The sequence below is a fragment of the Lutra lutra genome, chromosome 4, assembly GCF_902655055.1.
Source record: "Lutra lutra chromosome 4, mLutLut1.2, whole genome shotgun sequence".
NCBI classification, from domain to species: domain Eukaryota; kingdom Metazoa; phylum Chordata; class Mammalia; order Carnivora; family Mustelidae; genus Lutra; species Lutra lutra.
The window spans coordinates 102,257,796-102,329,884 of record NC_062281.1 but is presented as its reverse complement, the minus strand read 5'-3'; the positions used below and the strand labels follow the sequence as shown (position 1 = coordinate 102,329,884).

General features: G+C 42.3%; 1 protein-coding gene and 1 pseudogene across 1 annotated transcript; one reads left to right on the top strand and one right to left on the bottom strand.

The window, feature by feature from the left end:
• Positions 1-18,313: 18,313 nt before the first annotated feature.
• On the top strand, positions 18,314-62,899 carry LOC125097345 (uncharacterized). The gene is made up of 5 exons (XM_047724909.1): positions 18,314-18,536; positions 51,649-51,768; positions 54,704-54,972; positions 60,499-60,582; positions 62,841-62,899. The coding sequence occupies exons 1-5, from the start codon at positions 18,352-18,354 to the stop codon at positions 62,897-62,899; spliced, it is 717 nt and encodes a 238-aa protein (XP_047580865.1). The 5' UTR covers positions 18,314-18,351.
• LOC125098824 (ribosome biogenesis protein NSA2 homolog) lies at positions 40,774-41,612 on the bottom strand (annotated as a pseudogene).
• Positions 62,900-72,089: the final 9,190 nt, after the last annotated feature.

Here is a 72,089-nt window from a genome sequence, read left to right as displayed (position 1 = left end):
AGTTCCCAGAGGAAGTGAGTCCCAGTTGCCCACAGTTTCCCGATTAACAGCAATGTTGACTTCCTGTCCTTCCTGTTCCCCACTCTCATACAGGAACTTCCTGGACTGGTTTTCCAAATAAACAACTTGTGGTCAAATCTTCATTTCAGAGTCTGCTTTGAGGGGAACCTAACTTAAAAGATGCAATCTGTAGTAAGTATGTTTGAATAGGACCTGCAAGAATGGGGAGGAAGTTTCCACCGCTGAGCAGCTGGAGGCAAAGGTGGGGGGAAGGGAGGTGAGTGGTTAGTACACTCTAATGATCACCGCAGAATAGCTGCCTAAAAGAGGAGAGTGAAAGGCAAGTTGTCTGGGAGCAGTACTATAATCTAAGATTGGAGCATCCCCCCAAAATACATCCATCTAGAACTTCAGAATCTGACCTTATTTGGAAATAGGGCTTTTGGAGATGCGACTAGTTAAGATGAGGTCCTAAAGATTGGGGTGAGCCCTAAATCCAACAACTGGTGATTTTATAAGAAAAAACAGAGAGAGATGGACCCAAGGAAGAAGGCCGTGTGATGACAGTGCGAGAGACTGAGGCAGTGAAGCTACAAGCCGGGGAAATCCACGGATGGCTGGACGCCATCAGAAACTAGGAAGAAGCAAGGGAGGGTTCTACCCACACTCTCACAGGGAGCCTGGCCCTGCTGACAGCTCCATTTCAGATTTCTAGCCTCCAGAACTGTGAGAGAATACATTTCTGCTATCAAGCCACCCAGTTTGTGGTGCTTTGTTATGGCAGTCCTAGTAAGCAGATGAGAAATGAAGACAACCTAGATAAGAAATGTGCAGAAGAGAAAATGCTATTTAAACCCAAGGTAGGGATAGTTTTTCCTGTTGTTGTTCTTCTTTTAAACTGCCTGCCAATCTCTAGCCTGCCCATGGTGTTCATTAATCGGGTAGGAAACCCTAAAAGGAACCTAGCAGGTTCCTTTCTCTCTGTCCCACATAAGGCAGCCCTGCAGGCCTGAGTCTGTGGAGACCAGGTCTGTGTTCGCTGCAGGCAGATGCTGCTGCTCTAGCTCAGGCGTGAGGAGGGTGGACAAGGGCTCTGATGGCACAGAGAAATGTCAACCCAATTCTCGCTCAGTGGGCAGAGAGAAGGATTTGCTGCCTAATGAGATCTGAACCATATTTACAAAGTAACTTCAAAGCCACTGGTTAGAACATTGGATAGAAACACAATGGAATGGGGGCATTTACCAGGTCAAGAAGGGGAAACTGATGTGTAGACATGGGGAGGGAGTCTTGTCCGATTTTGCCAATCCTCCTGCAGGGCCATCTCACTATTCCTCATATTTATTACATTTAATGAGGCCTCCACTTTAGGAACCTTTAATGAGGCTCCTGATTTGGCACATCTGGGTCTACCTTCTTTTGGGCTCTGGTCCTATCAACACTACTGCCTACTGGGTATGTTTCAGTGAGGGAATGTTCTTTGCTTCCAAATACTTTCGCCACTTCTTCTTCCTAACTTTTATTTCCCTACCTTATGTTTCTTTAATAATTGACCAACCCTTTATTTCCACCCCCCCAAATAAAACAAAACACCAAGGAGTTTATGCGCAAGTGGCCCTTGGGGCCTAACCCATTAGCTTCAATTTTGACTTACATGTAATCAGCGGTCATCAAAGTAAGTTTTGCTGGGGAAGGGGAGATCAAGCAAAGTCTCAGATCTCTCTGAGTTTTGTCAGTGCGACAGATCTGAGCACCACCCCCCACCCCCCAGGAGCTAACACCTCAAGACTAGCTCCTCATGTCTTCCCAGCAAATCTGCTAGGGCCCTCATGCAGGGCTTTGTCCTTCAGTGCTCTGTCTATATACTGTATATGGTATCAGGTCTAGAGTAGGCTTAACATCTCTGGTCATCACACCAAATACTCACTGCCAGCACGTGCTCTTCTAAGTGTCTTATCTCAGCTAACCCTCAAGGCATTCCAGAAGACAGCTCATCCATTTCTGAGAGGCAGAACAGGAAGCTTACCACAGAGTTCGTAGGTGGCACAACCAGGATTGGAACCCTTGTCTCTCAAACTCCAGAGCCTAAATCACTGACAAGACGGTACTTCATAAGTTTCTTCCAATTCTCTCTTTGGTCATTCTCTGGACACCTCCTGTCTCTTTCTCCTCTTTCCGGTCTGACCCACAAATATAGGGAGGGAGAAGTTGTGCCTTCATCTCCCCAGCATTTTGCATAGGTTGAAGGAATGGGGGGGGGGTGGGGGGCAGGGAGAGATGGTTAATTTTACTTCAGTCTCCACACTCACCTCAAACCGTTCTTCCCAAATATTTTATTAAGCTGCTGTGACACCCTCTAGAAGAGACCCTTCATGACATCACTGGCCTTTCAGGGTAGCTTCAACTTCTGTGCCCAAAACAGCCTCTCTTTGAAAGGAGATCGAGACAAAACTTCAAAATAGTTCTTCTGTGGATCTTTATATAAAATGTGTTTGAGAGCTTTTAAATGGAGAGTTTTGACCCCCAGCAAGAGTTTGGCCCCTTTCCTCCCATTTTCTTCCCAAGGCAGATACATGCCAGTTAGCTGAGCTGAGGCTCAGAAGCTGCCCTGGGGGCTGGAAAGGTTGTTCAGAAGTGTGAGGTCTACCCTTTTCATCCTGCTCCTGCTCCCTTTTCTGACTTGTCGGTCCCGTTGGGAGCATCACTGTGAGGTGTGGGTGTTTGGATGAGGAGGGACAGGACCGGGTCCTAGGCATCAGTCCCTGGATTTCCCAGGATGGGAACTGGTCTGGCCAACCTCAGAGGCCCAGGGAGAATCAGGGACTTTGAGAGAAACCTGGCTCAGGCTATAGGGCTGCCAAGGCGAGGCTGGGATTGGTACAGCAGGAGCTCTGAGGGATGCTCCTATGGGAACCCGCCACCCCACGGGGCAAGGGTCAGTCAGTTTTAAGATCAAGGTTAGGTTCGTAGGCTAGGATCCAACCACTTTCCCTTTCTCCCATGCTTACCCCATCCTCCCTAAGCCCCTCTCTAGCTTATATCCCCATCTTAGGATGCATCAAAACATAAGAAAAAGAGAGTGGGCTGGGAAGTCAGGCTAGATTCAAATCAAAGTTCAGCTCTGGGATTTGGGGGCAAATTCCTTACTTGGCAGAGTTCCAGCATCCTCAGTGTTTTAACTGTTGGGGAGGCCATGAGGATTCATAATAGCCCTCAGTGAATGATTGCCCTTACTATTATTCTACTATAATAGTATATAATACATAATAGTATATACATAATCTATAATAGTATATTTTATATATCACTACTACCTATCAACCACTTGCTGCTCTGCAAACATTCCTTGCTTCCCACTTTTTGAATGACCTAAGGGTCAAACTGGGAAGAGAGGATAAGGGTTCTAGGATAAACACATTCAACCATCCTGTTCTTTGAGGGAGACTAGATGCCGAGGGAAGCACTGGGGAAAAGTGGACATGGAATCCCCAGGACAAAAGAAGTCTCTCTTCTTTTGGATGAGGATTTACTGTGGGCCAGGTACCGAGGTATGTTTTCCATGCCTCCGCATTTAACTTAGAACCATCCCACAGGGTAGATGTTATTCTTCCCACTGTTCAGATCAAATCCTTGGAGAGGGTAATTAACAGTCCCAGAATCAAATAAAGAAAGCACTTACGGTTCCCTGTATACAAGGGAATATTCCTCAGCCATCGGGAAGGATGAATACCCACCATTTGCATCGACATGGATGGAACTGGAGGGGATTATGCTGAGTGAAGTAAGTCAGGCAGAGAAAGACAATTATCATATGGTTTCACTCATATGCAGAACATAAGGAATAGCACGGAGGACCACAGGGGAAGGGAAGGAAAACTGAAAGGGAAGAAATCAAAGAAGAAGACAAACCATGGACTCCAGGAACCAAAGGGGTTAAGGAAGGGAGGGACGGTGGGGGGATAAGCTAACCAGGTGGTGGGTATTAAGGAGGGCACGTTTGGTGATGCGTACTGGGTGTTATATGCAACTAATGAATCATTGAACATGACATCAACAGACAACAATGCCAGCTAATTGAACATAATCATAAAAATAAATAAATAAATAAAGCAATAAAACCACTTTAAAAAAAAGAGTAGGGAGAGGGTGGTGGGGTTATGGACATTGGGGAGGGTATGTGCTATAGCAAGTGCTGTGAAGTGTGTAAACCTGGCTATTCACAGACCTATTTCTCTGGGGCTAATAATACACTATATGTATTGGACCCATTAAGGGTCCAACTCTTGATTTTGGCTCCAGTCATGATGGCAGGGTCCTGGTATCGAGACCCTGGGTGGGCTCTGTGCTGGGCCACTGGGCTGGGAGTCTGCTTGAGATTCTCTCTCTCTCCCTCTGCCCTTCCCCTTGCTCAGGCTCCCTCCCTCTCTCTCTTTCAAATGAATAAATAAATCTTAAAAAAAAAAAAAAGAATAAATGCAAAGCCAGCTCTCTTTAACTTAGTTTTTTTCCCTTCCTGGTCTACAAATCGGGAACACGAGATGCTTGGAGCTGAGAAGAGAGGCACCCCACTGTCTCCCTGCCCCTGCCTCCCCTACAGCCCTCACTGTGGCTGCTTTCACCGCCTGTTCCCATTGGGATCTCAATGTCTGGTATGGCTGGCTCCACAGAAATGGTGGCATTCCAACAGCCAGGCTCCAGGCCCCACCCAAGGCTCTGAACAGGAAGGCCTAGAAAGTGTAAAGAGGAAGGGCCTGTGGGAAGAGTTCATTAAAGACTATGGGACTGTCAAAGGCCAAACAGCAAATATTTTCAGCTCTGTGGACCAGGTAGCCTCAACAGTGGTAGCTAGGGCAAGACCAGCCCAGTCAGTAGTAACCAACGGTGTGTTTATGTTCCAATAAAACTTTGTTGACTAAACTGGGTAGTTGATGACAATCACGTCAGGATTTTCTCCACCCCCTTTCTTAGGTGACGTGGCCCATGGACTGTACTTTGCGTAGTGAGACCTGAGAATGTCCAGCATGAAGGCTTTTTGGCTTCTGTGAAGAGGATGCTAGAAGAGCCATTTCCCCAAAAAGGGTACTGCAGGCATGTGCAGAGGACTGGACCCCTCTGGATGAGGGGAGCTAGTTTTACTTGTCTCTTACTCATGAGTGTTACTTATTTTTACCACAAAGGGCCTACGGAAGACACAACGGAGATGGAAAGTTTAACCTATACATTTTCAGTAGCATTTATATTTTCTCTTCAGCTGGGGAAAGCTCTTCCTTGAGGCCCATGTGAAAGCTCTTCCCTGAGGTCCTTCCCAAAGGACCCTGACCTGTTTCCATTGAATTTTTTTTGCGGGGTGGGTGGGGGGGAGTCTTGGCTTGGAAGAAGAGGAAATATGCAAGGATGACAGGCTCTAGAACCCAGATTATGACCATCTCCTGAACTCAGACACCTGCCCACATTTTCAGCAGACCAGCACTGCCCTGTCCCCAAGCCTGCTAGCCCTAAACTGATGAAAGTGGAGAGGAACTAGCCTTCAACTTCTTGTTCTTCTCAACTCACACAAATGGGGCATTAATGCTGTAATTTCATGGTGTCTATCAATAAAGCATTAAGATCCCAAGAGTTCAAGTTTTAGAGTCAGTGAAACTGGTTTCCCCAAGTTTCACTATGCTACTTACTAGCCGTGTGGGCAACTTATTTAAACCGATTTTTTTTTTCTGACTACAAAATAACACCCACTAAAAAAAAAAGTAGCACCTACAAAATGAAAAAAAAATTGCAGAAATATTTAACATGCAAAGTAAAAAGTTCACTACCTAAAATTCCTATCAGCCCTGGATAACCACAATTGAAATGTTGATATATATGTTTCTCCAGTATTTTTTTAACAAATATTATAATATACAAAATATTTTCCTCAAACAGTCTTCTGTTATTATTCCTAGTCAACTTATTTTTTCCTATTGCTATATCCTGCATATCTTTCTATGTGAGTACATAAAAATGTCTCTTTCTTTTAACTGGTGCATAGTGTACTGATGTACCATAATTTAATCAACTGAAGCCATTTGTTTAACCTCATTAAGTCTCAATTTCTTGTAATTTCAATGAGGATAATAACAGTGCCTACTTCATAGAGATGTTGTGAGGATTAAATGAGTTTTTATTTGGAAAGGGTTGCATACAGTGCCCATGGTTTTTTAAAAAACTCAAATAACAATGATAGCAAATTATTTATATTTCATATCTGCATCCCAAGGGCCTATAAGTTGCACATGATACCAATTTGTGGATACACACAGAACACCATCGTAGAAGGAATAGATGACCAGAAATGCTCCTGTCACTGCCAAGTGGACTAACATCTTACGTGTCCCGATGTATACACTATTTATTGAATCTAGCCAATAGAGAAGATTAATTGGAAAGATTAAAAATCACTTTGGACCTGAATTATCTACCACGGCACCAATCCAACAATTATTTGCCTACATTTCTTACCTAGGCATTTGGGTCATAGCCCAGGATCTGAAAGGGCTGGATTCTTGTTCTGTATGGTGCCCAACTCATTGTCACCACACACCGGGGTTTATAAATAGGAATTTTGATGTGATGACACAATGTAATGTAAAGTGCACTTGGCTTGCACCGAGCAAGTGACATCTGTTGCCTATTATCAGGAGTGGAAGTCTGAGCGCTTCTCCCCACCATGTTTTGGCATCAGAGTTGCCAAAAAAAAACCCATAAACACCGTCAAGCCCTGGAGGGAACATGCTTCTGTGCATAGAGGAGCAATATAACAAGATGGGCTTCAGTAGTGGGAGTTGGCCTCCCATGGTCGGTAGGGCCCCCAGGATAACTGGCCTGCGTTCACCCCTCTTGTGTTGCAGACCCTGTGCCTCTCTTGCAGAAGACAGATATAGCAGTGGGGTTGACCAGGTGTCTTATGGCACATGCTTCAGGAGAGTGAGAGTGTACTGTACTGAAACAGAGAAAGATATTCCCACACAAGGTGACAAGTCCAGCACCGGTAGTGAGGACTCTTTCTCTGTTGGTAAGAAAGTGTTTCCAGCCCAGCTCCCATTCTTACGGCCGAGAGGGGGTTGAAGGCAGTGTGCCTGAGACTGCCGTTCCTAATAGTTTAAACATGAAGTCACACTTGAACCAGAGCTCAGCCCCAGCAGACCTGTGACAAACAGTATCCTTGATTCTCTCCTCAGGGGAGTAGGACAAAAAACTACTGAACCATCCAGACTATCTTGAGGATTAGGTAAGATCATAAAAGCACCTAACGAAAGGCTTTATTGAGATAAGTGAATGTTGAATACATGAACTGGTCATGAAGCATAATTGCTCATGCATCCTCTTAAACAGGAAGTGAATACAGCTGTGTAAAAGGGAAGTGGGGGTGAGAGATGGGTCTGCTGTGAGAGTTAACGTGATTTGAGGCTGCATTCAGAGGACTGCAATGGGACACAACTGTTCCATTCTGCTCTGTGCAGACCATTCCTCTGGGCTTTTGTGTGGTCTGGGTGGAGGAAACTGAGGCTATTTGGGTCTGGGAGAGAGAGCAGCTGGGACATTTGACCACCTGCACACCCTCAGAATACCTGAAGGCCTTCTGTGTAGCTCAAGGCTGGGGGTCAGACTCCTTGGGGGCAGAATTTGAGAGACATGGATCGAACCACTGGCACAGCTTCTTCATAGGCAAAAATGGTCATAGAAGGAAAGGATCCCAACATGTGCCCTGACATGCGGGTATGTGAGCAGAGCCTGGTGGCCACGGGTCTTAAATGTTATGGGGGAGATTTAAGCCACAGATAGGTGGTGGGGACAGAGGATCTCTGAGGCACCCCAGGACCCTGATATCCACCAACACCATGGTTGGTCCCAAAAAGCAGAAGCAACTGCGTGTTTACTGGCAAGGACAGAAATGCAGAGAAGGGAAAGAAGTTTGGGATTCGTTATTCAGCCAACTCCTTAAAGTATGTAGGTCCTTGCTATACTAATACAAAAAAGTGGAGAACTGACATACATTTTGGGTTGAATCGGGTCCCACTACCAAAGATATGCTGGAGTTCTAGCCCCCAGTAACTCAGAATGTGATCTTATTTGGAAATCGGGTCTTAACAGAGGTCACCAAGTTAAAATGAAGTCATGGGGGTAAGCCCTCATTCAATGTGACTGGTGTTCTTATAAAAAGGAGGAATTTGGGAGTGCCTGGGTGGCTAAGTGGGTAAAGCCTCTGCCTTCAGCTCAGGTCCTAATCTCAGGGTCCTGGGATTGAGTACAGCCTCAGGCTCTCAGCTCAGCAGGGAGCCTGCTTACCCCCCCCCCCCACCCTGCCCCGCCCCCACCTGCCTCTCTGCCTACTTGTGATCTCTCTCTGTCAAATTAAAAAAAAAAAAAATCTTAAAAAAATTAGTTTAAAAAAAAGTGGGGGGAGGGGAGTTTGGACAGAGACAGAAATGAGTCTTCCCTTTGGAAGATGATGTAAAGATACAGGGAGGAGGCCAGGTGCAGATGGAGTAGAGCAGCAATGTAGCTACAAGCAAAGGAACACCTGAGGCTATTAGAAACTGGAGTAGAGACCGGGACTAGTCCTTGCCTAGCACTGTCAGAGGGAACGTGGCCCTGCCGACAACTTGACTTTACTGCTGGCCTCTAGGATTGAAAGGCAATAAATTTCTATTGGTGTAAACCATTTAGTTTGCGGTACATTTTTATGGCAACCCTGGGAAGCTAATATGACATAGTCATAAATAAGCATTATTGTGCTGGGTGTTGCGGCAAAGAGAAAAAAAACGTATTTATGAGGTATATGTAGAAAAAAAAGAATAAACCAACTCTCGGCAGTGTGAAAATAGTAGAGCATTCTGAGGAAGGTATGAGGATTTGAGATAAGACGCACACTTGACCATAATGAAGTGACAAAATACACAGATAAATAAGCTTATGCATGATAAAGAAATAAAACCAAACCACCACAATAAACACATTGAGCATTTTTCTCCCTGAGGACATTTGAAAGTTCTTTAGCCTTAAATTAGCTTATAGCTACAATTCTGAATTTCTCTTTGGAGGGCAGATCTGGCTTTAAGATAAGAAAAAGGAGGTCATGGTTGTTGTTGTCAAAATGTTCCCATGGGTGATGTAATTGGTTGGAGATGGAGCCTTGCCTGTTTCTGTCTGGGTTTGGGGGCAGAGGCAGGATGTGGGTTGGGCTCCAGCCTCACCTACTTTGTTCTCAAGTTCACGTGCCCTTTGGGCAGCACCAAAATAGCTCTGCAGAAGTTCAAGCTCCTTTCACACCTCCCACAGTCACGGAGGGTGTTGCAGTGCTAGGCTGGTACACAGCATGGGGATAGGGCAAGGAGTATTTTGGAAGAGGAAGAAACAACTATCCTCTCCTCTCAGTTGATCCCAAGGCTTATTATATCTTATGCAATTATAATTCTTGAATCCTAGAAGAGGAGGAAGCCCTGGGTGTCTAGGAGAACTCTCCTACTTTGCAAAGAGAAATGGAGGCCTGTTAGGAGTAAGAATGGGGTTCTGATGGCATTGTGGGCAGGGATTCAGGACCTAGTGAATTCTCCAATCTTCTTCCCTCCTGATGGTATGGACAGAGAAACACTCAAGAAATAGTAACCATGTGGGATACAGAGTGTCACAAGATAGTGAGACTCACGATAAATCTTTCCCACAAATTTGAAGAATTTCAAATGGAGAATGTGGCTTTTGCTTCAAGTGAACCGCCAGTATCCTCTTAAAGTATGAATGCAAAGCCTTAGGATAGTCTCACCCTCTGGCCAGCTCTTAAAAGAAAGGAACATCAGAGGAAGGAAAGAAAAGGCAGGGTTGGGGGCAGAGAGAGGGGAGAACTTGGCTAGCCAAAGGTGCCAGAGCTTGCTGCAAAATATCCTCCCAGATGCATAGTAGAGAGATAAGCAAAAGAAGAATGAGTTTTGCCTTTAAACATACAGTGACTCTGCCTATGGGGAAATGTATTCCGATCAACATTTTCAACATTTTAGGCTCTCATCACCAATAACTATAGCCTTCCCCTGTTCTAGGTAGAAGCACAGAGTAGGAGTGAACTGAAAGGTGGGTAGATTAACAGTGAATAGACCAAGAAGATCACACACACACACACACACACACACACACACTGGACTATTATTCAGCCACAAAAAGAGTGAGATCTTGCCATTCGCAACAACATGAATGGATCTTGATGGCATTATGCTAAGTGAAATGTTAGATAGAAAAAGGCAAATATCATGATCTCTTTTTTTTTTTTTTTTTTTAAAGATTTTATTTATTTATTTGACAGAGAGAGATCACAAGCAGGCAGAGAGGCAAGCAGAGAGAGAGGAGGAAGCAGGCTCCCTGCTGAGCAGAGAGCCTGATGCGGGGCTCGATCCCAGGACCCTGAGATCATGACCTGAGCTGAAGGCAGTGGCTTAACCCACTGAGCCACCCAGGCGCCCCTCATGATCTCTTTTATTAGTGGTATATAAAAACAAAAACAAAAACAAAAACAAAAAAGCCAAGTTCTTAGGTACAGAAAACAGATTGGTGGTTGCCAGAGGTGGGGTCGGGGATTAGAGGTCCCAGGGGGTTGAGAAGAAATGGGGAAAGAGGGCTAAAGGTACAAACTTCCAGTTTTAAAGTAGTTAAGTCCTGGGGATATAAGGTACAGCATGGTAACTACAGTTAATAATACTGTTTTACATATTTGAAAGTTGCTAAGAGAGGAGTGCCTGGGTAGCTCAGTCAAGTGTCCAACTCTTGATTTCAGCTCAGATCATGACCTCAGGGTCATGAGATCGAGCCCCATGTTGGGCTCCCCAGTCAGTGGGGAGTCTGGTTGAGATTCTCCCCCTTTGCCCCTTCCCCTGCTCACATTATCTTTCTCCAAAGTAAATAAATACATCAATCAATCAATATTAAAAATAAGAATATTTTGCTAAGATAATAAATTTGCTATTTATTTATTTGCTATTTATTTGCTAATAAATTGCTATTTGCTAAGAATATTTTGCTAAGAGAATAAATCTCAAAAGTTCTAATCACAAGAAAAGAAATTTTACGACCATTTACTGTGATAGATATTAATTAGTCTTATGGTGATGATTGTTTAACAATACATACAAATACTGAATCATTACATTGTACACCTGAAACTAATATAATGTATATGTCAACTATACCTCAATTTTAAAAAAAGGTTAAATAGAAAGAACAAACCACTGTCTTTAAAGGAATCTGGAAGACTTGCTACTTATCTGACAAACTAGTAAGTATAATACCAATTATGACCACAGACTTTAAGAAAAAGAAAATGTATTAGTCTCTAACGCTGTATAAAAAAATTACTCTGGACTTAGTGACTTAAAACAATCATACCATAAACATGTATTATCTTGAAAAAAGCAAGAAAAGAAAGGAAGGCTGAGAGATGGGTGTGGGAGGAGAGGGCCAAGACTTCTCTGCCACGAGGATGAAAGGAGCTCCTGGCACAGAGCCCCTAAAACCCTCGTAATTTCCTAAGTGATAGGAATATCCTTGGTTATTCTTAACAAGCCCTTTCAATCACACTTGAGTTTATGCAAATGAGGTGAGTTAGAATGGCTCTCTACATAGGCTCAGAATAGAGCTGCTCACAAGAGAGAACACATGATCAGAAGACTGAAACTTGCAGCCTTCCCCGCTGACCTCCAGGCAGGGAAAGAGGGTTGTAGATTAAAGCTCTGTACATACTCCTGAATGACATGATTTGGGGAACTTCCAGGTTGGTAAACATGCCAGGAGGGTCCTGTTCTCCAGTTCCACAGGGACAGGAGCTCCTGCCCTTGAGATTCTCCCAGATCTTGCCCTATGGAACTCTTCACCTGGCTGCTTAACCGTGTTCTTGATCACATCCTTTAAAAGAAACCAGTAAACCTAAGTGTTTCTCTAGGTCCTGTGAGCCTCTACAGTAAATTAACTGAACCCAAGGAGGAGGTCATGGGAACCTCAAATTCAAAGCCAGTTGGTCAGAAGCACAAGTGACAGCCTGGACTTGCACTGGTTTCTGAAGTGGGGGTGATCTTGTGGGTCCAAGCCGTAAACCTGTGGGATCTGACACCATCTCCAAGTAGACAGGATCAGAGCTGAGTCCAGTTTATGGGACACCCAGTCAGCGTCCCCTGAAAATTGGAGAATAGCTTGGTGGTGTTAGAGAAAGTGATTTGCCCATGTCTAGATCTGATTGCACAACTGGGTCCAGTGCTTAATTATTTTGATTTCAGTGGTGATCAGTTCAACCCAGTACAGTTCAATTCACTAGTTACTGAGCACTTACTCTGGGTAAGGCATAGTTCTAATATCAGAAAATAAGTGCACAGTCTCTGCCACCAACTAACTTAGGATTTGGTGTAAAATACTACAGGAGAAAACAAAGCTGCAGGAAGGTGGTAATGCCCTCAGCCCTGGCTGCATCTCAGAATCACCTGGGAAGCTTCAGTTCTGTACTGACTCTACCACCACACATAGAGGTTTATTTGTTTTGGGGTGAGGTCCAGGCATTGATGATTTATAATCTCCCCATGTGGTCTTAATGGGCAGTCAGGATTGAGAATCACTGTGTATGGGGAGCAGAGGAAAGCAGGGAGTTAAGGGCCATGGTGAGAGCAAGGAAAGTTCAAGGCTTTATTCAACGAGCTTGGAAGAATGCTTTGGGTTCCCATAGGTGGAACTTGGGAAGGGGAAGCCTTCCCTAGTGATGAGGAACCACAGGAGCAAAACATAAAGGCAAGAAAACATGAGACATGATCAGATAATACCTGCTTGGTTTGTGTGGTTCTCAGAGCACCTAGGGGATAATGGCAGATAAACAGGATAGATGGAGTGAAGACTGCTTTGTCCAAGGTCACACAGAAAGCACTGGCAAAGCCAGAACTGAAATGTAAATCTCTTGGCTCCTAACTCACATCAGGGAGCAAGGTCAAGGAATGAGACCCCTGAAATCAGAACAGCAGTTCTGGGGACAGGATGAGGAAACCAAGCCACAGATTCTTCTCTGTCTGGTCAAGTCCCAGTGACCCAGGGCAGGAATAGGCTGAGAACCAGAAAAAACTTTGCAGTTGTATTAGTTTGGAGGAAATGAAGCTCTTTGATTCTTCTTGGAATAGAGTGAATCAGGAATGATTTGCCTTCTGTGAACCACCATCTTATATATAATGAAGTTGAGTCCAGAAGTTCATTAACTTTCTCCAGGTCACATGGGTGGGAATTTTACATGGTTTCCAAGTGACTACTTTTCCCATTTATTTGAATTCTCCCTTGCCTCGTACTCCCATTCTAGGTTGTGTATTGATATTCCTCCATACATCCTGCACATAGCCTTGTATTTTTATATCTTGTTTTATACTTGCATACTTATGATTCTGTTTACCTTGGTTAGACTGTGAGCTCCTTGAAGGTAGGGTCATATCTTATTCAAGTGAAATCAAAATTATATGGGTTTCTGAGACACACATTACAACTATTCTTTTATTTTATAGTCACTTAATAAATGATTACCATGAGCCAGTTACTCAAAACAGAGGAGTAAAAGATTTAGTTCCTGTCCTCAAGAAGCTCATGGCCTATTAAAAAACCTCACATGAAGAGTGGTCACTGAGCCTGTGTCCTCGCTCATCTTGCTCTGTTGACCTTTCTGATTAATCCTCACCTAGTTGGTCCACCTATAATCCAGGTATCTAATCTCTTCTTTAGCCTCAGGGATAAATTAAATTCTACTGTGTTGATAGGATTCGTCTGGATTTAGCCCCCTGGAAATGTGATCTGTAAAGTAGAACAGAAATAATAAACCATGGCATGGAAAGGCAATTTTTGAGGCAGGCAGATGGATTTTAAACAGTAGGCATAGGGCCAGGAGCTAGGGTGTAGGTGAGCAAGAATGTCAGTCCTAACATGGTCACTAAGCACATAGTTTCTTCATTTCAGGGTCCAGGTCAGTAGGCTACACAATATCAAAGTTATTCCGTGCTTCGGGTATTTGACTATTCAGCTTAGTGATGAAAGAACACCAGTACAACAAGTTTTAGGTTAAACTGATGAATGCAATCTTAAATTAAGTCCTCAAATCATGGTCCCCTTCTGAAGCTGGAGAAGCCTGGGCAGTGTGCCTCTGTCCTTGGTGCTGAAACAAAACCTGTAAACTGGGGGCCTTAGTTATCCCTGAGACTTGCTGGTGGATGGGGGGAGGTGGGAAAGTGAGGAGAAAGTGACACATGACTCTCCACACCACTTTTATTGGGAATGGGATAGTGTGGTCAATACTAAAATGCCACAGATATGTGCCTAGCTGGCATAGGTCTTGGGAGAAGCTTGGAAAGTCAGCCTTTAGCTCCTCCAGGTTCCTTTATGCCTCTGACAAAGTATATTTTTGTATATCATATCTCAGTATACTGAGACTACAACCCTCAAGCCTGACTCTAAAGCCATGTTCTGTTTTCTCTTCCTTGCTCCTTGCCAGTATGCTTTGACTGTGATTTACATTTGGAGGAATCAAGTTGACATGTTAACGGATCTTTCCTATCACATAATGAAGCCTATTAGGGTTAATTCATCTTATCTCAATACCTAGTACATTACTGGCTCTGGCGGATGACCAGTAAATTCCTTTGGAAATAAAAATGAATGGTTAACACTTGATTATCTGTGGAAAAGTTCTAGAGAGGACTAGTGACTAGGGAGGATTCCATTTTTCTCCACACTGTCTCCTCAGTAAGAAAATAATTTACAATCTTAAATACAATTAAAATGTTACCAAACCCTCAACCCCATCACTGCTTTATTGCCTAATTGAGGGCGTGGGTGGGATGAGAAACCAAAGCCCAAGAGAATTAGCCAATGGGTCCGAGATAATATTAGTATTTCACATTTGTGTTTTTCTTTAAACTCTTCTAAAGTGTCATGACATCCAACTCCAGCTGATCTTCACAATATGCATACAAGGTAGACAGCCCAAGCACCATAATTCCCATAAATATGTCAGACAGAGGCTCAGGGACATTAAATGTCTTGGTCAGCAGAACAATGTTAACTTCAGCTAATCTTGAAAAGAGGTATGATGTCTCTTGACCTCCGACCAGAGTTCTTTCCATTGCTTGATAGAAGAATAAGGCAATATTAAGACCAAAATGTCAGAACCTTAGCTGTTTCACTTGGCAGCTCTTATAGGGTCAGTGGAGATTTGGGGACCTTTAGGGGATGTCTCCTGATAGGAATCATTCCCTTTCAATTGCAGAGATACTCTTCCTCTCATGAGCGCTAACAGAAAGTGCAGAATTATCTTGTGTGAATTTATTCTATCTGGCAGGCTTAATTTATTCTAGATAAGTCTTGCCTCTTATCTTAAAGCCAGGACATTTTACAATTTTGAAGTGTTAGTTATCTGCCGTGGTCATTCTTAAATTCGAGTCAATTGCTGGCTTTCAATACCGGGCAAAAAATAAACAGATCTAATCTGTATTGAGTTCCTAACACTCATTTATTTGTTCAACATTTAATGATATTTTTCCCTGTTAGGTGCACTTGATTTCTTGTAGGGCAGCTATAAGGGGACCCAGAAATGATTAAGTCCTAAAGGGACTTACAGAACTGTTGGGAGATGTGCTATAAAGCTGTGAAATGTTGAATAATAACATGAACAATTTAAGACAGGAATAGAAGAGCTACCACAAGGCAGCACCTGATTGATTGCCAAGTAAGTGGTGGAGACAAGAATGCTATGGTTTTGAGATATTATACATTGATTTCAGGAGATTGAATTGGACTGGGTGTAGCTCAAGGGGTAAACTGTTATAGAGAAGGCACTAACAAAAATTTTCCACCCAAATGCAATATGGGAGATTCCCTTGACAGGAAGGCATTGGAGAAAAGAGGGAAGAGAGATGAAAAGATGCTAGTTTATTCTGAATCCCAGGAAGTAAGAGGAAGAATTTTATGATTATGAGACATAAGTATACTTGCAGTCTTCCAGCATTAAGTAGGAAAAATTAAGATATACAGATATTTATTTAAAAAAATCTTTATCAAGTCTATTTTGTTCTCTTCTCCAGGGCCAGGATACAGTGGTGACCCCAATGGCCATGCTCCCTACTCTCTTGGAGCTTACAGAATGGAAGCAGGGATCCATAAATGCTGTGGGATCACGAAGGAGAGACTGCCCAGCTGCCCTGAATGCCGGCTTCTTAGAGGAAATGACATTTTAGTTGAGACCTAAAGTTCAGGCAGTAAATAGCTAATTAAGGGAGCTTAGGAGCATAGGAAGGATTGTTCCAAGCAGAGAAAACAGCATGCATGATGACCCAAAAGCAAAAGAGCATATGGTCTATTTCACTAAAAAAGAAGCATCGTTTGCGGGAGCCCAGGGTTTGAGGCAAGAAGTCTTAAGAGCTGAGGCTAGAGAAATAGGCAGGAGCTGGACCACGAAGGATCTTGGGCTTTGGAGATAAAAGCCAGGTGTGGGGAAGAGAGGAGAAAAATACCTTCTCAAAGCATTCTATCTGGAGAATGGCATGAGATTTGCACTCACGAAAGGTCTCTCTGGATGCGCTGAAGCGTAGATTGTAAGGGGTAGGAAGCCCAATCAGGAGGCTGTGAGACAGTCATTCAGGAAAGAGATGATGGTGTTGACCTAGAGCGTAGCCATGAGAATGAAGAGAAGTGGGTGGGTCTGACAGATATTTACGAGTCAGACTCTACAAGATTGATGATGGGCTGAATGTGGAGGGTGGTGGAGGGTGATGGAGGGAAGCGTCAAGGATGCTCCTAGATTTCTGGCTCTTACTGTATTTTGCAATTGCATTCTGCCTGTCACTGATTCCTATGTGGTTTATTTGGCAGGCTGACTTAAAGTGAGTGCACACCCTTCCACCTCTCCTCTCATCTCTGTATGCTGTATCTCATTTGTCTCATGAGATCCTACTTAAATCCCAGGAAAACTCAAATACTGGGTGTGTAAGGTGGCAAAGGGGGGAAGAATAACTAGGAAGGATTAAAGATGGTCATTTTATTCAACTTGTTTTGGTTTGTTTCAAGGACACTTTTTTTTTTTTTCCCCTGCCTTTGGTCTGATCCACAGTATGAATTCCCTTTTCTAGATGGGTTTGCTGCTCACAATGACAAACCAGTTCCAGTTGGGGAAATAAACAAGTAATTCTCTGTTTTGTGGATGGCAGGGAGGACCTGACCTTCATTCAACAGCTAATAAAACACTGACTCTTCCCTTTCTAAGCGCATGCAGGATCATTTTCCTAACAGGTTGGAGGAGGGAACCATGCAACACGAGAGCTGGCGCTGGGTGGGGGAATCCCTTCCTTGCTTAGCTGAAAAACCTGTCAGAGGCAAAACAAATAAAAGAGCAGAACTGTCAGTCCCCAAGCTAACAGTGTTGCATACGTGAGAGGGAAGCCAGGGGAGGCCGGAGAGAGCTGTCTGACAGATGGCTCAACTTCCAGGGAACAGAGAGGGCACCTGGACCCCAGCACAGGAGCCAGGGAAATTATGTAGGTAATTAGGCAGTGCTCAGCCCAGGCTCAGGTGGATAAGAGTGGGAGGGAGTTTTGGCAGACATCTTTTTAGACAGCGCCTTCCACTGATTATTTTAGAAAAGGCCTGGATGGTTCCTCCAACCCTTTCCTTTCTGCATTAGAAACCAGAGGATATAGCTTTAAGTCTGCAGTGAAAATAGCAGTACTCCTGGAGACTTCAATTTTGTGTGTTTCTGAGACCAATTAAACATCCGTTCCAAGAGAACTTTCCCCGTTCACTGAGGTGAGGTGCGACAGGAGCATGACAAAGACCCCTGTTTCTATCAGCTGTTCAGCATATGCCCAAGAAGCTTGATCCTGCTTGGCAAGAGCTACTTGCCGGCTGTGGTGGCAGAAATCAGGAGGACTCCTCATTCGTGAGCTGCTTTTCATCTTGGTGGCACTGTTTGAAGCTCAGCATCATTAGCCAGGCTGGAAATGGCTTTCAAGGATTCCTTGGCTCAAGCAGGAGATGCACAGAGACTGCTGTAGGTGAGCCGAGGACAGCCCTTGGAGGACAACCCCAGGCGTTGTGTCTTATGGGAAGACTCAGACCATCCTCTTGTGGCTACAGCATTCTCAGAATGGGCAAGGGGTGGGGCAGAGGCTCTAGGTATCTTCCGGGTCACTTAGTATGTCACAAAAGTGATGGGACTAGGGTGTGTCACAGCCTAGACTCTGGGGTTCCGCCTGGAAGTAAAGCTTCAGGGAAAATAACAAAGATCATTCTCTCTTCCACTTTTGAGGCCTGTTGTGTGCTGGGAACTTGATAATGTTTAGAACATTATTACCTTTTTTCTCACGTCAGAGACTGAGCCCAGGTCTGCGTGAAGGGAAACCCGTTATGTGGGCAGAGGGAGTCTGGAGGCTCTCCTTACAAAGATTTCTAAACCCTCACACCAATATTCCCAAACTTGGGTTTCTATCCTGCTCATCAGGAACATTTGCTTTTAAAAGGTAAGATTTTCGGGTCAGCTTCAGAGTCTCCGAATCTGAATCTCCAGGTCAGGAAGAGACCACCTGTACCCTTAACAAGCCCTCTGGGGGAATGAAATCCACAAAGAACCATTGTATTTAAACAGGTGTTCCTGAGAATTCTGCATTCCTGAGGCATACCAGAGGCCTGCGTGGGTGTGAGTCAGCTCGAGGCACATTGGAGGTGCAGTGGGAGCCTCAGGTCTGAAACAAAGGGTACTGCTAGGCTTGGCCAGTTCTGGGCTGGAGGTGAGGAACTGTCAGGCCATCTCAGCCAGCCTGGAGCGCGGGCTCTGTTTCGGAAATGTCAGAGCTGCTCAGGAAGCCTCTCTGGAGAGCTGCTCGCTCCCAAAGAATAAGATAATAATTGCATTGAATATTCCAGAGAAGCTGAGGCTTGTAGAACATGTTGGAAATTTTAATCACTTTCTCCGAATGGCTTTGATTAACATTCTCTCTAGCTCTGCCTAGGTGCCCCCTAAGCTTCCCTCATTCCAGCTGACAGGTAATTAGTGCTCTGGCTAGGGACGGAGACGCAGACTGCCCAGATCGATGACGATAACGCATGTGAAGACACTGCAAAGATGGCACAAAAAAAGGACTGCTCCCGTTCCCCAAGTGGTTCACACTCCTGATATCCAGGAGCACCCAGAGGCCTGAGCACACCGCATCCCTCTCACCCGTGCTCCTGCTGTCCTCCCCCTGCCCAGAATGTCCTTCCGTGCCTTCTCTGCCTGTGAACTCCCACTCTCTTCTCAAGGCTGAGTGCAAATGAAACTGCTCTAGTCTCTCCATTTCCCCTGGCAGAATTAAGCACCCTGTGCCCACCTCTATCGAGGCCACTTGAAAAAGCTGCATCGTCTCTGACAGGTGGTAGCTGCTTGATAACTATTCTGTTTCTCTATCGCATTTTTAAAATTTGTGTGTCTGTCTCCCCTTCAGGATAAGGAAGGAGCTTGTTCTTCTTGGTATTTTTAATAATTATGCAAAGCCTGGACTTGTAGGTGTTTAGTGAACGCTTATGAATGAAAACAGTAAGTATCGGGCAGAGACTGGAAGATATGAGGTAGAAAGATATGACTTGCCATGCCATCCAGAGCGTTCCTAGAATGCTGGATTTATCTTAGATGTAATCTAAGAACCGTATGGAAGGGGCTGTTTCCATTTTGATACATAAGCTACTAAGAAAATCCTGGCTGACATACCTAGGTCTGATGTCCGGACTAAGTTGTGAGTGGTAGTGCTTTATGTTGTAGTAGTTTATAGTTCAGACAACTAGCCATTTCATGCCTCAGTTTTTCCATCTGCAATGTGGGACAGAGCAAATCATGACTATGAGTAACCTGCCACCCCTCCTTCTCTGATACATCTTTAGAAGAAGACAGCTGTCACTGGGGGCGGGTGTGTATAGCTCTTAGGAAAACAGAGCCATTTGTTACATGTAGCAAGAAGCATGAAGGGCAGGCTTTGAGATGCAGGAAATGAGAGCTAAAGAGAATCAGAATTGCTTTTTTCCTCCTCATCTTTCTCTGACACCACACTCTGCATTAACTTACCCTCCTTGCAAACAGGAGAGAATAGAATCCATTGCACTGCTAGCATATTACATACAGACATCCTTTTACTTCAAGTGGGATCCTCAGACCAACACATCTGTACCACCTGGAAATTTCTTAAAAATACAGACTCTCTTAAATTCCACATATGAGTGAAATCGTATGCTGGAGGGGTGGTGGATGGAGGGATGGGTTAACTGGGTGATGGGCATTAAGGAGGGCACTTGTTGGAATGAGCACTGGGTGTTATATGCAACTGATGAATTATTAAATTCTACCCCTGAAACCAATAATACACTATATATTAATTAAATGGAATTTAAACAAAAACTAAGAAGTCAAAAAAATAACAACCCCCCCATTGTAGAGTCTTGGGCCCCACCTAGATCTACTGACTCAGAATTGGAATTTTAATAAGATCCATAAGTGACTCATATGCATTTCAATTTGAGAAGCACAGGCATAAAATGGTCTTAAAAAAACATTTGTGAACATGAAATGAGAAGCAAGGAAGAATAGATGCGGAGGACATTTAAAAAGATATTTTGTCTGTCAAGATATGGTGAAACGGAATGAATTTTCTCATGAAATTAACTAGAAAAGCACTGTGACGAAGTGATGGGAGAAAAGGAGAAAAGCTTTTCTTTAGCTCCAGGATTACTGCGGGAGGTGACAGAGAAGAGGAAAACATCAGTGTGGGAGCCCAGACCAATGCAGTGCACCTGGCCTAGACAATGAGAGGAGCCTTAATAGACCCTGGAGGAGAGCTGACAGCTCTGCTGGCCCTGCCCTGTCAGATCTTGTGTGGTGTCTGTCCCCAGACCTGCCCACTCACCCACCCCAGCAAGACACCCGTGAGCCAGGAGTGAGGGTGGTGGGGGAGTGGGATCAGGGCATTCTGGTTCTGTTTTACAATGAATTCTCCTGCTTTCATTTAGCTGGAGTGTCAGATTGAATCCTCTCCCCCAGCTCCATGGCTAGGGAATCCCTTTGGGATGTAAAATGCGTGCATGCGTGCGTGTGTTTGTATGCACATGCAGGGACACGCGCGCTCTGGTGTGCCTACACGCAGATGCGTATCTTCGGTTGAGGTACCATTTGCATCTAACACAAGGCCCAGACCTCAAATATGATGAGTTTTGACAACTGTTTACAGACACCTACATATTTACTAAACCAGATGATATATTACTCCAGAGAGTTTCCACATGTCCCTTTCCAGTCAATCCCCTATCTCCCCACCCACCAGAGGTAGTTTCTGATCATCATACCCACAGATGCGTTGTACCTGTTCTTGAACTTCATGAATGAAATCATAGAGTATAATCAGGAAGTATGTATTCTTTTGTGCTTCACTCCTTTCACTCGGCATGGTCTGGAGAGCTGCCCATGCTGCTGCGTACGCCAGTAGTACATTCCTTTTTACTGTTAAATAGTAGTCCACTAGATGAAGCTAATTCAGTTGGCTTATCCATTCCCCTATTACATTATGGCTGCTTATAATTTGGCTCTTATAAGTAAGACTGCTCTGAACATTCTTGTAGAAAATGTGGGCATTTTTTTGTATTTTTGTTTCTTGGGGATAAATATCTAGGAGTATAACATTTGGGTAACAGGTAGGTTCCTGTTTAAATTTATAAGGACAGGGGGTGCCTGGGTGGCTCAGGGGGTTAAGCCTCTGCCTTCGGCTCAGGTCATGATCCCAGGGTCCTGGGATCCAGCCCCGCATTAGGCTCTCTGCTCATCGGGGAGCCTGCTTCCTGCTTTCTCTCTCTGCCTGCCTCTCTGCCTACTTGTTATCTCTGTCTGTCAAATAAATAAATACAATCTCTAAAAAAATTTTATAAGGACAGCCGGTTATCCAAAGGGATTGTAACATTTTAGCTTCTCTTCGTGAGCAATGCATGACAATTCTAGCTGTTTCATGTCTTCACCTCTTGAGTTGGTGTTAGCAGTCTTTATGATTTTTAGCCATTCTAGTAGACGTGAAATGGTATCTCACTGTGTTTAATTTATATTTCTCTGATGACTCACGATGTTGAGCACATTTTTATGTGCTTATTGGATACATATATCTTTTTCTGTGAAGGGTCTGTTCAAATCTGTTGCTTGTTTAAAAAATTATTATCTTCTATTCTTGATTTGTAAGAATTTTTTTACATATTTTGGATATAAGTCCTTCTCACATGTATGGATTGCAAGTATTTTTTCCCAGTCTCTAGACTGCCTATTCATTTTCTTAGTAGTGATTTTTGATGAGCAGAAATTTTAATATTTATTATATCACAAACTAATGAGGTACTACACCTTGGCTAATTAAATATAAATAAAAATATTTATGAAGTACATTGATTTTTTAACACTTATGAAATATTATTTTTTTCTTATGCTCCTAGTGCTTTTTGGGTCCACAGTAATCTATACCTTTCTCAAGGTATTTTCCTGTGCTTTCTTCTTAAAGTTTTATGGTTCTATATTTTGTATTTAGGTCTATGATCCATCCCAAATTATGTTTGTGTAAAGTGTAAAACAGAGGTTCAGGTTTGTTTTAGTCCATGCAGACATCATTGATTCAGTACTGCTTGCTGAAAAGAATATTCTTCCCCACAGAATCAACTTTGGGCTTTGGTCAAAAGTCAATTGACTCATTTGTGTCGAACCATTTTTGGACTCTGCATTCTGTTCCTTTGGGTCTATTTGTCTATTCTTATTTCAGCCACCACACAACTTGCTTACTACATTTTTACTGTAGTTCTTGAAATCAAGTAGCCTAAGTCTTCCAGTTTTTCTCTCCTTTTAAAAGATTGTTTTAATCATTCTAGATCCTTCATATTTCCATAAAACTCTTAGAATCAGCCAACACATTTCTTTTAAATAAAAGTCTGGGGAAAAAATTGAAAAAAAAAGTCTGTGACATTTTGATTGGCATTTCATTGCATGTATCGGTTAATTTGGAAAGAAAGTCTATGTTAACATTGAGTCCTGCAATTATGGATATGGCATATATCTCCACTCATTTATTTCTCAGCTTCTCTTGACTATGTTCTGTAATTTTCAGTGAATGCATCTTGCACATTTTTCATTAGACTTTTCCTAGATAGTTTATCTTTTTGATACTATTGTGAATGATATCTATATCAGCTGATATATGAATAGCTATTGTATCAATTGGTTTTTATATTTTGAACTTAATTTATATTTCAATATTGAACCAACTTTGTGTTTCTGGGGTAAACTCACTTAGGGAGTATGATCTTTTCATCGATTTCTAGATATTATTTGCCAACATTTTGTTAATAATATTTGCATCTAAAAATGAAATGAAAAAAGTAATATTTGGATCTAGGTTGATGAAGAACTAATGGTCTGAAGTTTTTTTTTAAATAATATCTTTTTTTTTTTAAAGATTTTATTTATTTATCAGAGAGAAAGAGGGAGAAAGAGCGAGCACAGGCAGACAGAATGTCAGGCAGAGGCAGAGGGAGAAGCAGGCTCCCTGCCGAGCAAGGAGCCCGATGTGGGACTCGATCCCAGGACGCTGGGATCATGACCTGAGCAGAAGGCAGCTGCTTAACCAACTGAGCCACCCAGGCGTCCCAATATCTTTATTTTTGATATCAAGTTTGTGCTGGCCTCTTTTTTCTTTCTTTCTTTCTTTCTTTCTTTCTTTCTTTCTTTCTTTCTTTGACAGACAGAGATCACAAGTAGGCAGAGAGGCAGGCAGAGAGAGGGGGAAGCAGGCTCCTTGCCGAGCAGAGAGCCCCATGCGGGGGGGCTCGATCTCAGGACCCTGAGATCATGATCTGAGCCGAAGGCAGAGGCTTTAACCCACTGAGCCACCCAGGTGCCCCTGTGCTGGCCTCTTAAGGTGAGTTAGAAAGTGTACCTATTTAGCATCTATATTTTTTAAGTTTTTGTGAATATTAGTTTTATTTCTCCCTTAAATATTTGATTGAATTTATTGTTGAACTGTCTGGGACTGGAATTTCCTTTATGGGAAGACTTGAATTTCATTTCTTTTCATTATCATAGAGATATATGGCTTTAGATTTTCTGTCTTGTATCAGTTTTGGTAATTTGTGTCATTCAAGAAATGTAGTCACTTAATCTAAATTGGCAAATATATTGGCATGGAGTTTTCCATTATGTTGCTATATATTTCTTTTAATGTGTGTAATATCTTTAGTGTTGTCCTCTCCTTCATTCCCAATATTGGAAATTTATATTTTCTCTTTTTGCTTCTTAATCAGTATGTGGATTACTATTGCTGCACAATAACTTGTCCCTGCATTAACAGTTTAAAAACACCAATTCAATTTACTGATGATTTTATGGGTCAGAAATCTGAGAAGAGGGGCGCCTGGATGGCTCAGTGGGTTAAAGCCTCTGCCTTCAGCTCAGGTCATGATCTCAGGGTCCTGGGATCGAGCCCCGCATCAGGCTCTCTGCTCAGCAGGAAGCCTGCTTTCTCCTCTGGCTCTCTCTGTCTGCCTCTCTGCCTACTTGTGATCTCTGTCTGTCAAATAAAAATAAATAGGGACACCTGAGTGGCTCAGTTGGTTAAGCAGCTGCCTTCGGCTCAGGTCATGATCCCAGCGTCCTGGGATCGAGTCCCACATCGGGCTCCTTGCTCATCAGGGAGCCTGCTTCTCCCTCTGCCTCTGCCTGCCATTCTGTCTGCCTGTGCTCGCTCTCTCTCCCTCTCTCTCTCTGACAAATAAATAAATAAAATCTTTTAAAAAAAAAATAAAAATAAATAAAATCTTAAAAAAAAAAAAAAGAAAAGAAATCCGAGAAGAGCTTAGCTGAATAGTTCTTGTTTGGAGTCTTCAAGGCAGTTGAGTTGAGTCGTCAGCTGGGGCTTCAGTCACTAAGATTCCACGGGGCTGGATGTCCAAGATGGCTTCCTCACAGGCAGGCAGTGGGACTGTTAATGAAGTGCCTCCATGTGGTCCCTCCAGCATAGCAACCTTCCTTCAGAGCAGTGACCCCAAGAAAATCAGGTGGAAGTTGCTTGACATTTTTTGATGTACCTTGGAAGTAAAGCAGTGCTACTTCTATCAACTTCTACTGGTTACAAGCAAAGACACCAAGGCCAACTCAGATGATGGGAAAGGAATACAGATTACAGCTCTTGATGGGAGGGTATAAGATTTCAACCACATTTTGTAACCTTCACAATCTATGTGGATTTTATCAATTTTGTTAATCTCTTCAAATAATAAATATTCTGTTAATTTTATTTGCTGTTTGTCCATTTTAAAAAAATGATTTCTGTTCTTATTTTTATTATTTATTTTCTTCTACTTATTTTGGATTTCATTTGTTCTTCTTTCTCTACTTTATTAAGAGGGAAGTAAGTTTAGATCACTGATTTTTAGGACTTTCTGCTTTTTCTAATAAAGGATTTAAAACAATGAATTTCTCTATATGCACAGCTTTGCCCACATCCTGCAGCTTTAGATATGTTGTGAAATTATTGTCATTCAGTTAGAAATATTTTCTTACTTCCCTCATGATTGCTTAATTGGCCCTTGGTTATTATTGCTTAATTTCTAAATATTTGGAAATTTTCTAGATTATCCATGATTAAATTAAATTTAGCCATGGATAAAGAACATATCATGTATAATTTTGATCCTTTGAAATTTATTTTCAATAAAAATGGTCTATATTAATAAACATTCCATGTTCATTTCAAAATGATGTATATTATGTGGTTTTTGGATATGGTATAGCATTCTGTAAATGTCATTTAGGTCCAGTTGATAGTGATCAAACCTCTTTTATCTTTACTTTTTTTGTCTAATTGAGTCTATTAATTACTGTGTGATGAGCTTTAAAATATCCAACTAGGGAGCGAGGGAGGAGTCAAGATGGCGGAGAAGTAGCAGGCTGAGACTACTTCGGGTAGCGGGAGATCAGCTAAATAGCTTATCTAAAGATTGCAAACACCTACAAATCCAACGGGAGATTGAAGAGAAGAAGAACAGCAATTCCAGAAACAGAAAATCAACCACTTTCTGCAAGGTAGGACTGGCGGAGAAGTGAATCCAAAGCGACGGGAAGATAGACCGCGGGGGGAGGGGCCGGCTCCCGGCGAGCGGCGGAGCAACGGAGCAAAATCAGGACTTTTAAAAGTGTGTTCTGCTGAGGGACATCGCTCCAGAGGCTTAACTGGGGTGAAGCCCAGGCGGGGTCAGCGCGGCCTCAGGTCCCGCAGGGTCGCAGAAGGATCGGGGGTGTCTGAGTGTCGCAGAGCTTACCGGTATTAGAACGGGGAAGCCGGCTACAGAGACAGAGCCGAGGAGTGACTCTCAGCTCGGGGTTGCCTTGAACTGGTCGCAGGCTTGGTCAGCTCGGAGCGCGGCCGGAGGCCAGGGTGACAGGAGTCACTGGGCGCTGTTCTCTGAGGGCGCACTGAGGAGTGGGGTCCCGGGCTCTTGGCTCCTCCGGGACGGAGACCGGGAGGCCGCCATCTTTATTCCCGTCCTCCGGAACTCTACGGAAAGCGCTCAGGGAACAAAAGCTCCCGAAAGCAAACCCGAGCGGATTGATCAGCGCAGCCCCAGGTAAGGGCGGTGCAACTCCGCCTGGGGCAAAGACGCTTGAGAATCACTACAACAGGCCCCTCCCCCAGAAGATCAACGGGAAACCCAGCCAGGACCAAGTTCACCTACCAAGGAGAGCGGCGGAATTCCAGAGAAGAAAGCAAAGCACGGAACTCATGGCTTTCTCCCCATGATTTTTTAGCCTTGCAGTTAATTTATTTTTTTTTTCTTTTTCAATTATTTTTCTTTTTCTCTTCTTCTGCTAAATTTTTTTTAGCTTTTACCGTTTTCTTTTTTTAACATTTTTTAAATAGTTTATCTAATATATATATATTTTTTTTCCTCTTTTTATATTTTTTCTTTACCAGCTTTCTTTTTTTTAATAGTTTCTTTTTTTTTTCTTCTTTCTTTCTGAACCCCGTTTTATCCCCTTTCTCCCCCCTCACAATTCGGGATCTCTTCTGATTTGGCTAAAGCATATTTTCTTGGGGTTGTTGCCACCCTTTTAGTATTTTACTTGCTCCTTCATAAACTCTTATCTGGACAAAATGACAAGGCGGAAAAATTCACAACAAAAAAAAGAACAAGAGGCAGTACCAAAGGCTAGGGACCTAATCAATACAGACATTGGTAATATGTCAGATATAGAGTTCAGAATGACGATTCTCAAGGTTCTAGCCGGGCTTGAAAAAGGCATGGAAGATATTAAAGCAACCCTCTCGGGAGATATAAAAGCCCTTTCTGGAGAAATAAAAGAACTAAAATCTAACCAAGTTGAAATAAAAAAAGCTATTAATGAGGTGCAATCAAAAATGGAGGCTCTCACTGCTAGGATAAATGAGGCAGAAGAAAGAATTAGCGATATAGAAGACCAAATGACAGAGAATAAAGAAGCTGAGCAAAAGAGGGACAAACAGCTACTGGACCACGAGGGGAGAATTCGAGAGATAAGTGACACCATAAGACGAAACAACATTAGAATAATTGGGATTCCAGAAGAAGAGGAAACAGAGAGGGGAGCAGAAGGTATATTGGAGAGAATTATTGGAGAGAATTTCCCCAATATGGCAAAGGGAACAAGCATCAAAATCCAGGAGGTTCAGAGAACCCCCCTCAAAATCAATAAGAATAGGTCCACACCCCGTCACCTAATAGTAAAATTGACAAGTCTTAGTGACAAAGAGAAGATCCTGAAAGCAGCCCGGGAAAAGAAGTCTGTAACATACAATGGTAAAAATATTAGATTGGCAGCAGACTTATCCACAGAGACCTGGCAGGCCAGAAAGAGCTGGCATGATATATTCAGAGTACTAAATGAGAAAAACATGCAGCCAAGAATACTATATCCAGCTAGGCTATCATTGAAAATAGAAGGAGAGATTAAAAGCTTCCAGGACAAACAAAAGCTGAAAGAATTTGCAAATACCAAACCAGCTCTACAGGAAATATTGAAAGGGGTCCTCTAAGCAAAGAGAGACCCTAAAAGTAGTAGATCAGAAACAGAGACAATATACAATAACAGTCACCTTACAGGCAATACAATGGCACTAAATTCATATCTCTCAGTACTTACCCTGAATGTTAATGGGCTAAATGCCCCAATCAAAAGACACAGGGTATCAGGATGGATAAAAAAACAAAACCCATCTATATGTTGCCTACAAGAAACTCATCTTAAACCCGAAGACACCTCCAGGTTTAAAGTGAGGGGGTGGAAAAGAATTTACCATGCTAATGGACATCAGAAGAAAGCAGGAGTGGCAATCCTTATATCAGATCAATTAGATTTTAAGCCAAAGACTATAATAAGAGATGAGGAAGGACACTCTATCATACTCAAAGGAACTGTCCAACAAGAAGATCTAACAATTTTAAATATCTATGCCCCTAACGTGGGAGCAGCCAACTATATAAACCAATTAATAACAAAATCAAAGAAACACATCGACAAGAATACAATCATAGTAGGGGATTTTAACACTCCCCTCACTGAAATGGACAGATCATCCAAGCAAAAGATCAACAAGGAAATCAAGGCCTTAAATGACACACTGGACCAGATGGACATCACAGATATATTCAGAACATTTCATCCCAAAGCAACAGAATACACATTCTTCTCTAGTGCACATGGAACATTCTCCAGAATAGATCACATTCTTGGTCCTAAATCAAGTCTCAACCGGTATCAAAAGATTGGGATCATTCCCTGCATATTTTCAGACCACAATGCTCTAAAGCTAGAACTCAATCACAAGAGGAAATTTGGAAAGAACCCAAATACATGGAGACTAAACAGCATCCTTCTAAAGAATGAATGGGTCAACCAGGAAATTAAAGAAGAATTGAAAAAATTCATGGAAACAAATGATAATGAAAACACAACAGTTCAGAATCTGTGGGACACAACAAAGGCAGTCCTGAGAGGAAAATATATAGCGGTACAAGCCTTTCTCAAGAAACAAGAGAGGTCTCAGGTACACAACCTAATCCTACACCTAAAGGAGCTGGAGAAAGAACAAGAAAGAAACCCTAAACCCAGCAGAAGAGAAATCATAAAGATTAGAGCAGAAATCAATGAAATAGAAACCAAAAAAACAATAGAACAAATCAACGAAACTAGGAGCTGGTTCTTTGAAAGAATTAATAAGATTGATAAACCCCTGGCCAGACTTATCAAAAAGAAAAGAGAGAGGACCCAAATAAATAAAATCATGAATGAAAGAGGAGAAATCACAACGAACACCAAAGAAATACAGACAATTATAAGAACATACTATGAGCAACTCTACGCCAACAAATTTGACAATCTGGAAGAAATGGATGCATTCCTAGAGACATATAAACTACCACAACTGAACCAGGAAGAAATAGAAAGCCTGAACAGACCCATAACCAGTAAGGAGATTGAAACAGTCATCAAAAATCTCCAAACAAACAAAAGCCCAGGGCCAGACGGCTTCCCGGGGGAATTCTACCAAACATTTAAAGAAGAACTAATACCTATTCTCCTGAAACTGTTCCAAAAAATAGAAATAGAAGGAAAACTTCCAAACTCATTTTATGAGGCCAGCATCACCTTGATCCCAAAACCAGACAAGGATCCCAACAAAAAAGAGAACTACAGACCAATATCCTTGATGAACACAGATGCAAAAATTCTCGCCAAAATACTAGCCAATAGGATTCAACAGTACGTTAAAAGGATTATTCACCACGACCAAGTGGGATTTATTCCAGGGCTGCAAGGCTGGTTCAACATCTGCAAATCAATCAATGTGATACAACACATTAATAAAAGAAAGAACAAGAACCATATGATACTCTCCATAGATGCTGAAAAAGCATTTGACAAAGTACAGCATCCCTTCCTGATCAAAACTCTTCAAAGTGTAGGGATAGACGGCACATACCTCAATATTATCAAAGCCATCTATGAAAAACCCACCGCAAATATCATTCTCAATGGAGAAAAACTGAAAGCTTTTCCGCTAAGGTCAGGAACACGGCAGGGATGTCCGTTATCACCACTGCTATTCAACATAGTACTAGAAGTCCTAGCCTCAGCAATCAGACAACAAAAGGAAATTAAAGGCATCCAAATCGGCAAAGAAGAAGTCAAACTATCACTCTTTGCAGATGATATGATACTCTATGTGGAAAACCCAAAAGACTCCACTCCAAAACTGCTAGAACTTGTACAGGAATTCAGTAAAGTGTCAGGATATAAAATCAATGCACAGAAATCAGTTGCATTTCTCTACACCAACAACAAGACAGAAGAAAGAGAAATTAAGGAGTCCATCCCATTTACAATTGCACCCAAAACTATCAGATACCTAGGAATAAACCTAACCAAAGAGACTAAGAATCTATACTCAGAAAACTATAAAGTACTCATGAAAGAAATTGAGGAAGACACAAAGAAATGGAAAAATGTTCCATGCTCCTGGATTGGAAGAATAAATATTGTGAAAATGTCTATGCTACCTAAAGCAATCTACACATTTAATGCAATTCCTATCAAAGTAACATCCATTTTTTTCAAAGAAATGGAACAAATAATCCTAAAATTTATATGGAACCAGAAAAGACCTCGAATAGCCAAAGGAATATTGAAAAAGAAAGCCAAAGTTGGTGGCATCACAATTCCGGACTTCAAGCTCTATTACAAAGCTGTCATCATCAAGACAGCATGGTACTGGCACAAAAACAGACACATAGATCAATGGAACAGAATAGAGAGCCCAGAAATGGACCCTCAACTCTATGGTCAACTCATCTTCGACAAAGCAGGAAAGAATGTCCAATGGAAAAAAGACAGCCTCTTCAATAAATGGTGTTGGGAAAATTGGACAGCCACATGCAGAAAAATGAAATTGGATCATTTCCTTACACCACACACGAAAATAGACTCAAAATGGATGAAGGATCTCAATGTGAGAAAGGAATCCATCAAAATCCTCGAGGAGAACACAAGCAGCAACCTCTTCGACATCAGCCGCAGCAACATCTTCCTAGGAACATCACCAAAGGCAAGGGAAGCAAGGGCAAAAATGAACTTTTGGGATTTTATCAAGATCAAAAGCTTTTGCACAGCAAAGGAAACAGTTAACAAAACCAAAAGACAACTGACAGAATGGGAGAAGATATTTGCAAATGACATATCAGATAAAGGGCTAGTGTCCAAAATCTATAAAGAACTTAGCAAACTCAACACCCAAAGAACAAATAATCCAATCAAGAAATGGGCAGAGGACATGAACAGACATTTCTGCAAAGAAGACATCCAGATGGCCAACAGACACATGAAAAAGTGCTCCATATCACTCGGCAACAGGGAAATACAAATCAAAACCACCATGAGATATCACCTCACACCAGTCAGAATGGCTAAAATTAACAAGTCAGGAAATGACAGATGCTGGCGAGGATGCGGAGAAAGGGGAACCCTCCTACACTGTTGGTGGGAATGCAAGCTGGTGCAACCACTCTGGAAAACAGCATGGAGGTTCCTCAAAATGTTGAAAATAGAACTACCCTATGACCCAGCAATTGCACTGCTGGGTATTTACCCTAAAGATACAAACATAGTGATCCGAAGGGGCACATGCACCCGAATGTTTATAGCAGCAATGTCTACAATAGCCAAACTATGGAAAGAACCTAGATGTCCATCTACAGACGAATGGATAAAGAAGATGTGGTATATATACACAATGGAATACTATGCAGCCATCAAAAGAAATGAAATCTTGCCATATGCGATGACGTGGATGGAACTAGAGGGTATCATGCTTAGCGAAATAAGTCAATCGGAGAAAGACAACTATCATATGATCTCCCTGATATGAGGGAGAGGAGATGCAACATGGGGGGTTGAGGGGGTAGGAGAAGAGTAAATGAAACAAGATGGGATTGGGAGGGAGACAAACCATAAGTGACTCTTAATCTCACAAAACAAACTGAGGGTTGATGGGGGGAGGGGGTTGGGAGAGGGGGTGTGGTTATGGATATTGGGGAGGGTATGTGCTATGGTGAGTGTTGTGAAGTGTGTAAACCTGGTGATTCGCAGACCTGTACCCCTGGGGATAAAAATATATGTTTATAAAGCTGTAAAAAAAAAAAAAAAAAAAAAAAAAGAAAAAAAAAAAGAAAGAAAGAAAGGATGAATACCCAAGTTTTGTAGCAACATGGAGGGGACTGGAAGAGATTATGCTGAGTGAAATAAGTCAAGCAGAGAGAGTCAATTATCATATGGTTTCACTTATTTGTGGAGCATAACAAATAGCATGGAGGACAAGGGGAGATGGAGAGGAGAAGGGAGTTGAGGGAAATTGGAAGGGGAGGTGAACCATGAGAGACTATGGACTCTGAAAAACGATCTGAGAATTTTGAAGGGGTGGGGGGTGGGAGGTTGGGGGCACCAGGTGGTGGGTATTGTAGAGGGCACGGATTGCATGGAGCACTGGGTGTGGTGCAAAAATAATGAATACTGTTATGCTGAAAAAAAAATAAAAAAATTTAATAAAAAAAAATATCCAACTAGGATTGTGGATTTATCTATTTCTTCCTTTACTTCTCTCAACTTTTGTTTCATTTATTTTGAGGCTTTGATATTGGGAGCTACTTATGTGTTTTTCAAGGAATTGGAAGATGTCAGCAGGATGATGGAGGAGTGCTTGTAATAAGATATGTTTGCCTATGATCCTAAATAGACTTTGTGACCATTTCAATAAGGAAAAGAAAGATGCTATGTGCAAAAGTTGACCGCACTTTAGTGAAGGGACTGGTTGGTTTTTATATTGATTTGTTTGTTTTAATTAGGCATTTATCTCCCAAAGACATAAACTCTAAAGGCCTCAACAAGGAACTAAGATAATATCCAGAACCTGTAGCATGAACATGCTTCTAGGAAGCTGATAGACAGCAACTAATTCTTTCTCACCTTATTAGAGAGTATAACCTTGGGGTTTCATGTAAATATAATCAAATCAGAAAGGTGGGAGGGACATTAATCAAAACTCCTGAGGTTCCTCCTTACACCACACAGAAAGATAGACTCAAAATGGATGAAAGACATCAATGTGAGACAGGAATCCATCAAAATCCTTGAGAACACAGACAGCAACCTCTTCGACCTCAGCCGCAGCAACTTCTTCCTAGACACATTGCCAAAGGCAAGGGAAACAAAGGCAAAAATGAACTGTTGGGACTTTATCAAAATAAAAAGCTTTTGCACAGCAAAGGAAACAGTCAACAAAACCAAAGACAAATGACAGAATGGGAGAAGATATTTGCAAATGTCCTATCAGATAAAGGGCTAGTATCCAAAATCTATTAAGAACTTATCAAACTTAACACCCAAAGAACAAAGAATCCAATTAAGAAATGGGCAGAAGACATGAACATACATTTCTGCAAAGAAGACATACAAATGGCCAACAGACACATGAAAAAGTGCTCAACATCACTCAGAATCAGGGAAATACAAATCAAAACCTCAGTGAGATACCACCTCACACCAGTCAGAATGGCTAAAATTAACAAGCCAGGAAACAACAGATGTTGGCGAGGATGTGGAGAAAAGAATCCTCCTGCACTGTTGGTGGGAATGCAAGCTGGTGCAGCCACTCTGGAAAACGGTATGGAGGATCCTCAAAAAGTTGAAAATAGAGCTACGCTATGACCCAGCAGTTGCACTAGTGGATATTCATCCCAAAAGATACAAATGTAGTGATCCGAAGGGGCACGTGCACCCAAATGTTTATAGCAGCAATGTCCATAATAGCCAAACTATGGAAAGAACCTAGATGTCCATCGATGGATAAATAGATAAAGAAGATGTATATATATATAATGGAATACTATGCAGCCATCAAAAATTGAAATCTTGCCATTTGCAATGACCTGGATGGAACTAGAAGATATTATGTATGCTAAGTGAAATAAGTCAATCAGAGAAAGACAATTATCATCTGATCTCACTCATATGTGGAATCTGAAAAACAAGGCAGAGGATCATAGGGGAAGAGAGAAAAAATGAAACAAGATGAAACCAGAGAGGGAGACAAACCGTAAGAGACTCTTAATCTCAGGAAACAAACTGAGGGTTGTTAGAGTGGAGGGGCATGAAAGGGATGAGGTGGCTGGGTGATGGACACTAGGGAGGGTATGTGCTATGGTGAGTGCTGTAAATTGTGTAAGACTGATGATTCACAGACCTGTATCCCCAAAACAAATAATACATTATATGTTAATAATAAAAAATAATAATAATTAAAAAAACCTAAAAAAACCCTGCTGAGGCTCCAGGTATTCTTCCAAAAGAGCCATATGAGGAATGGCTGATGAACATTTATGGGGATTTCCTGGGAGTGCAGAACCCTGTGCTTGCCCCTGAGAGAGACCGAAAAAGAAAGGAATTCAGACACTGCCCTTAAAGAGTTTATACTCAGGCTGAGTCATCTAAAACCACTAAGAGAAAAATTTTAGAGGAGGATAATGGAAAAGAGTTTTCAACTTGTGCATGGCACTTTAAAGTTAATATATATATATATATATATATATATATATATATATATATATAAAAGTAGACACACACACACACAGGAATATTACTTAGTCATAAAAAAGAATGAAATCTTGCTATTTGCAACAACATGGATGGATCTAGAAGGTATCGTGCTAAGTGAAATAATTAAGTCAGAGAAAGACAAACACCATATGATTTCATTTATATGTGGAATTTAAGAAACAAAACAAACAGAAAAAGAGACAAAAAGACCGCCTCTTAAAAGACAGAGAACAAATGGATGATTGCCAAAGGGGAGGTGGGTGGGGTTTGGGTAAAACACTTATCTTGATGAGGACTGAGAAATATATAGCATTCCTGAATCTTTATATATTGCATACTTGAAACTGATATGATACACTGTTGATTATATTTGAAATAAATAAATAAAAATAAATAAAATTTACTATAGACTTCTGTATATATTGGTGTCCTATACCGCTCTTAACTACTCTGAGTAATAAGTAGTACAGATATTGTTACTCCAGATGTGCAAAAAGGCTTAAGGTGAGCCCATGAGCCCACCTTGGCTCTATTAGGAGCATTACAAATCTATGCTCTGTTGTCTAGTTGTCTCTACCCTAAAGCTAGAGAGAGAGCCAGTTCTGGGTCCCAGGCAGTGTAGGAATGAAGCCTGAGCACACTCCTATTTTGGCTGGAGCGTACTGGTTAAGAGCCCAGGCTGGAAGCCAGACTGTCTGGGTTTCCATCCTACCTCTGCACCAACCAGCTGTGGGATCTTGGCAAGTAACTTAACATTTCTGTTTCCATTACCTCTCAAATCATAGATTAACCAATTCCAGATAGACTGAAATCAAATCTATGGAATCATCTGTGATGATGATCTCTGTATCTCAAAGGTTTTTCCAAGGGGTGAGCTTGGATTTGTAAAGTGCTTAGAAGAGAATTTTTAAAATACATTTCCCAATATCCTTGTTATATTAAAATAGGAAGGCAAAGACATTCAGTCTTTCAAATGATTGTTTATTGTGTGAGTCAGATAACCATGTCAGGTATTGGTTTTACCATCTGAAGCTCAACCATCACTTGGTTTCAAAATTGTAGAAGCACCTAGGATGTTCTACAACATTTATTAGTTCTTTGTTAGTTTAGTTAGTTCCTGCAACTATGTATTTAGTGCTTACTATGTCTCAAATACAGACCAAGCCCATGACATATAGGATATTCTTTAACATTTACAACATATCTTCAAAGACTCCAACTTTGATGGAATCTAAGAGTGAATTAGCCATCACTATCCCTGCTTCTGGGTCCCCTCAAAACAGGGACTGCTCCCTCCACTCCCTAAATCTAGCTTCTTGGCCAGACTAATTGGGTCAGCCTGCCAATTGGTGCCTCTGGAAATACTGGATACTCCGATCTTTCATCTGTCTGGATTGAAAAGGCAGTTTCAAGCCATGTAGGTGCAATAAGGTATAGGAAGTAGAAACAGAGGATTTGCAATCAAAGAACAGACCTGAAGTCCTGAGTCAACCCTTTACTATCTATGTGACCTTGAGAAAATTCTTTACCATTTAGTCATCCATCCTTTCATTCATTTAACAAGTATATATGAACAGCTGTGTAATTCTAAGCTCTGTTCTAGGCACTGGGGACAAAGTAAAGAATAAAACAAACAAACAAATGACATCTGCCCACATGGGCCTCACACTCCGGTGGCTTTGTGACTCCATTTTTTTTTTCATTTTAAATGAGGAAAGACAGTAAAACATTTATAGCATTGTTATGAGATGAACTAGGATAATGTAGGGAATGTGCTTAGTTAGCATAGTGCCCTGGAACATATTTAAAAAATAACAGTGTCAGGAAAAATGTGAAAACCTTCCCGAATTTGATATTTTTCAGACATCTCTTGATTGACACAACAGTATAGGAGAGGTGCCTGTCAGAATAGTAGTGATTTCTAGAATATCTGGTATGAAGGTTGCTCTTCCTTGGTCTCTTTTCCAAAGACAACTCCCTGACCAAAAGATGAAAATAGACCTAAGAGCACTTTTTCCCCCAGGGAAGACCTTTTATTATAGCAATATAAAAATATTGATGATAGTGTATAGAATAAATTGGAAGAAATTTCATTTATATCTTTAATCAAGGAAACCGTGTAATTGGCTGTTTAATTGTCTGCCCTTCATTATTCATCTCAATTCTTCAGATAGATATTCTAGGCAAGACTGAAGGCCAGCATTTCTTCTTTAAGCTTATTCTAAATGTAAATATATTGCTTTGAATCTGATCCTGCACATAATAGTAATAGAGGAATTAAGTGAATAAAGAAGTTGAGATGGAACGAAATTCTCATCAGTTCAGAACAGAAACTATACTTTAAAAAGATAGAAACAATATATATTTGTAAATGTGTGCTCTGCCTTCTCTCCTGTTAGAGTGGATAGACATTACCTCCAGCCTGTAGAAGAGCAGCCCTTAGATCTGGTTCCATCCCTGGTACTGGAACCAGTGCCTTAGTCTCTCTGTCCCTACTACACTATAAACTTAGAGGCAGGGACTTTGTTTTACATTTTTGTATTTTTTTTTTTTTTATGTCATTGGGCCTGGCACACAGTTGGTTTTCATTACGTGTTTGCTGAATTGAATTGAAAAGGAATTGACTTCCTCTCAAATCATAACTAACAGATTATTGACAGGCTAAAATCAAATTTCTCTAATTCCGTCATCTTGTGGTTTTATAAAGACTTCTAAAAACATCAAAATAATGATGACAAAGTCATTTTAAAACACTTTGAATGGAATTCAGCTAAAGTCATTTGAAGACTTAGGTTTAAATCTTTTTAATAAACAAATAGCCATCTCAAAACAACAAATTTATCATAGATTCCAGCGAAGAAAAATTACTACTAAAATTGGAAGTAGGAACTGCCTAACATACTCTTTTATTACCCACCATCTCTTTTTGGCTTATTTATTTATATTATTTATTTATTTACTTATTTATTTATAGCTTGGCATAATGTTAGAGAATCTGGTTATAACAAACAAGACAAACATTCTCTTCGATTTGAAGACATGAATTTTGTTGTTTTTAATAGAGTGTCAATGTATAAAGAAATTGTAGAAGCTGCTGAAATTTTTGGTTAATGATTTCAGGAATATGAGTGAACAGGATTAATAAAACAGGAAGAGTAAAAGTTTCGTCTGGGGATGGCTCGGTGACTCATTCAGTTAAGCAACCCTCTTGATTTGGGCTCAGGTCATGATCTCAAGGTCATGTGATGGAGCCCTGTGTCAAGTTTTGCACTGGGCATGGAACCTACTTAAGATTCTCTCTCTCTTCTTCTGCCCTTCCCTCTACCTCTCTTTAAAAAAAAAAACTAGGGGGTGCCTGGGTGGCTCAGTAGGTTAAAGCCTCTGCCTTCGGCTCGGGTCATGATCCCAGGGTCCTGGGATCGAGCCCCATGTCGGGCTCTCTGCTCAGCAGGGTGCCTGCTTCCTCCTCTCTCTCTCACTCTCTCTCTCTCTGCCTGCCTCTCTGCCTACTTGTGATCTCTGTCTGTCAATTAAATAAATAAAATCTTTAAAAAAAATTAGTCTGGAAAACTTAGGAGCAAGGGTATGGGATAAAGAATTGAGAGATAGCAGTATTTATTGAGCACCTACTAGAGCTAGCCACCACCTAGGTCCTGTGGACACAGAGGTGAACCCTGCTGTTGTGAAGCTAACATTTAAGCTAGCGGAGCAGTCATTCAAAGAGGTTCTAATAATGTTGAACCTCAAAAAGAAGGGTCTCTACCCCTTAGCTTCCTGGATGGTCACAGACCCTTTCTACCTACAAGCGCCACAGATTCAGAGAGATTAGGAGGGGAAAAACAGAGTCAGTCCCAAAACTGAGGCTGTTAAATAACCTTCCCTGTGGCATGGAGTGCCTACTTGTCCTCACATTTATACAAGCAAGAGAGAGGACTTAAGTAACCATTCCATCGATGGAAAGGTATGTCCTAACGTGACGTGTCTACTTATACCCAGACTGGCTGACAGGTCCCCTGCTAAAATTGTAAAATAAATAATTACAGTAATACCAGATAAAAGAAAACAAATACTTCCTGTGTCGCTAGACATCTCCATAACCCATCTATCTCAAAAGGATTAGAGGGAAAATTTAAGAAGATAACGTGTCTTGCATGATGTTGGGTACAAAATCAGTATTAGACACACACACTTCCTCCCTCAGCCCCTGTGAGAAGTTTTCTGCCGCTGCCTCTGAGAAAGAATACAAATCAGGCTCCTAATTCAGCACAAGCTGTCGGCCCCGCCTCCTGCACATCTGGTTCATACAGCATGTGAATCCCTCTTTAATCAACAACTCAGAATAATGGCATTTCCGACCCTCATCAGAGAATTCAACCAGGAATTGATGGCAATGCAGCTCCTGCCAAACGCTTGCGGGGGACAGCAGATATTTGAGGGAAACTGTGCAATGGATACATTATGTCCATGCACTCTTCTAAGCTTTTTCTTAGAATTAAGAAAACATCAGAACACTTCTCTGGACGACATTATTGTAGTTCTTTATAAAATCCTGAACTAAAATGTGCTGCTCCTTTTTTAACCCACTTTTTAGATAATTTACATTAAAAATATCTGCCTAGCATGAGAGTAGCCCACAGTAGGTCCTTCGCAAGCATTCGAATATTCAAAGGATGAATCTGTTTGAACAGAGCCCCCTCCAACCCTTCACTATAGCCCAAAGTGAAAATAACATCTGTTAGGATTTCCTCTTTATTCCTTTTCTTTCCAGGGAACAGCTCTCCATCCTTCACATCTTGGCTGGATATCACCTCCTTTCTGCTGCCTGCCCCCCTTCCCAGGCAGGGCTCTCAGTTCTTCCTGCCCTGCTCCGCCTCTGTGATAGCCCCAGTCTTAGGCTTCTGCCATTGTTTGCACTGTTTTTTCCTCACTGGACTGTGAACCACTTCAGGACACAACTATGCCTTTTTCATCTCTGTTCCCACAGTGTATGGCACAGGGCCTGGTCCACAGCAGGTTAATAAATGTCGGAATATCAAAAGAATAAATAAAGCGGTTCAGTGTCCCTTATACAAATGCCAACTGGACATTTTTTTCCTTGAATTCAGTGCCAGGAAAACTTGATGTTTTCAATGCATTTTTATTGAGTTCCTACTTTATTCAAAACACTTTGCTGATGTAACGGAGATCTCTGTTGTCCCTACTGTGAAGGAGTCCTACATCAGGTGAGGGGGGTTAGACATATCTATAGGCATATTTAAGGCAATCTGGGTTCAGTGTTCTAATAACAGTATAGGGAAAATGCTTCAGGGGGCCCTGGGGGTGGAAGAGATTAATTCCAAAATGAAGATAAAGGAAGCATGTTGCTTAACGTTGACTTTGGCCAGAATTTTAAACAGATATAGGGATGGGAAACGCCTTCACCTGTTTGTGACTCTGAGGTCTCTGAAAGCATGAACTGTATTTTCATCTTTGTATCCACGAATGCCTAGTACGGACCTGGCATATGGTAAACTTTTAAAAAAATGCTTGTTGGAACACAGAGCTTATGAGTCTAGGGGTAGATGAAAGACTGGAAAGGATGGTTGAAACCAAACTGGGAAGGACACAGTTCTGTTTGTTGTGACTAGCCATAGAACGTTTTTGAGTTGGGGAGGGATGCAATCAGATGAGAGTATCTGTGAAGGATGAATTAGAGGGGAAGGAGACTGGAGACCAGGATAGCAACTAGAGGATATTTAAAAGGCACAGGTGAGAATCTATGAGGATGTGAATAAAGCAGTGGAAGCAGAAGGGGCAAGGACGGATGAGGATCTCCTGGTTTTTCGTTTTTTGTAAAATTTGTCTATTTTAATGTTTTTTTTTTGTTGTTTTCTTATTGTTTTTTTTTAAACAGTAGAATAAATAGCTCTCTCTATGATGGCTGACATGCACATAAAACTACTTGGTAGTATTCAGAAGCATGACAGTCATGGCAGTGTCCCTGATTGGTGTACAGTCTTCAACAATCGTAAGAAGTTACTGCTTTGACAGCAGTTTCACACAAGTAAGACTGCATTTAGGCATCCATCAATTTCAGGATGGCTGGTGACCTGGCATGCTTTCCCCAAGTAAACTTGCCTCCTGTCACGACACCCAACTCACTCACATTCACCTCAATGGCTGGACCTTTAGTAGTAACACCAAAGCTGCACATAGTGGGAATGAGGGATTCTCCCTGACACGAAATATTGGCGGGGAAATGATGGCTTGCAGTTCAGGAGTTGTTGTGGGCCTTTTAGAAGTGTAAGTCCATTGGCCTAATGAATCATTTGTAATTAGGTGGTTTTTAAAAATTTTTAATTTAAATTTTTAATTAAGTTTTAATTTAATTAAATTTTAATTTAATCAGGTGGTTTTAATTTAATTTCAATTCCAATAAAGCTCAATTAGTAACCATCCTCTTCCACGCTTTCTTCTTTCTCTTTCCTGTTCAAATAACTTGGAACACCTGTGTTTCTCCCTGGGCATGAGCTCTTGGCAGACGTACTTCCCATTTCCCACTATCTCTTTTCATGTTTGTTGATCATATTGGAAAACACTTTACCACAGACTGTCCCTCTCTCCCCAGCAGATACACGGGTACTGCTCCTTGTGGGATCTTTTCATCATTCTTTTGTTTGGGGTTTCTCTCTTCATGTATCTTGATAATCTTTTTCATTTGTGTTTTCTCAGCATGGTGATGTTGATGGGAGAGCTTAGCTTTTTGATCATCTTTTTTGCCTTTCTTGAATATTCATGAGCTTCTCTGACCTTCTTTCTTTACCTTTTTCTCATGGTAATCCAAATAATATCCCTAACATTTATGGTGTAACTGAATATATTCATTTTGTGGCATGGGGATGGCCCCCAGGTTCAGCTGTTGGACCGTGAAGGAGCTCTCAATTTTCGGGTGTCAGAGACCCAGGAGCTGACGCCACATAACCTGCAACAGGAAAGGGCAGGATCTTCTGGTTTCAAATTGACATTTCTGTTTATTTTATTTAAAAAAAAAGTCACCGAAGCACTAAGAAGGACTAGAATAAAATAAGCATTCCATCACTGGTATAACTAGGAAAACATGCATAATCCCAAGCCACAATATATAAATAAAACAAAAACTATGTGGGATGTTGGGAATTGATTTAACAGAGCAGAGAAAGCTTAAAACAAATAGACTTAAGTGTCTGTGGATGGCTTTATTAGTCAGAAGCCACCCTATTGACTCTGAAGAACCCAGGAGAGATGAAAATCCCAGAGGTACCAGGTGCAAGGAAGGTAGATGTGTGTTATAATTGAATAGGGGAATATGTTGAACGTCTGTAAAAGGATCAGTTAGAGCTCTAGGATCCAACTCTGCCCAGCCAGATGACTACCCCTCTCTCACTCTGGTGGGAGAGAAGAGATTTATTCTTGAGAGCAATTGAACCAGAAGGCCTCTGAGTTCAGAGACATCAAGCTTGGCAGAGGGCTTGGGGCAAGTGGCCAACTGAAAAGATAGGAAATACATGAAAGGTTGCACATTGAATACTGAGGCCCTCAGTCACCTTCCCCTATCCCAGAATACCAGCTGCCACACCCTCATGAGAGGAGAGTGGATTGACCTTCTCTGGAGAATCTCAATGGCCCCTGCCAGAGGGGTTAGGGACACACACACACACACACACACACACACACACACACACACACATATCTCCCCAAGGAAAAACATCCAGTCCATAGCTTGAACTCCAGTAGTCATCAAGCTCGTCCAATCACAGAAGACTTCCAATCAGTCTTCCAATCATTTTAGCCTTAAAAATGAACCTAAGGGGAGTGAGTGAGTGGCTTAGTCTGTTAAGCATCTGACTCTTGATTTCAGCTCAGGTCATGATTTCAGGGTCATGAGATTGAGCCCCACATCGGGCTCTGTGCCCAGAGTGGAGTCTGCTTGAGATTCTTCCTCTTCTTCTGCCCCTCCCCCTGCACACTCTCTCTCAAATAAATAAACAAGTCTTTAAAAAAAAAAGAACAGAAGGAAAATGGTCTATATTTTTAAGAAAGGCCTACAACATAAAAAGCAGAAAGAAAAGAAAAAAAAAACCAGGAGAAGGAAACTAATTTTAAAGAAAGCAATAATTAGCATCCTCAGAGAAACAAGGATGCTATAAAAAAGGTACAATAAGAGAATAAGAAAAAGCTCTTGCAAATTAGCAATATAACTAAAATTAAAAATTCAAAAGAAGAATTGGAGGATTAAGTTGGAGAACTCCCACTGAAAGTAGAACACAAAGATATGAATAATAATATGGAAAAGATAAGGAAATTGGAAGATTTTACCTCTGACAGCAAACCAATAGAGGTTGTAGAAATATGGAACCAAGAAAATGGATAAAACAAAGAAATAATTTGATGAGATTTTGGAAAACCAAAGTGCCAAGGAATCTAGATTAAAAGTCTAAAAAGTGTTCCTCCCAAAACAAACCTTTTAAAAGGCTGTACTATGAGTCCCTGGGTGGCTCAGTAGGTTAAGCCTCTGCCTTCAGCTCAGATCATGATCCCAGGTTCATGGGATCGAGTCCTGCATTGGGATCTCTGCTCGGTGGGGAGCCTGCTTCCCACTCCCCCTCTGCCTGCCTCTCTGCCTACTTATGGTCTCTCTCTCTCTCTCTGTGTCAAATAAATAAATAAATTCTTTAAAATTTTTTAAAAAGGTTGCACCAAGACACATCCTCATGGAATTTCAGTACACCAAGGATAAAGAATTAATGGAAAAATGTTCCAGACAAAAAAACAGGTTTCATACAAAAATTTAGTCATTAGCAGCTAGCTACCCTGGAAGCTAAAAGAGAGGGGGAGAACTACATTCAGTACTATGAAGAAAAATTATTTTCACTCTAGGAATATACAGTTGAACTGTCATGATGTTCATGAATAAAGATATTTTAGAATTAGAAAAATCTCAACAAACCTAACTCTGCTGTAGCATGTCTAAAGAAGTTGCTAGACAATATGCTCTATGAAACAAAGAGGACGCATGAGGTCTAAGAAAGGAAAGAAGTGAAGGGAATCCCAGGTTACTGGTCAAGGTGGGGGGTCTCAGAATAAGAGGTGTGTAGCTGACCTGGACAGTAAACATAGAACAGGAAGACTTAAGACACCAGGAGACAATATTCTTAGGAGGGTGCAGGGAAGAGAAGTGGAGGGATACGAATGGTAGCAAACTGAATTAAAGAAGTTGTTGGAGGAAATGGGGACATTAAGCCAGTCATTGATACATAAAATGCTGAGAAAATGGGAAAGAAAAAAAAAAAAAGAAAGCAGCTATTAACCATGTGAAAAACTAAAGTTGAACAAGGAAATGGGGAAAAAAAAAAAGAAGACAACTATTAACCACTTGAGAAAACAATGTTGAACAAGGAAGAGCCATTATAATAGTACACTACTTGATGCAGCAATAAACACTTTTATGTGGTTCTAATAAGGTAGATATTGAATACTGATTGAAATTGTGATATAACTATACAGATAAAAAGATAAAAGAGGAGAAGTCATATAGAGTGGGTGGAGGAGTTTGAAAGAGCTAAGTAATTATTAATAGAGGACATCAATACATAATAACTGATATTGGAGAATCAAGAAAAAGCAGTACAAACTTACTTAAATTCATAAAGGTAAATATAAGAAGAAAAGGCTAAAAGAACTGACAGGTTACAACTTCATAGGCTACTATATATGGTGGCTGTGCATTTCAGAACTCACAGAGTGTTTAAATGGTATCCCCAAAGCTGAGTTTTGCACAACCTGCACAGCCTTATGGAGCAGTTCAGCCTCCTGGGGGCAGGACCAGCACTGGGGCAGGCTGATGTGAGAAAGGGACTGCTCTATCCAGTTACCAACAGGTTAGCCCTATTTGCCTTTTAAAATTTTGTGTTTGATTTTAAAAAATCTAAAATAAAAAAGACAGAACTGTACACTACACAGATTAACTTTTAATCTACGTAAATTAAATCTTAATACAAAAGTTTAAATAAATTTAAAATTGTCTTCATAATAAAAAATAAAATGAAATGAAATAAAATTTAAAAGAGGCAAGTACGGATTTGAGACATACATCTTTAAAAGCTTCTGGGATTTGGCAGCCTCTGAAGGATAGGTAGATGAAGAAGAGACGGTAAAGATTGTGGAGAATAATTCGTTAAATACGGAGAGAAAAGAAAGGCACTTAGTATCCTAGACGTCAACGAAAGAGTTACCAGAGGCGGTAATGGCCAACAGCGCCACATGCTGGTGAGGGGGAATCATAAGTTCTCTGGCATCTGAAGTCCTGGCTCTGAGTCTAACCCAGCTCAGCCACCCTCCCCAGCGGCTCTTCCCTCGCCTAAAAAAAGGTGATGATGATACTAACCCCACAGTACCCTTTTGCTGCTGCTTTTATGAGATACAGAACACGGGTCTGTCAAGGAAGCACCAACCTAACATCCCCAAGGGAACGCCTCCTGTTTCACCAGCTGTTTGGGCTTCATGGAATTCAAAAGCAGCATTAAAAAATAAATAAATAAGTAAAAAAGATAATTTTACAGAGCACACCCTATGCCAGGTAATGTTTCCCGCACTTTACTTACATTAACTTTTGTAAAGATGAGGAAAATGAGGCACAAGGGGTTAAACATCTAGTGTGATACTAGAGATGAGCCAAATATTAGAGACAGGCCCCCATGAACACTAGCCTCTAGCATAGCCTCATGATCCTCAGCAAGGAGTTGAGAAGCAGAGGTTCCTCCCCTGCTCAAAAACCTGCAATGACTCCCACTGGCCTCTGGATAGAGTATCCAAGTTTCTTGGTATTCAAGTTTCTTCATAACGCCTTCCTACCTTTCTAATGTCATTACACCGTCTAGTCACAAACCTGATGTGCCTGCTACACTGAACTTCTCACTGTTCTGAACTGCCCTGAATTCTCACGCCTTTGGGCTTTGGCCATTCCTTCATCCCAAAGTACGGAGTAGTAGAGTGAGGGCAAATAGATGGGATGTGGAATTCAACGGATCTGTATCTGTTTGGTCTATTTCCAGTGGTGGCAGAGGTTGCTAGTTGTCTTCTGGATTTCCACTCTCCCTGTATCTAGAAATAACAAAACCTGATTTTTGGATGGACACATTATTATCTAAAAGACTGATCACGTGACTAATTTTTAGCCAATGATAGGTAGGTGAAAATGTGTGGAGTTTCTGTAGGTTTCCTATATTGGAATAGTTGCTGTTTCTTCCTGCTCCTTAGAGCATAGGTGTGATGTCAGGAGCTCCAGCAGCCATCCTGCACTACAGAGAGGAGAGCTACATAGCAGGGATGATGGAGCAGAGAGCCTAAAAAATCTTGGTCTGTGGTGATGATGCAATGGTCATGCCAGCCCCGAATTACCTGCCTTTGGACTTCTATCTCATTTAAGCTTCTGTTTTTCAGATGTTTGTTATTGGTAGTTAATCCTACCCTTAAGTAATATACTAGCTTACAACACTTACCTTTCTAGGTCTAAACCTCAGCAGTGAAATGGAGAGAATTATACTTATACCACTGGTAATGGTGCAAAATAAATGACAGAACATGAAAAAATGTTATATTTGCTGGCAGGCTGGGGAGAGATATTTTTGGGAAGGGGAGCATTTCAGGATTGAACAAGTCATGCCACAGCTGTTCTTACCAACTTCCCTGAGCCAAGCCCCCTGAGACACCCAGTCACTGGGTGTCTTAATGCTTGAGTAAGGAGTCAGTAGACAAGGTGACCTTTGGGAGCCATCCAAAACTTAAATAAAGCAGAAGTCTCTCTACATTCACTCTTGTCCATGTCTATGGACAATCCTGATGGAGCATGGCTCCCTTTCTTTAGAAATCACATGAAGACCATGCCATTTCTCTCTAGTAACATTTAGCCATTACAGATCCGCATACATAGCCTCTCAGTCTCTCTTTCTTTTCCTCTGTGTGTGTGTGTGTGTCCCTATCTCTGCCTCTCTCTTTCTCTCTGTGGGACTAAGAGAGGGATATAAGAGACAACAAAGGAATGAAGCAGAGTGAGGCTCTTAGGGATGGTGGGTTCAAGAACTTCTAAACAGGCTGAACCTGAACTGGTTAAATATACCACTCTTGGGGTTTAACCACAGTAGATCACTTGCTCTTTTTTTTTTTTTTTTTTTTTTTTTTTTTTTAGGACAGTGGGGAAGGGGCAGAAAGAGAACCCCAGGCAGGCTCCACACCCAGAGTGGAGCCTGATGTGGGGCTTGATCCCATAGCCCTAAGACCATGACCTGAGCTGAAATCAAGAGTCAGATATCTAGGAACCCCCACTTGCTCTTTTTATTTCTTAATTTTTAAAAATTTTTTAATTCTTTAAGATTTTATTTATTTGACAGAGAGAGAGTACAAGCAGGTGGAGGAGTAGACAGAGGGAGAGGGAGAAGCAGGCTCCCGCTGAGCAAGGGGTCCGATGTGGGGCTTGATCCCAGAACCCTGGGATCATAACCTCAGCCGAAGGTAGTTGCTTAACCTACTAAGCCATCCAGGTAACCCCACCCCCAGCACTTGCTCTCTTTAAAGGTTCCAAGCACTTTCAAAATTCAATGTCTCATGTCAATTTCTTCCTTTGACTGGGGCACTTCACTGCCCCCTTTCCCTGGTTTGCTTGACAAACTTCTGCTCTTTCCTTAAAGATTCAGCTTAAATGTCGCCATCTCCGAGAAGCATTTTCTGGCCCAGTTAGACAATTAAACCATATGGAGGCAAGATTGGCATCTTGTCATGAAAGCGAGTAACCTTCCTAGATGTGCGTCTGAAGAGAAGGTTGCTCTAAGTTAGTTAGAAGATGAGCCAAGGGAACATCTGTGGAGATGGTCACAACACCCCCATGCTAAAAAGAAGCAATCTGGGGTCCAAATGAGCCGCCAACTGAGTGATCAAGGACTCCGTGCCATTGAGCATGGCCAATGGTAAATTTAGCAAAGAGGGGAAAAAATAGAGTAGGTCTAACTTCAGCCCCTTAGCCCATTCTCAGTAGGACCTTCAGAGAACTTTTAACTTTCTTCAGCAGAACTCTTCTTGAGGCATCCTTCAAGATAAACTCATTACAGTGGTCCCCTCTTATCCGAGGGGCATAGACCTCAAGACCCCCAGTGGGTGCCTGGAACAGCAGTGGCACAGAACCCTATGTAACACGACACTTTCTCTTATACATATGTACCTCTGATAGAGTTTAGTTGATGAATTAGGCACAGTAAGAGATTAACAACCATAACTAATAATAGAATAGAACAACTCTCACACTATACTGTAATAGCAGTTACATCAGTGGGGCTCTGTCTCTCGCTCTCAAAATATTTTACTTACACCTACAATCCTTCTTCTTCTCATGATAAAGCACAATGACAAAAATGCCTGCGTGACGAGATGGAGTAGGGGAATGACATAGGTGTAGTGACGTCAGGAAAATCATCTGCTTCCTGATTGCAGCTGACCGCAAAAAAACTGAAACTGTGGAAAGCGGAACCGCAGCTAAGGGGAGCCTCCAGCAAAACCCACGTGCCTCCGGAATGGAAGAATTCACCTGCTGCTTGTGGTTGTTAAGTAGTCGCAGTTAAACGCTAGAGGACTGTTGCCAAAACCAGTGACTTTTGCTGTAGCACAGGTGACCTTCTTTTCGTCTATAATTAGATGTTAGAGATAATCATCTAGGAAGGGGTATGCCTATTTCATGATATTAATGCCACTGAAAATGTTTTAATTGTGGTAAAATCTGCATAGCATAAAATGCGCCTCCCTCACCATTTCTAAGTGTTCCCTGCAGTAGTAGTAAGTACATTCACGCTGCTGTGCAAACATCACCGCTATCCGTTTCCAGAACTCTTTTTTATCTTGCGAAACTGAAATCTGTACCCATTAAACAATAACTTCCCAGTCCCTGCTCCCCCAGGCCCAGGCAGCCACCATTCTTTCTGTCTCTGTGAATTTGATCACCTGGTACCTCAGACAAGTGGGGTCCCACAGTGCTTATCCTTTCGAGATTGGCTTATTTCACTTGGCATTATGCCCTCAAGGTTCATCCATCATGTAGCATGTATCAGACTTCCCTTCCTTTTTACGGCTGAATAAGATGCCCTCATCCATAACAGATCACATTTTGTTTATCTGTTCATCCTTTGATGGACACTTGGGTTGCTTCCATGTTTTAGCTTATTGTGAATAAGGCCGTTACCAACACAGTGTACCAGTAACTCTTTTAATTTCTCTGGATATACACCTGGAAGTGGAATTTCTAGATCATATGATGATTCTAGCTTCAGTTTTTTGAGGAACCATCATACTGTTTTCTATAATGTCTGCATCACTTCACATTCCCACCAAGATGGCACAGGGCTCCAGTTTCTTCAAAATGTCCCCAACACTGGTTAATCATTCTCCTACCCTCCCTCTAGTTCTCCCTCCCTTCCCTCCTTCTTCCCTTTCTTTCATTTGGATAGCAGTCATCCTAATGAGTATGAGGTGATATCATTTTGCCTTGAATTTCCCTAGGAACTAGTGATCTTAAGTATCTTTTTTTGCCATTTTACCATAAGAAACCACTATCTTACATTCTCCTTTTTGTAATAGGGATGTGTGAGTAATCACACCACTGTTATCAAATCATTGGTATGCAATTTTTTTTAAAAGTCCAAAACACATCTCTGTTTATCTCATTCCACTTAGATGATGCTATTAGATCCGTCAAAATCACATCTAACTCCTCCAACTCTTACAGCAGTGAAAGGCTTGTTTTGTGGGTCAACGTCAAGGTTAACGTCAGGGTCAATGTCAAGATCATGTAACTTTTCTCATAACTAGTTCTTGTTCATGGAAGCCCACTTAGATGCTCTTCTGTGGGTTTGAGTTTCTTTAGGCAATGAGAAGTCTAAGATAAATTCATTTGAAAAATTCCTGGATGGCCTTTTCTGATTTCTGCTTTACATGTTTTTTTTTTCCCCTCCTGTCAAGCAAGGCACTGGGAGGGTAAGTCCTATATTTGCTAGAACAGACTGTGAATAAAATCATTTTGAGGTAACAGCAATCCTTTCAGGGCAGATGAGAGGAGAAACCTCTCCTCTGAGACATCCAAGGTTTAAAAGATTTTTTGATAGTAATAGCTCAAATTGAGCTAGGAAAAACCTGGTGCATTTATGCCGGTCCCCTGACCTCCCCAGCATAATCATAAGCTTGGATGGGCTCCAGGGAAGTTATGCAAAGGTAAGTGAGGGGTAACATGTATAATTTTTACTCAGACCACAGCAAAAGAAAAAAAAGGCTAATGACAACATAGAATATACACTAGAGATAGAGATATAAATTCCCCTGAAATGTATCCCATGAACTACCATTTAATACCACCATTTTTCAAAGAAGGTCAGTTTGGCAACTTTTTTTTTTTTAATTTGACAGAGATCACAAGTAGGCAGAGAGGTAGGCAGAGAGAGAGAGGGGGAAGCAGGCTCCCCACTGAGCAGAGAGCCCGATGCAGGGCTCAATTCCAGGACCCTGAGATCATGACCTGAGCCGAAGGCAGAGGCTTAACCCACTGAGTCACCCAGGCACCTCTAGCAAGGATTTTTTTTTTTAAATTTAGAGTAATAAATCTATCTCTGAAAGAACTGTCCGTGGGAATCCATTCATTCTTTAACATCTTGAAATAAGGTCTCACTGGAGGCACTGCTACTGTTGGTGTTTAGGTCTCTAGAGATGCCATTTGAGCCTGGAGAAAAAATACAGATTATCATCAAGAGAAGACTGTTTGAAGAGACAGGGCTGTGTGGACAGGAAGACAGAGCCTCTTCATCTTCTCAGGGAAATAAATCAAGGCCAGAGAAAGGAATTCTGTTCACCATGCTGCAGAGTAAAGGTTGACTGAGATAAGGGTGGCCCATCCATTAGGACTGCTGTCAAAATCCCCCTCCACACACACTTTTCTTGGCAGTCACAAAAATAAATGGCCCACACCCATAGAAAAGAGTGTTCTAAATGAAAAGCTCCTATAGGCTTGTTAGTTTGTGGGGAACAAAAGGTTGACCTTTCTAAGATTTGTTTGTTTATTTTACAGAGGGGGGGAGCGAAGAGGAGCAGAGGCAGAGGGAGAGAGAGAGAGAATCTCGATTAGACTTCCTGCTGAGCACAGAGTGTGACATGGGCCTCGGCCCCACGACCCTGAGATCATGACTTGAGCCTAAATCAAGAGTTGGATGCTCCACTGACTGAGTCATCTAGGTGCCCCCAAAGGGTTGACCTTTTAAAGTATGCTTTAGACTATATTCTGGACCCATTGAGGGATCCATACCCTAAAAATACAGCATCTGCCCTCTTAAGTATCTCTTGGGTGATTCCGATTGCTTTACTCGAATTGGGCATTTAAAATCCTCCAGAACAGAGCTTTAAAGCCCTCAGAAAACCCAATATACCACAGTGCTTCCCAAAGGACCTCATTTGGCCAGGTTGCAAGTAAGGACCTTTGGTTAATAAGGAGCAAGACAGACACAGACAGACCGACACACATACGCCACCTCCACTACCCCTAGCTTTCTCATAGAGCAGCATAGCACAGGGAAGCGGGGATCCACAGGGCTAATACTCAGGAGTCAACACTGGGGTTGGCATCCTGACCACACTGCCTCCTCGCTGTGTCTCTGGGCATGTTATTGAAACTCGCTAAAACTCAATTCTGTCATCTGTAAAATGGCAGTAGAAATGTTCTACATCAACTAGTCTGCTCATGAGGATTAAATGTGATTATTCATATGAAGTCCTGAGACCCAGGGCTGATGGTACATGCTAAATGTGAGTGACTGTTATCTGTTATTATCATTATGAATTTTATTACTATATGATTTACCCCTTCCTTTCAGTAAACAATCATGGTGCACCTCTGCCTGGCCCCAATCCTTTGGTCTGAGGAAGGGTATGTCCAACCAGTTCCTGGAAACGAGGTATCCTCAGGGTGTCCAGATGAGGTCACCTATCCCGAGGTAAGACTTACTGGAGACTCAGCCAAGGACAAATTCCTCAGGAGCTCCCAGGAGTGAGAAGGTAAATCCACAGCTAGGAAGTGTCTTTCCTTGAAACTGTGAGGTAGCCCCTGAGTCAGGTTGTACAGTGATGGCCTCAGGCCAGAGGAGATTTACAATGAAGTCACAAACTTCCCTCTGTGGCCCCTCATTGACATGGAACCCTTCCAAGGTCCTGGGAAATGCCTGCTAATTTTATATTAATTTTTTATTGTTTTACTGAAGGAGGTCCCCCAGATTATCTAATCTTTAGACCCTACTGAACTGAATCCACTCTTACATGGGACTAGTTAAGGAAAGAGAACACATTTTTGAGGGGTCCTATAAATAGATTCAACACAACCCTTATAAAAGCCATTTCTAAGAAGTTGGGGTATTGTCATTTTGACCTAGGCTCTCCTAGGTTCTCCACTTTGGAGGAGCGCTATAACCCTATAATGATCAGATTTTCTTTCTCAAATGACCCACACTTGGTGGGAAGGGGCTTCTCAAGTTTTCTCTCCAGATGATTTTAATACACTTACAACCTGGCTGACCAGCACTAGACTGGATTGTGGGGATCCTACCTCCTAGGATATAGTCTGTTTTCCCTTGAGAACCTGAATGGATGCTGTATACTCAGATCTGGCCCCTGGCCCCCACCTGCCCTCAGGATTGTCACCTGCTGACAGCACAAACCAAATCTCCCCTTCATCTCCCACCCCAGCATTTCCCTCCAGAGAAGGAACTTCCTGCCCAAGATTACCCCTCCAGATGCATGCAAGGTTCTAGTGAATGAAGGCCCAGTCTCCAGGCTCAACTGCCTCCCAGTTCAACTTCTCTTTCTCTCTCGCCTGTCCTGCTTTCCTCACTTCTTAACAAATACTGTTCCTGACTGCCTTCCCCCATAAACCTCCTGAATGCAAATCTCTGCCTCAGAGTCTGTTTCCTGGGGAACCTGACCTGTGACAGACCTCAATAGCTCTTGCCTCCCCCGCACCCTTCCCAACATCCCTTATGTGGCATCTTAGAAGAGAAGCATGTACAGCTCTCAGAGATACGATCAAGTTGGGACAGATATGCCAGAGATCTATGAAGTCAGCCATATGAATCCCTAGGTAAAACAGATTAAATGATAGAAATAAAAAGGATTACATGGAGATGACTTTAAACTAAAGCAAAAAGCTTAGAGATTAAAGAAACACATGTTAGACTGGATGAGATAGACAAGGTTCAAAATAAAAGATAAAAGACTAGAAGCTGAGATTTTTGAAAAGTAAAAAGAAATAAGAGATTAAGATTTCAAAGGAGAAGCTAAAAACTCAGGATATGAAAAGCTCGAAACACACACAGATGAGGCTTGCTGATTAGGAATAAAATTCAAGAGCTAAAAGGTAAAAGAAAGGGAAAGAGAATTTAGGATGATTTAAAAATAAAAGCAGATCCCCAAAAGGTTAAGCATAGACGTGCCATATGATCCAGCAATTCCACCTCCAGGCACAGACCCAAAATGACAGAAAGCAGGGTCGCGAACAGATATGCGTACACATACGTGCACAACAGCAGTATTCACGATAGCCCCCAAGTGGAAACAACTCAAGTGTGGATAAACAAAATGTGGTATGTGCGTACAATGGGATACTCATCAGCCTTAAAAAGAAAAGAGATTCAGACACGTGCTACAACATGGATGAACCTTAAAGACATTACGCCGAGTGAAATAAGCCAGTCACCATAGGACCTACTGTATGACTCCGGTTATAGGAGGTACCCGGGGTAGTTAAATACACAGAGACAGAAAGCCGAATGGTTGATCCAGAGGCTGGAGGGAGAGGCCATGGGGCACTGTCTAATGGTAGAGTTTCAGTTCGGAATGATTAAAAAAAAGTTTTCAAGATGGACAGCAGTGAGGGTCGTACAAATAATGTGAATATTATACTTAATACCACTGAATTGTACACTTAAAAATGATTAAAACCTAAGGCTTGTGTATATTTTGCCACAATAAAAAATGTCTCCCCCTGGGGCACCTGGGTGACTCGATTGTTAAGTGTCTGCCTTTGGCCCAGTTTATGATCTTAGGGTCCTAGGATCAAGCCTCACATCAGGCTCCCTGCTCAGTGTGGAGCCTGCTTCTCCCTCTCCCTCTGCCTGCTCTCCCTCTCTCTCTCTGTCAAATAAAATCTTGGGGGAAAAAAAAAAAAGACTTTGGGCGCCTCAGTAGCTCAGTTGGTTAAGCTCAGGTCATGATCCTGGATCAAGTCCTGCATTGGGCTCCCTGTGCAACAGGGAGTCTCCTTCTCCCTCTAACCTTCCCCCTCTCATGCTCTCTCTCTCATTCTCAAATAAATAAATAAAATCTTAAAAAAAGAAGTTAGATATATTAAAAAAACTCTCTCCCCCCAAAATAAAAGGAAAAAGTCTGTAAATCAGAGAAACATGTAGTTAGCCAAAAGGGAGCAAGAGGGCGATCCTGGCCAAGTGGGCAAGCGCTGGATCGGAGCAGAGTTCAGCGAGAGAAGCTGGAGGAGCACCCTGCACAGAGGAGGTGGGTGTCGAGTAGTGTCCTTGTTTTCACCCCACATCAAACTCATGTTCTGGAGGGGAGTCTGGGTCTTCCATCAACAGGGAACACGCAACCCCCTGGAAACTTCTCATAATCCACATTGAGAAGAGGAAGTGTGCCTGAGAGTGGGGAGAAACTCCTCAGAACAGAAATGGGTAGGGGAGCATCAAAGCCAAGAAGGATACTTGGGACTCACCCACTCATTCTGACCAGCACTTTGCAGGGCATGGGCTATTATAAGCTGTGTCTGAAGGAAGTCTTTCGACCGGGTTGGAAGGGAAGTCTTGGCAGCTATCCCTGGGGTTTCCTGACAGCTGTCCCCTCTTTCCTGACATTCTTTCAACCCTGTAGTTCCAGAATGAAGACCCCATCTCACTGGGAGACTAAAGCTATGAAAATACTCCCAAGGAGGAAGCTGCTTTTCCAGGTATGGAGGAAGAGGAAAGGCAAATGCGACATGGACTGTAGCTGCTTCTGCTCCCATGTGAACAGCTACCAAGACTTCCCACCCAGCTGCAGCCAATGCCAGTGTTTCTCCTCATCCCTCAAAACTCCAGATGTTCCAGGAAGGCACCCTAAAGTAATTCCATTGATGATGTCCCCTGAAGATTCAGTCACGTGTTTGTTCATTTGGCTATTCTTTTGTTCTACAAATATCTGTTGCAGAAATGTTTCTTGAGTGCCTCATATGTGACACCATGCTAGGGTTGTGGTAGGAATCTTTGTGGGATTGATTCTAGCACAAATACTGCCATTTTAGAGGTAAGGTTATAAGTCCAGAATTGCTTTATCCAATATGATAGCCCCCAGCCACATGTGGCTGTTTTAATTTAAATTAATTTAGACTAAAAAGTCAGTTTCTGAGTTGTATGAGTCACATTTCCACTTGTCAACAGCTCATGACTATTGACTACCATATTGGACAATGCAGATCTGGAACATTTCTAAAGATTCTGTTGGACCACGATAGTCTAGGGAGTTGGGAGAATTGTCGCGGCTCACACAGCTATTCAACAGTTCAAATCCAACTGTGAACAGACATAATTTCCCACCTACATTTTTGCCAAAATAAAAATGAGACAGAATTATTCTAGTTCTAAACACCAAAATATTTGGAAGAAAACAGAACAAAAACAGAGGTGGCTCCGTAAATAACATTTTTTACAGGTATCCATGTAACTGACTTCAGTTAGAGTAACATAACAAGGGTTACGACTAGATGTTTCCATTCATGCAAGTCCTTAAAAACATTGAAAGCATGGGTTCAGTAACCAACAAGGGCTGCTGGGGGCCATGCTCCTGTTTTTGGTTATGGAAGCCCTGTTCTGATCAGGATAGAAGCAGACCATGCAGACCCATTCCTGACGGAGCCAGGTAGATCCATAGGCCACCAGGTCATCAAGGAGAGCTTCTGTGGAGGGTAGTGGTTGGCAACAGAGGTCTGAGTCTTGCCTCCAGCATCTGGACAAGTTTCTTAATTTCTCTGAGAATCAGAATCCTTATCTCTGAAATAAATGTGATACTAACCTGTCAAGGCCATTTTGAAGATTGAAAGGGATGATTTATGTGAAAGTGCCTCAAACACTTTAAAGCATTAATCAGATATCTTGTTATAATGCCACTCCTATCACCTTGGGGCTGGACACACCCACCTCCTTTCTTATTGATGCATAATTAAACCCTATCACACAATTTCTCAGAATTGTGGGTGATGTTTCCATCTGGGCAGAGAGTCTGATACATGGCCCTGACAACAGAAGTAGAAAGCCCCATCTTCTATTATTATTAGTGTTGTTATTTCTGAGTATCAACAGCAACAGTATTAGCAAACAAAAGAACCCCATCAGCTGAAACTACTTCCAAAGGCCAGATGACTTTAGCTTACCACTGCTCTCCGACTAAACTTCTGACCCAGCTGGGGAAAGATTGGATTATCTTTTTCTTTATTATGGCTACTGATTTTTTCCTACAGTTGGGAGCCAAGCTGAGAGCTGGTTATGCTAACTGGTCTGTCTTCCTGAAGGAAGATTCTTTGAGTTTGAGATGGGGCCATGCCATCAGACATGAACAGAAACAAGTACCCTAGGAACAAGTGCCTGTAACTCCATGCAATGCAATATTATGATGGGCATGAAAGGATGTGTTCGAGAACTAAATGGGAGTGTGGCCCCACATTTTTCATGCAGAGGACAGCTTTTATTGGCTGTCCCCTTTGGAGTCTGTGCTATTTCAAGAATATTCACTATCCTAACAATCACCACTCCTATGTATTGAGCACTTACAGTGTGTACTTCAAGTACATAATCTCATTTAATTTTATAGAATAACCCAAAGAGACAGGAACCATCATAATTCTCATATTTACAGATTAACAGAATAAAACGAGTCTTTGAGATCATGGTCTTCCTTCAAAAGTGCATTGATAAGGCACTTGTACATTTGCTCAGTTAGAAATGAGAAGGGCGATCTACACCCCAATGTTCATAGCAGCAATGGCTGCAGTCACCAAACTGTGGAATGAGCCAAGATACCCTTCATCGGACGAATGGATAAGGAAGATGTGGTCCATATATACAATGGGGTATTATGCCTCCATCAGAAAGGATGAATACCCAACTTTTGTATCAACATGTACAGGAGTGGAAGAGATTATGCTGTGTGAAATCTGTCTAGCAGAGAAAGTAAATTATCATATGGTTTCACTTACTTGTGGAGCATAAGGAATAACATGGAGGACATAGGGAGATGGAGAGGAGAAGTGAGTTGGGGGAAATCAGAGGGGTAAATGAAGCATTAGAGACAGTGGACTCTGAGAAACAAACAGGGTTTTGGAGGGGAAGGGGTGTGGGTTGGGTGAGCCTGGTGGTGGGTATTAAGGAGGGCACGTATTGCATGGAGCACTAGGTGTGGTGCATAAACAATGAATCTTGGAACACTGAAAAATAAAAAAATAGAACAAATTTTTTTAAAAAAAGAACAAAACTGAAGATGTGCTACTGTCTAACAAAACTAATCATCTCAAAATATCCAGTGTTACCAGTCCATACAATTCTAGTCAAGGCAGAAACACCTGAAGTTGAGATTAGATTACAGATAATTATGGCAGGCAAACATACATTTTCAATCAAGCCTTTGGAAACAATGAAAAGCTCCTGCAAGATCATCTAGAGGTCTGTGTTCGATGGGTCAGGGCCCACTGGAACCCTAAAAGGATGACTGATCTGACCAAAATCCATCATCAGAATCCCCTTGTATCATTATGAAAGGCTGCAGAACCCTTAAAAATATTTTTTCCCAGGCTGAGAGAAAATCTGTTAAATATTCAGACTGAATTATATATTTGACAATGCTTGTTCTCCCTTCTCTAAAGTTAGTTAGAGCTCACTGGAGGCAAGTATTAGCATCAGCAAGAATAATTACAGGGCTCTGTCTTGGTACGTTGTCCTCTGCTCTGTTTACCCTGAGTAATTCCATGCCATCTCCAGGCTTTGAATTCCATCTATGGGCTGATGGCTCCCAAAGACATCTCTCTCTCCAGGCCTGACATCTTCCCCAAGCTGTAGATGGCTTGGACCCTACTTAGCAAGTATCTTAAGTTATCGAGTCCAAACAGAGCTCTTAATCTTGTCCTGGCTCTGGATCTGCTCCTTGTCTTCTTCTCTACTTCAACAAATGGTGGCACCCTCCAACAAGAAACTCAAGTCAAGGGGCACCTGGGTGGCTCAGTGGGTTAAAACCTCTGTCTTCGGCTCAGGTCATGATCCCAGGGTCCTGGGATCAAGCCCTGCATTGGGCTCTCTGCTCAGTGGGGAGCTTGCTTCCCTTCCTCTCTCTCTGCCTGCCTCTCTGCCTACTTGTGATCTCTCTGTCAAATAAATAAATAAAATCTTAAAAAAAAATAAACTCAAGTCAACACCTTATCATGCCTGAGTCTACCCCTTCTCTGTCACATCCAATCCCATCTCCTCAACTTCCAAAATCCATCCCACAAATCTGTTCTCTCTCCCAGCTTCCTTCCTCGTGCTCCAAACCAGGCCAGCACCATCTCCCTGGACAGCCCTGAGAGCCTCCTCTTGTCCATGCTTCTTCTCCAGAACATGTCAAATCAATGGGCGACAGATGGCTACTTGGTTTTTGCCTTCAAATTAAAAATGGGAGGAAGTGAACAGAAAGGACAGAAGGAAGGGTCTAAAGTAGTCTTAAATATAAAAATAATTTCTTGTCAAAATAGTGAATTCTTGTGTGTGTTGGGGGGGTGGTATTGACTGGGAAGAAGTATGAGGGAAGTTTCTGGGCTGCTAGAAGTGTTCTATATCTTGATCTGGGTGGTGTTGTGTGGGTGCACACATACGTGCATATGTTATACCTCAGATTTTAAAAGTTAAAAAAAAAAAGAAAGAAAGAAAAAGGAAAGAACTTCTTGCCAAGATTCTAAAGACAGTTTGGCAGCACATAAAGGGATGTTGTGGAATCTAGTTTCCTGGCTTTCTTTCAGAATGGGATGGAGTCCTAGCTGCCCGGGGGTGTTCGGTGTCTACAATTAAAAAGATGTAATCAGAAATCACGTCTGTTCCACTTAATTCTACCCTTGGCCCTGCGCTAGGTGCACCGTGATGAATATTTAATGTGTCACTTAGCATTTCGTCACAGAAGAGTATTTAAGGACGTGATGAATAATTAATAGTCTGAATGGAGAGTTGTTTGGGAGTGTCGAGCCTGGGCCATCCTCACTGTGAAACCAAGTTATCATGAGGGTCAAAAAAATGTCTGCTTGGGGCACCTGGGTGGCTCAGTGGGTTAAGCCTCTGCCTTCAGCTTGGGTGATGGTCTCAGGGTCCTGGGATCGAGCCCCGCATCGGGCTCTCTGCTTAGCGGGGAGCCTGCTTCCCCCTCTGCCTGCCCCTCTGCCTACTTGTGATCTCTCCCTCTCTCTGTTAAATAAATAAAATCATTAAAAAAAAATGTCTGCTTGTCAGACTATACCCAAATGCTACTGTATCTCTTGTCCTCAGACACGAGCCAGCCCCAAACAAACTAGGCTCTGGTAAGAAAAGAATGTCTCAGAAATGTGCATTTATAGGGACGCCTGGATAGGTCAGTCGGTTAAGCGTCGTCTGCCTTCTGCTCTGGTCATGATCCTAGGGTCCTGGGATCAAGTCCCACATCTGGATCCCTGCTCTGCGGGCGCCTGCTTCTCCCTCTACTTGCCTCTCGCTCTGCCTGCTGCTCCCCCAGTTGTACTCTTTCTCTGGCAAATAAATAAATAAAATCTTAAAAAAAAAGAAAAGAAATGTGCATTTATAGAGGAACCCAGCGACATAGTCCATGCCACCCCAAAGAGGCCACGTTGACTAATGGTTTTCCCTCTTTGTGCCTATTGCCCAACGATGGAACAAACTGACCAACCTCTGTTTGCAGCTGAGTAGATGTGACTGTGGTCGAGGTCTAACATCATCAGCGGTGGTGCTGTGCTTTCTGGTTTGGGTGGGATGGGTGTGCAGGAGATGGAGCATGAAGAAACCAGTGAGAGCAGGCACTCCCCAGTTTGAGGTCCTTGCTGGAGGCCCTTGCTGAAGGCCCTGCTTCCCAGGTGTGTGACTTCGGGCAAGTTTCTGAATCTCTCTGTGCCTAAAATAACCACAGGCAACAGAACCAATCTCATGGGACTATCGTAATGATTTTGGAGGTTAATACATATAACTAAAACAGTCATGGCACATGACATGATTTTTACAAACATGGAAACTTTAAGATCTGTAAAAAGTTAAAAAATCTTCGTGTAGGAATAGGTCACAGTCTCTCAAATCCATCTAACCCCAAGCCTGTGTTCTTAACCACTATACTCTGCTCCCTCCGTGAAGGCACTGATTCCTGATAGAGTCATGTTGGGCAGCTGGAAGCAGGGGCAGGTTGACCCTCTGTATGTGGGGAAGGGAGGGAGGCCTCCTGACCCTCATCATTGTCCATCATGCAATTCAGGTTTGAGGGCATATGAATGTCATCCGGAGACCTGAATCCTGATCCTGGCCCTGTCACCTCCCAGCTGTGTAACCTCAAGCCGATCGCTCAGCTCCTGGCCTCAGTCTCCATCCCTGTGCAGTGGGAAGTTGTCTCCACTTGACCATGCCCTGACCTTGACATTCCAGGGTCCAGACTGCCCACCGCAGGTGCTCTGGTCCAGGAGGTGGCTATGCTGGAAGTGCAAGAGGGTGAGGGCTACTGCTATGCGGGTATGTTTTAAGGTACCCCAATGACAAATGTGTCTGAGCAAATTTCTCCTGTCCTTGCCAACATTGATTTTTCCAAGTGTGAGATCGATGCGTTGCTGAGACAGAGAAGGGAAGAGTACACAATGTTCTTCTCCAAGACCACAGAGGGCAGGCCCTTGCAGAGCAGTCTGCCTCAGTAGCCTGCCTTTGTAACTCTCTCCGGGGACCATAGGCATGGTGCTGACACTGCTCTCTGGAGGGCCTGTGGGATTAGTGGGGGGCAGTGTGGACAGAAGAATTAGAAAGCACCATTCTCTCTGGCTTGGAGTTCAGGGAGGCATGCCACCTGACTTCCAGTCACAACTTCACTAATTCCTGCCTCTGGAACTCCAAGTCAGTCCCTCTCAGGGCCTCAGCTTCCTAATGTATCAAAAAAGACAATCATTATCTGTGGCTAGCCTGGAATGGTAGAAGGTACATGGAAGCTCCTTGCACATTGTCAATTTCAGGAGGTGGGAGGTGGGTGTGGTCTTCCTTTCCATGGGAAGGTCTCAGAGGTCCACAGAGACCAGTTACAAATCCCTCTAGCCTTTGGGATGGAGACTAAAAGCATCAGTTTCTCAGGTGGCAGGAGTATCTAACAGCATAGCCTCAACTTTCTACTTAACATCCAAACCAGGGTCTGGGTGAGGAGCGTGTAAAGCTATACTAAAGACTGAACACAGCAGAAGAGACAGTGAGATGAAGGCCAGAGCACTGTACTTGGTGTTGGCTGGGCGAAGATAAGCTGATGGTCCAGAAGGAAGGCAGATTGGCTGGACAAGGGCAGTGTATGGTGGAGGGCGTGTGGGTGCTATGGGTGCATAGAACAGGGATGTCTGACCCAGGCGAGGTGGTGGTGTGCTGAGAGCAAGAAGTTTTTCCTGAAGAAGATGATGTCAAAGCTGACACCTGAAGAGTCAATAGGGGTAAGAGGGAAAATAGATGTCTTAAGAAAAGGAATTCAAAGCTGTTGCCATTGCATGTATCTAGGACACAAAAGAATGGCTGCTTCAGGGGCACCTGGGCGGCTCAGTTGCTTAAGCCTCCTACTCTTGACCTTGGCTCAGGTCATGACCACGGGGTCATGAGATTGAGCCTTGCATGGAGCTCCAGGCTGGGTGTGGAGCCTGCTCAAAATTCTCGCTCCCTCTCTCTCATTCCCTCTGCACTGTCCACCCTGCCACCCTCCTCTCTCCCCCTCTTAAAAAAAAAAAAAAAGCCTGCATCAGGGAAGACAAGTAGTTGGGAATGGCTGGAGTGTGGAATCCTATGATGGCGGGGCGTGGGGGAAGTAGAGAGAAGGGAGCGGCACCAAGAGAAGCAAGGGAGCAGAACAGAACTTTCTTCTGACTTCCAATATAAGAATACTGTAAACTCCATGGCAATCAGAGAGGGCAGTTGACTTGTCCAAGATCATATTGGGGAAAAAATGACCCAGAAGCATGTCTGGGATAAAGTAGGTGCGAATCTGGCTGAAACACTTTTCTCCAGACCATCTGTCAGAAATTTCACAACGAGACATTGCAGAAAGCGATTACCACAAGAGGAGCTGCTTAGCAGGTGAATAATATACTAAATAGGAGGTATTTGCCTAGCAGTCAACAATATTCCAGATGTGCCACGTTTCCTGTATCAGAAGAAACTAGTTATACTCCAGAGACAGGAAGTGTGTGTGTGTGTGTGTGTGTGTGTGTGTGTGTGTGTGTGTGTGTGTGTACATGCATGCCTTCGAGACAAGAGCGCAAAATCAGCCTAATCTGACATTTCATGCTCTTGCCATGACCTTGGCAGCTAACCTTTATTCAGCCAACTGAGATTCTTCATTCTTCACTCATACCTTCCTTGGGCTTGAGCAGGAATTATTTAGAAATGGGACAAGTGCCAGATTAAAAAAACAAAAGGAAACAAAGCCTTCCCCTCCCCAGCAGTACTGCCCTTCAGGAGGAACTGTCCTCTTGAAACGTGAGAAAGGAAAACCCAGAGCAGCTTAGCAATTCTCCCGGAAGAAAGCAGGGAGGCAAGGGGAAGCTGGAGCTGGAACTGTGCCTGCCTGGGGGTGATGCTTGTCTTATCCCGAGGTGATGCGCAGACAGAAAGTTCTGTCACATGTGGGACCACCCTGGACCTTTTCTGCGTGGCCATGGGTAACCCCATCTATTAAATCCTTACAGAACCGCGGGGGTACAAAGACTTCTGTCGCCTTCCACCCCAACCCCCTTTCTGATCTTTGTTTTCAGGATCAGCCCATCTAAAAGGTCAAGTGCGGAGGATCAGGGACATGGGAGCGCTGTTTTAGGAATTACGCCACTTTATGCCGGCTAACAAGAGTCTGCCCAAATGTACTACCACGAAATCTGCTCAGATGAGGGCCCTCAACTAGAGCCAAGACTCAGGGGTGTCTGATGAGAGACTGCAGCGCAACACAGAGGCGCAAACTACCCCTCATGTTGATTGACCTTCTATGCCCTTCAGGCACGTTATCCCGGGGGGCGCAGGAGGGAGAGTCCCTGGCCCGAGAGGCCTGTGCAGGTGCAATGTCTGTAATCATGGAGTCATCTCCAAGATCCTGGGCCAAACCCCAGGGAAACCGAATTGGGAAGAGCTGCAACCAGTCATTCTGGAGGTTTCTCCCGTTCACTCTTGGGGTGGGGGTGGGTGGGCGGCGGCGGGCTATCGGTTGCGGACTTTAGCTATCCTGTGGTGGCACTCTGCCCTCTAGTGGTGAATTTGTGGAAATGATCATGTCTCCTTGGCAGCCTCATTCCCAGAGCATCCTTGACTTGAGCCCCAAACCTGAGCAGGGTTCTCTTGAAAGCCTCCAACAAAGGGCCCTGTTCCCACTCGCTTCCTGCAGACAGGCAAGACAGAAGGAGCATACAGGGGGATAGTGAGGAAAAAGTGGAAAAAAAAAAAGAAGTCGTCTCCCTAACACCTGTAGTGCCACAGAGGGACAGTGAATGTTCCTAGCCAATGGTGTTCATACGACTTTTTTTTTTCTACCTCCCCTTCTTTCCCTTGGCCCTTGAGTTTCTCCTGTCTTCTTGCTAAGACAGTGTCAGAGAAAGCTATTGGTGGATTGGAAGGACACGATCACTGGTCACACTTGCAGGAGGAATGCTCCAGGTTAATCAGGTAGATTTCATGCTATGTTGACCCTCTTTATAGTGAATAAAAACCGTAACAGCAAATTCTTCCACAGTGCTGACTTGCTTTCTGCCAGGCAGTATTTTTTTTTTTAGCTACTGTCCTGTGTTTACACATTTAATACCCACCGCACCTTATAAGGTAGGTGGGGCTTTACTCCTATGTTACAGATGAGGACACAGGCTCAGAGAATTTAAATAAACTGTCGGGTAGAAACAGCAGAGGTGGGGTTCAAACCTAGACCATCTCTTAATTCCTCTGCTATCTGGCTTCCATTACTTATCATAACTCAAAATAGGAGGTCAGTGGAGGCAGAGAGCCTGGATACACAGAAGGAATCAGTGCAAGCAGCTGGAACCATCTGAGGGAACAGCAGGATTCCTGGATCCCACCAAGGGAAAAAGTCAAGGCTGGGTGGTCTTTCTGAAACAGAAGCTACAGTGAAGGGTTATCTGAGCTGGACCTCCCTAAGAGTCTGTCTCCCAATGAGACTGGAATCAATGGCTTCCACAAAAAGAATAAATGGTTGACAAATTCTAACTTGGAAACTGTTAAGCTCCTGGGGCTCCGGGGTGGCTCAGTTGGTTGAGCATCCGACTCTTGATTTTGGCTCAGGTCATGATCTCCTGGGTCATGGGATCAGACCCTGCTCAGCGGGGAGTCTGCTTGAAATTCTCTTTCTCCCTCTGCTCCTCCTCCTGATCTCGCTCTCAAGATGTGTAAACAAAATCTTTAAAAATAAATAAATAAAAAATAAATGCTTACAATATACCTGGTAGTCTTCTAAGGGCTTTACAGGGATGATCTCATGTAACATTTGCTAGAGCTTGTGCAGTATCATTATCATTACCCTTCACATTTCACAGGTAAGGAAACCGAGGTCCTGAAGGTTAAAACCTTACTGAAGGTTAAATAACTTTCCTATGGTTGGTCACCAAGTTGAAGTGAAGTTTTAACCCATGTAATGGGTCTCCAGTATCTGGTCCCCTAACCACCATGCCTGCCATCTTTCTGGGTCGGAAGGAAGAGAGAAATTAAGATAATAGGCTGCTCTTTCTGGACCAATTCTTCCCGGACTGGTGAGGAATGGTGATGTGATTCAGGGATTTAAAGTACATTTTCTGGGGAAAAAGACAACGACAGCAGATAACTTTATAGGTAGGCCAGCTGTTGACCTGAGTCAACAGGACCTAAGAAGGACCTAAGGAGGACCTAAGAGCTCCTTCATGTGGTTAGCACTACTATCATTGCTGTTTTGCAGAGGAAACTGAGGCATAGAGAGGTTAAGTAACTTGCCCAAAGTCACCCAGCCAGTAGGTGGTAGAACCAGAATTTGAATCCAGGTGGTCTGGCTCTTAGCTCTAGGCCCTAACCACTGTGCTGTGCTCCCTGGAGGCCCAAATATCTTGCAGATATCTCAACCTCTTACTCAAGAGAAGTTAAGCCATTCCTACTTTTCTCACCATATGAAAACTTAGGTTTTCCCAAGTATACGTAGAAGATGAGAGAGAAGAAAACCCAAGGATACAGATTAAGGAGTTTGACTATTGGCTAATTATTCCATTGCACAAAAATTTCACCTGTGGGAGGGAAAGGACAGGTTATTGTTGCCTGGGCAGCCTTCTGACCGTTCTCTGTCCCTTTCCGTCTGAGCATGACCCACAACTCCTAATGTGGGCCAATCTCATGGTCAGAACACAATGTCTCATAGAATCAGATTCTCAAGAGCAAAACCAAATATGAAAGTCAACTATGTACATGTGCTCTTATTCCCCCCAAATAATTTAGGGTGGCTTAGTTATCATTCTAGACCCATCTGGTAAAGAGTTATCTGTCTGTCTTCAACTTCTCCAAACTTGTCCCTTCTCCTACCCTCTCCCAGAAACCTCTTTGCTCTCTCATTGCTTCCAGACCAGACCCTACTGGTGAAGATAGAAGGGTATTTGGCCCCTTTCCCATTTGTTAAATTCTCATTTTCTTTCTTTTATTTATCAGTTTTCCTTAAACTTGATCTCTTTCATCCAGGGCTAACAAATTGAACTCCTGGGCATAACTTTGAGAATATAGCTTATCTAATTAGCAGCTCCTTGTGAAGAAAATTCTGAAAAGACAAGAGGAAGAAAAGAACTACTGATGCAGATGTAAATAAAGTGGAATTCCAAACAGTAAAGCCATTTAGGGGAAAATTTTTATTTATTTATTTATTTATTTATTTTTATTTTTTAATTTTTTTCAGCATAACAGTATTCATTATTTTTGCACCACACCCAGTGCTCCATGCAATCCGTGCCCTCTACAATACCCACCACCTGGTGCCCCCAACCTCCCACCCCCCACCCCTTCAAAATTCTCAGATCGTTTTTCAGAGTCCATAGTCTCTCATGGTTCACCTCCCCTTCCAATTTCCCTCAATTCCCTTCTCCTCTCCATCTCCCCTTGTCCTCCATGCTATTGTTATGCTCCACAAATAAGTGAAACCATATGATAATTGACTCTCTCTGCTTGACTTATTTCACTCAGCATAATCTCTTCCAGTCCCCTCCATGTTGCTACAAAACTTGGGGATTCATCCTTTCTTATTTTCTTTTTTTTTTTTTTTTTTTACAGCTTTATAAACATATATTTTTATCCCCAGGGGTACAGGTCTGCGAATCGCCAGGTTTACACACTTCACAACACTCACCATAGCATATACCCTCCCCGATATCCATAACCCCACCCCTCTCCCAACCCCCTCCCCCCATCAACCCTCAGTTTGTTTTGTGAATTAAGAGTCACTTATGGTTTGTCTCCCTCCCAATCCCATCTTGTTTCATTTACTCTTCTCCTACCCCCTCGACCCCCCATGTTGCATCTCCTCTCCCTCATATCAGGGAGATCATATGATAGTTGTCTTTCTCCGATTGACTTATTTCGCTAAGCATGATACCCTCTAGTTCCATCCACGTCGTCGCAAATGGCAAGATTTCATTTCTTTTGATGGCTGCATAGTATTCCATTGTGTATATATACCACATCTTCTTTATCCATTCGTCTGTAGATGGACATCTAGGTTCTTTCCATAGTTTGGCTATTGTAGAGATTGCTGCTATAAACATTCGGGTGCATGTGCCCCTTCGGATCACTATGTTGTATCTTTAGGGTAAATACCCAGCAGTGCAATTGCAGGGTCATAGGGTAGTTCTATTTTCAACATTTTGAGGAACCTCCATGCTGTTTTCCAGAGTGGTTGCACCAGCTTGCATTCCCACCAACAGTGTAGGAGGGTTCCCCTTTCTCCGCATCCTCGCCAGCATCTGTCATTTCCTGACTTGTTAATTTTAGCCATTCTGACTGGTGTGAGGTGATATCTCATGGTGGTTTGATTTGTATTTCCCTGATGCCGAGTGATATGGAGCACTTTTTCATGTGTCTGTTGGCCATCTGGATGTCTTCTTTGCAGAAATGTCTGTTCATGTCCTCTGCCCATTTCTTGATTGGATTATTTGTTCTTTGGGTGTTGAGTTTGCTAAGTTCTTTATAGATTTTGGACACTAGCCCTTTATCTGATATGTCATTTGCAAATATCTTCTCCCATTCTGTCAGTTGTCTTTGGTTTTGTTAACTGTTTCCTTGCTGTGCAAAAGCTTTTGATCTTGATAAAATCCCAAAAGTTCATTTTTGCCCTTGCTTTCCCTTGCCTTTGGTGATGTTCCTAGGAAGATGTTGCTGCGGCTGACGTCGAAGAGGTTGCTGCCTGTGTTCTCCTCGAGGATTTTGATGGATTCCTTTCTCACATTGAGATCCTTCATCCATTTTGAGTCTATTTTCGTGTGTGGTGTAAGGAAATGATCCAATTTCATTTTCTGCATGTGGCTGTCCAATTTTCCCAACACCATTTATTGAAGAGGCTGTCTTTGTTCCATTGGACATTCCTTTCCTGCTTTGTCGAAGATGAGTTGACCATAGAGTTGAGGGTCCATTTCTGGGCTCTCTATTCTGTTCCATGATCTATGTGTCTGTTTTTGTGCCAGTACCATGCTGTCTTGATGATGACAGCTTTGTAGTAGAGCTTGAAGTCCGGAATTGTGATGCCACCAACTTTGGCTTTCTTTTTCAATATTCCTTTGGCGATTCGAGGTCTTTTCTGGTTCCATATGAATTTAGGATTATTTGTTCCATTTCTTTGAAAAAAATGGATGTTACTTTGATAGGAATTGCATTAAATGTGTAGATTGCTTTAGGTAGCATAGACATTTTCACAATATTTATTCTTCCAATCCAGGAGCATGGAACATTTTTCCATTTCTTGTGTCTTCTCAATTTCTTTCATGAGTACTTTATAGTTTTCTGAGTATAGATTCTTAGTCCTCTTTGGTTAGGTTTATTCCTAGGTATCTGATAGTTTTGGGTGCGATTGTAAATGGAATGGACTCCTTAATTTCTCTTCTTCTGTCTTGTTGTTGGTGTAGAGAAATGCAACTGATTTCTGTGCATTGATTTTATATCCTGACACTTACTGAATTCCTGTACAAGTTCTAGCAGTTTTGGAGTGGAGTCTTTGGGTTTTCCACATAGAGTATCATATCATCTGCAAAGAGTGATAGTTTGACTTCTTCTTTGCCGATTTGGATGCCTTTAATTTCCTTTTGTTGTCTGATTGCTGAGGCTAGGACTTCTAGGACTATGTTGAATAGCAGTGGTGATAACGGACATCCCTGCCGTGTTCCTGACCTTAGCGGAAAAGCTTTCAGTTTTTCTCCATTGAGAATGATATTTGCGGTGGGTTTTTCATAGATGGCTTTGATAATATTGAGGTATGTGCCGTCTATCCCTACACTTTGAAGAGTTTTGATCAGGAAGGGATGCTGTACTTTGTCAAATGCTTTTTCAGCATCTATAGAGAGTATCATATGGTTCTTGTTCTTTCTTTTATTAATGTGTTGTATCACACTGATTGATTTGCGGATGTTGAACCAGCCTTGCAGCCCTGGAATAAATCCCACTTGGTCGTGGTGAATAATCCTTTTAACGTACTGTGAATCCTATTGGCTAGTATTTTGGCGAGAATTTTTGCATCTGTGTTCATCAAGGATATTGGTCTGTAGTTCTCTTTTTGTTGGGATCCTTGTCTGGTTTTGGGATCAAGGTGATGCTGGCCTCATAAAATGAGTTTGGAAGTTTTCCTTCTATTGCTATTTTTGGAACAGTTTCAGGAGAATAGGTATTAGTTCTTCTTTAAATGTTTGGTAGAATTCCCCCGGGAAGCCGTCTGGCCCTGGGCTTTTGTTTGTTTGGAGATTTTTGATGACTGTTTCAATCTCCTTACTGGTTATGGGTCTGTTCAGGCTTTCTATTTCTTCCTGGTTCAGTTGTGGTAGGTTATATGTCCTCTAGGAATGCATCCATTTCTTCCAGATTGTCAAATTTGTTGGCGTAGAGTTGCTCATAGTATGTCTTATAATTGTCTGTATTTCTTTGGTGTTCGTTGTGATCTCTCCTCTTTCATTCATGATTTTATTTATTTGGGTCCTCTCTCTTTTCTTTTGATAAGTCTGGCAGGGGTTTATCAATCTTATTAATTCTTTCAAAGAACCAGCTCCTAGTTTCGTTGATTTGTTCTATTGTTTTTTTGGATTCTATTTCATTGATTTCTGCTCTGATTTTTATGATTTCTCTTCTCCTGCTGGGTTTAGGGTTTCTTTCTTGTTCTTTCTCCAGCTCCTTTAGGTGTAGGGTTAGGTTGTGTACCTGAGACCTTTCTTGTTTCTTGAGAAAGGCTTGTACCGCTATATATTTTCCTCTCAGGACTGCCTTTGTTGTGTCCCACAGATTCTGAACTGTTGTGTTTTCATTATCATTTGTTTCCATAAATTTTTTCAATTCTTCTTTGATTTCCTGGTTGACCCATTCATTCTTTAGAAGGATGCTGTTTAGTCTCCATGTATTTGGGTTCTTTCCAAATTTCCTCTTGTTATTGAGTTCTAGCTTTAGAGCATTGTGGTCTGAAAATATGCAGGGAATGATCCCAATCTTTTGATACCGGTTGAGACTTGATTTAGGACCAAGAATGTGATCTATTCTGGAGAACGTTCCATGTGCACTAGAGAAGAATGTGTATTCTGTTGCTTTGGGATGAAATGTTCTGAATATATCTGTGATGTCCATCTGGTCCAGTGTGTCATTTTAAGGCCTTGATTTCCTTGTTGATCTTTTGCTTGGATGATCTGTCCATTTCAGTGAGGGGAGTGTTAAAATCCCCTACTATATTGTATTCTTGTCGATGTGTTTCTTTGATTTTGTTATTAATTGGTTTATATAGTTGGCTGCTCCCACGTTAGGGGCATAGATATTTAAAATTGTTAGATCTTCTTGTTGGACAGTTCCTTTGAGTATGATATAGTGTCCTTCCTCATCTCTTATTATAATCTTTGGCTTAAAATCTAATTGATCTGATATAAGGATTGCCACTCCCTGCTTTCTTCTCATGTCCATTAGCATGGTAAATTCTTTTCCACCCCCTCACTTTAAACCTGGAGGTGTCTTCGGGTTTAAGATGAGTTTCTTGTAGGCAACATATAGATGGGTTTTTTTTTTATCCATCCTGATACCCTGTGTCTTTTGATTGGGGCATTTAGCCCATTAACATTCAGGGTAAGTATTGAGAGATATGAATTTAGTGCCATTGTATTGCCTGTAAGGTGACTGTTATTGTATATTGTCTCTGTTTCTTTCTGATCTACTACTTTTAGGGTCTCTCTTTGCTTAGAGGACCCCTTTCAATATTTCCTGTAGAGCTGGTTTGGTATTTGCAAATTCTTTCAGTTTTTGTTTGTCCTGGAAGCTTTTAATCTCTCCGTCTATTTTCAATGATAGCCTAGCTGGATATAGTATTCTTGGCTGCATGTTTTTCTCATTTAGTACTCTGAATATATCATGCCAGCTCTTTCTGGCCTGCCAGGTCTCTATGGATAAGTCTGCTGCCAATCTAATATTTTTACCATTGTACGTTACAGACTTCTTTTCCCGGGCTGCTTTCAGGATCTTCTCTTTGTCACTAAGACTTGTCAATTTTACTATTAGGTGACGGGGTGTGGACCTATTCTTATTGATTTTGAGGGGGGTTCTCTGAACCTCCTGGATTTTGATGCTTGTTCCCTTTGCCATATTGGGGAAATTCTCTCCAATAATTCTCTCCAATATACCTTCTGCTCTCCTCTCTGTTTCCTCTTCTTCTGGAATCCCAATTATTCTAATGTTGTTTCGTCTTATGGTGTCACTTATCTCTCGAATTCTCCCCTCGTGGTCCAGTAGCTGTTTGTCCCTCTTTGCTCAGCTTCTTTATTCTCTGTCATTTGGTCTTCTATATCGCTAATTCTTTCTTCTGCCTCATTTATCCTAGCAGTGAGAGCCTCCATTTTTGATTGCACCTCATTAATAGCTTTTTTTATTTCAACTTGGTTAGATTTTAGTTCTTTTATTTCTCCAGAAAGGGCTTTTATATCTCCCGAGAGGGTTGCTTTAATATCTTCCATGCCTTTTTCAAGCCCGGCTAGAACCTTGAGAATCATCATTCTGAACTCTATATCTGACATATTACCAATGTCTGTATTGATTAGGTCCCTAGCCTTTGGTATTGCCTCTTGTTCTTTTTTTTGTTGTGAATTTTTCCGCCTTGTCATTTTGTCCAGATAAGAGTTTATGAAGGAGCAAGTAAAATACTAAAAGGGTGGCAACAACCCCAGGAAAATATGCTTTAGCCAAATCAGAAGAGATTCTGAATTGTGAGGGGGGAGAAAGGGGATAAAAAGGGGTTCAGAAAGAAAGAAAAAAAAAACTATTAAAAAAAAGAAATCCGATAAAGAAAAAATATAAAAAGAGGAAAAAATATATATATATTAGATAAACTATTTAAAAAACGTTAAAAAAAAGAAAACGGTAAAAGTTAAAAAAAAATTTAGCAGAAGAAGAGAAAAAGAAAAAAAAAATTGAAAAAGAAAAAAAAATTAAATTAACTGCAAGGCTAAAATATCATGGGGAGAAAGCCATGAGTTCCGTGCTTTGCTTTCTTCTCCTCTGGAATTCCGCCGTTCTCCTTGGTAGGTGAACTTGGTCCTGGCTGGGTTTCCCGTAGATCTTCTGGGGGAGGGGCCCGTTGTAGTGATTCTCAAGCGTCTTTGCCCCAGGCGGAGTTGCACCGCCCTTACCTGGGGCCGCGCTGAGTCATCTGCTTGGGTTCGCTTTCGGGAGCTTTTGTTCCCTGAGCGCTTTCCGTAGAGTCCGGAGGACGGGAATAAAGATGGCGGCCTCCCAGTCTCCGGCCCGGAGGAGCCGAGAGCCCAGGGCCCCACTCCTCAGTGCGC

Excerpts from the sequence above, each read along its gene's own strand:
- LOC125097345 (XM_047724909.1), top strand. The coding sequence starts at position 18,352 with ATGTTTAGAACATTATTACCTTTTTTCTCACGTCAGAGACTGAGCCCA. Across the intron at positions 54,973-60,498 it reads CCCTGAAGATTCAGTCACGT|GGTCCAGACTGCCCACCGCA; the intron begins GTTTGTTCATTT and ends TTGACATTCCAG. Across the intron at positions 60,583-62,840 it reads TGAGGGCTACTGCTATGCGG|GATCAGCCCATCTAAAAGGT; the intron begins GTATGTTTTAAG and ends CTTTGTTTTCAG.